Source organism: Aythya fuligula, chromosome 24 (assembly GCF_009819795.1).
Source record: "Aythya fuligula isolate bAytFul2 chromosome 24, bAytFul2.pri, whole genome shotgun sequence".
NCBI classification, from domain to species: domain Eukaryota; kingdom Metazoa; phylum Chordata; class Aves; order Anseriformes; family Anatidae; genus Aythya; species Aythya fuligula.
Window position 1 is genome coordinate 245,817 of NC_045582.1, and position 70,134 is coordinate 315,950.

Consider the following 70,134-nt stretch of genomic DNA (forward strand, 5'->3'; position numbering starts at 1 on the left):
ACGACGAGGAAGAATGAAAGGGCAAAATGTGGATCCAGGAAACGTGAAAACCCACGCGAACAGAAAAGGGGAAAAAACACACTAGAAGAAAAGACTATATATTAAAATACATAAATGATAAGTGCATAAATAATTAAAAACATAGGAATGATGCATTGTGTTTCCTGACACTGAAAGAAAATACTACCTATATTCAAGTCTTTTTTTGGGGGTGGGGGGAAATAAGACAATAGAATAAATATCTACCTATTAAATGTGGCTTTAGAGTCAGAATAGACACATTTTTCTATGTGAGTCTTCCGATAGTACAAGTAATTTGTAAATCTCCGTTTGTATTTCGCTGTGTACTTTTTGGTATGAAGTAATGTGGTCGTGTTTAGCACCTTTAATTTAGAAAATGTGACCTGAAAATCTGAATGCAAATTATACTTAGCGTATATAGAATCGTGTACATAATATGAATGATTATCACCCCCTTTCCCTGTAACCTCTGTGGTTCTTTTCACGTTGCTATGCTGTTTTGTCTGTGTATATTTTTACTGGGACTTCTTCCCTGTTCAAGTCTCTAGGAAAAAAAAAATAATGAATTAATATTGTGCTACGTAAAATGTTGTATATCGAAGTAGCAATTTATTTAATGGCAACGTGTTGCTTTTTGTTTTTCCCTCGTCTGTGATTACTATTCTTCGAAATAAAATTAATTCTCCAATATTCTAGAATCACGTTGGGTTCAGTCCCCTTTTCATATTAAAACAATACACAGGCTTTTGGTTTTACTGTTTTCCCCAAGGAAAATATGTGTAGTAAAATATCTTTTTTATATTAAAACATGCCATGACCTGTAATCTTAATCTTCTCTTTCTTTTTTAGCAAGATCACTGCTAAAATCTATTTCAATAGATTTCAAATATCAATATAATACTTTTTTTTCAACAGTTTTGGCAGAAATATAAAAACATAATTATTAATCCGGGCTCCGGAAATACGGGCTGGTCATTTCTCTCTCTCCCTGGGATTGTGCTGTGGCTATTACTGAAGTAGGTAAAAGTATAAAGAAGGAATGCAAAGAGGCCAGAAGCAGCCCAAACAGTCTTTCCGCCCTTTGTTTTAATCCTCTTCTGACACCCCCCCCTTCTTTTTTTTTTTTTCTTTTTTTTTTTTTTTTTTAGAGAGAGAGAGATTCTCTCTCCGCTTTTCAATTACCTTACTGCGGATTAGAACTATTTCATTAGTACCAAATAATGTTTAACATCAAAGCGCGCATAAAATAAATTAAAGCAATTAAACGCAGGAAAATCACCAATGCAAAACAAAAGTGAGTAACTTTAAGCACTTGCGCAGGGACCAACCTTCGCCGCCCTTTCCCCACCCGTGCCTGTTTGTTTATTTATATTTCCAGGGTGCGCAGTAAAGACGCGGATTCCTCCAGCGGAGGCTCCACATAACTTGCTCGACAAATGCATGCTCAAGATGCACACACGGAAAAATTCAGACAGCTTTGGAAGCACTTCTGGCTTTGTAATGGCAGCTTTCCACCTTTCCTTCCTTGCGGCTCTGTCTGCCTGCCTTTTCACCACCCACCAGCATAGATGACTTCATGTCTTAAGTGAAGGCGCACGGGGCGTCTTCAGCAGGTTCCAGCGAAAATAAAATGCCACGTCAAGTATCGGCGCACCCACATCTATAATACAGATTTGCAGTATATACTACGTACACTAATTATGGCAAGTCCATTATTAAAGAGAGCAGCTATTATGGCTTCTGAACACTGATATCCTACTTGAAGAGAAGGGTAAATAAAGGGAACTCTTCCTTTTTTCTTGGTGAAATCCGTTGTTGCAATCTCTTTGCATAGAGAAGAAAAAAAAAAAAAAAAAAAAAAAAAAAAAAAAAAAGCAGTTCTAGAAATTTCCCCCGGTCCTGGAGCTCTGCTGCATTGGCCCGGCTTTCTGCCCCCTTGGCACGCACTTGTGCCATCGGGGATAAGCAGAAATTGAGGATTTCATGAAAAAGGCAAAACGTCCCCCACCGATGCCTTAATACAATAAACCCAGGGCAGCGGCTTACCGGCATGGCATCCCAGGTTTGCCAGGAAATCGCCCCCACCTTGTAGAGGGGGCCCAGTGGCTCTGCGGGGGTGATCAGCCATGGGGACCCGGTGAGGCACGAACCCCACCGGTTCTTCTCTGCCCAGGGCATGAGCACCTCGGCCACCGTCTATTTTATTTATTTATTTATTTATTTTATTTATTTATTTATTACTTCCCTAAAACCTGGTAATTGCCCTTTTCAGCAAAAAGGTTCCCAATTGAGTAAAAAAAAAAAAAAGAAAAAAAGAAAAAAAATTCCCGCCCGAACCCCACTGTTTTACTGTGTCTTTACACACCTAAAAGCCAAACCCAAGCCCAATCTCTTTATTTCAGAGGAGTTATTATTGTTCATAGCTTATTACGTGAGAAATTATTCGATCATTTCTCTCGAACACCCCCCACATGCAACCAAGGGGGGGAAAATCTCTGAACCCCCTTTCATATTCTTTTATTTTTGTTTTAAAAAAAAGATGGCGGCTAAGAAAAAGACTGCTGTTAAACCGGTCATGAAGAAATGCAATAAATTCCTTGTTGTTTTATGAAAATTTACAACTTTGTGATAGAACTTTATGAGTGGCTGGGTTCTGGGATTGGCCAGAGCCGGTCATGTGGACTGCTAACCGTGAACATGAACTTTTTATTATTTCCCATGTGGTTATATTGCACCATTCTTCTGTCCGCTGCACCTTGGGTCGGATCAGTGTCCTCTATAGGGCTCTCGCCTCTTTACATTTTTTTACTTTTGTGTATAGGCTCGATAGGGCTAAAATAGGGGAGAGAGGAGGGGGGGACGCCTGTGCACACATCCACACGCACTCATAGACACCCACATCCGCACACATATAGGAAAAGAGTGGTGTTTTTTTTTTTTTTTTTTTTTAATTCCTCTGATTCCTCTGTTAATTTGCCTGCTGACTTGGAATCTCAGCAGTAATGGAGGGGCAGAGGAGATTCTGGACCGAGTGGAGGCTATCATTTTTCAAAGAGGGAAGTTACTTCATTTTCTGTGCAAATGACAGAAATGCAAGAAGCTATCACAAGTCAGAGAGGCAATCGACGGCTATCAGGTTGGGACAATATTTGTCAGCTAACAGATAAGCAAACGCTGTCTCTCTCTCCCTATATATTTTACTTATACCACAGAAATGGACGTCAAAAGGTAAGGGAATAATATCTGTTTCTCTTAATTTAACGTTTTCATTGAGAAAATGTATTTGTCAATCTGCCTTTTCTGTCCCAGTCCCCATTTTCCTCTCTCCCCCTACCCAAGGGGACAAGTAGAAAGAAAAGGGTGGAGTGAGGGAGAAAGGAGACACTGGAAGAAATCGGGGTGGTGAAAATCTCTTTAAGTGAAATTTTCCCCTTAAAAGTGTAACATAAGCTGAGAAAAAAAGGGGGAGAAGAAAGAGGAAAAAATGCATAAAGGGGAGGGGAGAGAGAAAGAGAAGGAAAGAGAAGGAAAGAAGGATGGAAGGATGGGAGGAAGAGAGAGAGAGAGAGGAAGAGAGAGAGAAAAGGAAGGAGGAAAGAAAGACAAAGAAAGAAAAGGAAGGAAGAAATTGAATGGAATAAGAAGTAACCTGTAAGGTCACCTGGAGATTGTAGAGTTGGAATGAAGGATTTTGCAGCAGATCGGTGACGGAAGCTTTTAGATATTGTCTTTAAAAAATTACCAAACCCTTTGTGGGTCGTTGTTGTGTTTTGTTTTGCTTTGTTTTTTTCCCTCGCAAAATCTCTTGACAGTTTGCCTGTCTTCAGGCGCCCAGTAATTTGCCGAAGTTTGTGTGGAAGCCAGTTGGGTTTTGCGTTGCTCTCCAGGGTCATTATTATGTGGGTGGTTTCTTCAAAGAGGGCAGTTCACGGCAGTCCCCAAGAATAAGGTTCTGGAAATTGGGAGGGGGGGAAATTTGAAGGGGGGGGAGGTGTGAGGGGGTGAGGAAGAGAAACGAAAAGAGAGAGATTAAAAAAAAAAAAAAAAAAAAAAAAAAGATAATAGTATGAAGCCAACCCAGATCGCAGTGCTCTCATTGTGATTTTTTTTTGTTGTTATTGTTTTTTTCCTTCATGAAACTCCCAAATGAAGCTGACGTTGTGACTCAATAAGCCTCCCCGTATTTAATTGCGTTTTTCAGTGTTAACGGGTCTTTACGGATTTTCATACCGGAATACCGGGTAGGGTTTCAGACCCACGTTGTGTTGGTCCTTTTCCACAGCTTCCAAACAGGTTTTGTGCAAGTTTCCCCCGTGTTCTCTCTCCTCTGCCTGTCTGATACCCTAACGTTTGCCTTCGGTTTTAGGAGAATTTGTCCGGAGATGCCCGTCATTTTGAATGCTTTTTTTTCTAGATTTCGGGTTGTTTAAATATAGTACTAATTGCTACTGTTATGAGGTGATTTTTAAATAAGAGGATGTAGGAGCCTCTATATGTGAAGCGAGATTGAGTAATAAGAAATTCATTACTTAAGCATAAACCATTTTATGACGTGACAATTTATCTCACCTAATTTCACTGTGTCTGAATATTGTGTGGACCAGAGTAAATGATCGCAAGCCGTGGAAATTATAAACAGAAAGTCATTTTTAAAAGATATTTCTTCCCGAACCTGTTACATTTTTCATAAATCACGGGAAAAAATATAATGCTGGTTCGCACGCCTGTTTTCCTTTTCCTCTAAGTCTCTCCGCGCTCATTTTCTTCTTCTTTTTTTTTTTTTTTTTTTTTTTTTGTTTTTGTTTTTGTTTTTCCAATTCTTAATTAAAAAACAAACAAGCAAATAAATAGAAACCTTGCTCCAAAACGCTTTTATGCCGATTCTTCCGCATCCTGCGTGGGAAACCACTTGTGGAAACCTCGCACTTCGGTTCGGTCAAGTCTTTTTAACCTAGTCAGCACGGGTCGGCGTGGGATGGCCGAGAAAAACTCCGAGTGCCCCGGGGTGGGGGGCCCACGCTGCTGCCGGCGGGCGCCCCTCCTCGCAGTCTTCCTGCTTGCTAATTTAAGAAAATAAAATTAAATAGAATAAAACCAAGGCAGCCCCCAGCGGCGCCGTTCCCCCGGTGCCGCCGCCGCGCTGCGGGGCTCGCCCATTCCCCGCCGTCTGCTGCCATCTACCGTCGACGGCGGCGGCCGGCGGCTCCCCGGGGGTTCCCCGCAGCCGGTGCCCCGGCGTGGGCGGCCCTGCCCGGGTCCCTTCTCCCCGGCCGGGCGGCCGGAGCAGGCGGCCGGCAGCGCCCAGCGGGGCCTGGCTCCGCGCTGCTCGGGAAGGGAAGCGGCTCTCGAATGCGTTTCCACCCTTGAGGCTTGGTGCCCTGCTGGGAATTGCAAATGGGAGATGTGTTTTTATCTGTTTGCATAGACTTAAAGTGTCTGAATATGTGTACGTGGGATGCGCTTGCACATATACGGGCACTGACATATGGGCAATGTACACCCCGTACGAATGTGTGTTGCTCTACGCACACCCCGATGTATAGTGCTCTGTGTGTGCAACTGTGCGTCTGTCGCTTGCCGTATGTGTATAAATATATACATGCATATACATTTAAAGGCTATCTATCTCTCTCTATTTATCTATCTACACACACATGGAAGATGAAAGATAGCCCGTTGTTTGCTGAGCGTGAACACAAGCGGAGATCGTGTAAAATGAAACACGGTAATGACGTATGAGGCAAAGGCGAGGCTGGGGATTTCAGCTAATCATAAAAGGCAGAGAAGCTTTTATTTATTTATTGCTTCGAGTGGTCATTTCAGTGGGGTCTGGAAAAGATATGTCAAGTCGTGTACACAAAATTGAGGTGGTTGCTGGGGAAGGAACAGAGAGTAAAGGCAGACGACGAATCACTTTTAAGTTACTCTGAGCTTTGAAGGGACAATGCGTGTCTGTTATTTTAAAAGGTTTCTCCCTCCCTCCCTTCCTCCCTCCCTGCCTCTTTCTCCCTCTCGTTTTCTCTTTCTACCACACAGTTTCCTGGCAACTGTTTACGTCTAGGCTAGTGACACTTTCTCTAAGAAAGCGAGATGTCGAGTGACTACATATAAAAAAAGAAAAAGAAAAAAAAAAAAAAGAGGGGAGACAACTTTCCTTGACTAACAACATCCATGATTAACTTGTTCCATGTTGTAATTCCCAACACCTCGCAGCATTCGCTTTCCACGTTTTATGATACGTATCGGTTTCTCCTTACCTTCTCCAACGTATCCAATCCAATCTACTAGTAGCCCCCTTCACCCGGTCTCAGGGTTTTCTTTTGCCGAAATAGTTCAGTATGAATACACTTTGACTACCCCAATGTCCTTACTCCTCCCGCTCTCCCTCCTCCGCCCTCCCCTTTTTGTTAATAATTAGCTGCACTCTTTAATGGAACAATGGTAGATTATTATTACTTCTTTCAAAGATCCATTAAGAAGGTTATTATGCACTGCACGGGAAGTCAGGTAAATTAAACTTAAATGCTGGAAATTAAGTTTCAGATGGTTATGTGCGGAGAGAGCAAGTATTTTTCCTACACCTTCAGGGGTCATTGTTTTAAACACGCCAGCACTGCAGTGCATACATGACTTCTGTGGTTGTTTCTTTCCCAATGTGATTTTTACTGTGCATGAGCATTACAGGGGAGGCTTCTCTGCTGCCCAATTGCTTTCTATGTCTGACTCCAGGAACAAGTTTTTTTTTTTTTTTTTTTTTTTTTTTTTTTTTTTTTTTTTTGTAGTATTTGCTTGACTTTATGGCTGCAATAAGTCCCTCGGTAGGGGAAACCCCCGCTGTGTTCTCACTTCAGAAGGATCGGGAATTCCAGCTCCACATGAAAAGAGTTTCATTTTTTTATTGGAACAACTGCACTGAACTTTCTACCAAGTTCTTAGCCGGTTTAGCTTTCAAACAAGAAATGCTCTGTTCTGTTTGCATTTCGAAATATTTGGGTGTTGTTTTAATCCCCTCATCTATCTGCCTTTCTCTACTTTGTGGAGAGGCATTGCTGGCCAGAAAGCAAAGTAACAAAAAGCGAGACCTTTCTGGGCAGATAGCTGTGATTGTACATACTGTAAATATGTCTCTTATCTTATTTATACCTCGCCAGTTGAGTGATGTCAGTCAGGAGAGGAAAGACGGGTTCCCAGCGCATATTGAAATACGTTATACCACCTTCTGGCATCTCTTGCAACTTGCCCAGTTTATTGCTCCTTCTTAGCAACCCCTGTGCCTGTTTTTTAAGCAGATGAGGCCAAAGACTGAATAAAGATATGCAATGAGTACGGTCAAGACAAATCTAACTTAAGGGCTGCTGTATAAGCTTGCTTTCTGCATCCGTTATTCTTTGCTCTGTGTCTCTGTCACTCCCGGCTTGTCTGGCGCTAGAGTCGTCCAAAGAAAATATCACAAAATCGGTCTTAAATTTACATGGGGACTTTGGCGGAGAAGACAGGACATTGTCTATTAAGTAGCTATAACAATAACTCAACATTTATTTATTTTTTAATTATTTTGGTAAAACTATTTAGATGGGGAGAGAAACCACCTCCGTGCTTTATGTACAGTTCTCTGAGATTTAGTGCGGTTTAAGACCTCTAACTAGAATTTGCATGTATTATATGTGGGAAACCAATTAGACTGCGGTTCTGACCCTTCAAAATGCACTATGACACATATTTTTTTTTCAGGTTGGAAATCAAGTTTTCTAGTTTTTTGTTTGTTTGTTTGTTTGTTTGTTTGTTTTCCTCCCACAAATAACCATCTGCAGTGTCAAGAGAAGCTTCACCCTTCTTCTAAGAAGCGGGATGTATTAATGTTATCTATAGCGTGTCTAATATGTCAGCAATTAGCAAGCGGACAGATTAAATTCATTTTATTTTCTTATACAATGGCGACAGTCAAGCCACTTTAAAAGTCTGTTTTAGACATAAATGCGCTAAAACGAGTAGTATTTTACTGCGGTAAAACATGGGGAGGGGATGGGGCGGTGTCAAAATATTTTGAGGATTGACTTGCAGAGAAGTAATGAGAACTGATAGAAATATTATAGCAAGCATTTTCAGCAGATGTACTCACGCGTTGAATTATCAGGACATCAATTTCTTAGCCAAAAATGTGCAAGCAAAGCTGATCATGCCAGATAATCGCTGTTTCTGTAGTGCTACCAATATGTGTAATTCTCAAATCAAGTGTGAGCTGTATGGCTCCTGCAAAGCAGCAAAGCAGTTAACTTCAATCTCTCATCCGATCTTTTTTTTTTTTTTCTTTTTTCCTCTTCCCTTTCAATCTCCTTTTTTTTTTTTTTTTTTTTTTTTCCTTGCATACCAATAAAGTAGATCTACGTAAGTTTGGGTCCACTCCATACACAAAGGGAAACTCTGCAAGAACAAATATAAGAGATATCAGTCAGAGAGGGGGTGGAGGATGGAAAACTACTTCCTTTGCATGTTACTTCCTTGAATTATAAGGATTACGTTTCAGTCGAAATGTTCATTGCAGCCGTGGCATTAAACAATCTTGGCTGTGCTTATGTAAATATGATGTTTAAAATAAATTAGCTCGTAATAAGATACGAATTTCGTAGATACTTAAAGCTCTGTCAGAGAGCTGCATTGGCAGCTTTACAGTGAGCATATAATATATGTAATTCTAGGTTTGTAGCGCACACTGCCACAGATTCAAGTACAGGGGAGTGCATATTATAAGGCGTGCCATGTCACTGCATATAAGAACCGACAGACAGATGGCTACAAATTCGGACAGGAAACAAATCCTTTATATAACGCGAATGATCAGTGACAGTCCTGGTTTTCATTATTACTTTTTTTTTTTTTCCACTCTAAGATGGCTCTGATTTTTCCCACTTGAAAAAATGGAAGGCACCGAATAGAGATCCCACTTTACCTTGAGCAAACAGAGGTCTGAAGAGGGGATGCACCAGGTAGTGCAGAGTACATCCCTGGTGACGAAATCCAGGAAAAAAATAAAAATAAATTAGTCGAACCCCAAAAGAAAGTACAGCTTTTGGAATGTCAGGGAATTGCGTTAGACTTTCGAGCTTATCTCTTTCAACGTTTTAAGTTTGAAAAAATAAGTATTTTGCAGTGGGGATGGGCTCGAAAGGAGGGATGTAAAAAGGCAGGGTCCCTGCGCACCTCCAAGACAGCAGAACCACCACACCACGAAATTTCCTCTCGTAAAAAAAAATAATAAAATAAAATAAAATAAATAAAATAAAATAAAATAAAATAAAATAAAATAAATAAAATAAATAAAATAAAAAAATAAAATAAAATAAAATAAAATAAAATAATAAGATTTATTTTTTTTTTTAATCTCGATCAGTAACAATCAATAAACTCAGCTTTTGATCGCAACACAAAGTTTCTTTTTTTGTTGTTTCTTTTTTTCTTTCTTCCAAAAAATGTCGGGCATAGATCTGGTATTAACAAAAAAACGCAAGAGGGCACAATGCGGTACAATACTCCAGAGCAGATCGGGATTTAGCAAGGGATAAAGGAAATACTTCGATTTTCCATTTATCTCCTGAATATGTAGCTTTTGCAGATAAATAAACGAAAAAGATACTATGTATGAAAAGAGAATGTTTGTTTTAATCCAGCGCAGCTTTCTTAACAGGGAATGCTTAACATGGAATGCTAATCTATAGTAATTAGGTAAACATGAACCGAAATAAATTGTCAGAATCCGTTTCTTCTCCTATAGGAAATCTCTTAGTTTAACCAACGGGATCTCCTCCTTGCAAAGTTCGCACACACAACTTTTTTCTTTAACTGTAGAAAAGTACCCAGATATTTCAGGACGAATTGCAGACACGAAGGGTTAAAGTTTTCCGAATGTAAATAAATAACTTTTTTTTTCCCACTTACATCAGGTATTTGTATACATTATTTGTGTGTGGATGCACCGCCATCCATACACACAGGCTTTCACATTCACACTCCCCCATGCTGAAGTCGGGGGGGGGGAGGGAAGGGGGGGAGAGCATTTATTTATGAAGCTCTGAGCGCGCCGGGAACGTTCTTTCCGCAGATATCATATATTTGGTTAAGGGGGTGCATTTCTGTTGTTTAAAAGGGAGGGAAAAGGGGGTGGATGGTTTGTTCTTGGGGTCCCTGGTGCAATCTCAGCTCCTCATGGGTGCTATTTTGCAACCTCAGGCGCCTGCTATTGGTCAGCCCATGATCAGATGGTTGTATTTCCTTGTGTCCCTCGCTGGCACCACGCCATCTCCCTTCAGCTAAAACCCAATCTCCGATATACTACTAATAGCTAAACCACTTGGACTATAAAACACAACAAATCATAAAGCCGGGAAAGGACGGCAGGCTCCTTCCAATGAGTTCTTATTTTGTCAACTCGACCTTCCCGGTGAGTCTGGCGGCGGGGCAGGAGCCCTTCCTGGGACAGATCCCGTTATATCCCTCGGGCTATGCGGATCCTTTGAGGCACTACCCCACCACCTATGGAGCCACGGGAGTCCAGGAGAAGGGCTATGCCTCTTCTCCCTACTACCAGCAAAGCAACGGAGCCTACAGCCGCAGCTCCGCCTGTGACTATGGGGCCGGCGGTTTTTTCAGGGAGAAGGACCCTGCGTGCGCCCCTTCCAACCTGGACGAGGTGCCCTTCGCCCCCGAGCCGCGCAAGTCGGACTGCGCGCAGAGCAAAACTGTATTCGGAGAAAGCGAGGAGCAAAAGTGTTCCGCCCCGGTTTACCCCTGGATGCAGCGGATGAACTCTTGCAATAGTGAGTTTACTCTTTTACAGAAATAAATACATCAATCTCCTCCCCCCTTTCTTATTTGTTACCGCCAGAGTGAGAGAGCGAGAGAGCGAGGGAAGTAGGAATAAGGTTCACTTTAGAGCCCAAACTTCCAGCGGGGAAGTTAGGCAACATGAGAGGCTTCAAGTTGCTTCTGACACGCACCAAAACTTCACGCCGCTGAAGTATTTTCTCCTTACAACCAGTTCCCCCTGCTTCCCCACTAGAAAAACAGCAAAAAAGTTTGCTCCCTATTTAATCCCTGGTACAGTATTTCTGCTTTCCCACCCCCCCCTTTTTTTTTTCCACATTCCAGTTTGCGTGTCACGCAGTCATAATGATTTGTCTCTGTCTTCCCTAAACGCACAGGGAGATATCTTTTCTAAATCAGATCTGGATGACTTTACACATGCATGTACCCACACCCTCAAGCAGCTTCCTCTCTTTCTAGATAGCCGACTTGGAGTTAAATAATATAGAAGTGTTTAAATTTGAAAGGAGAGAGCTACATTTTTAATGAAACTTACACGTAATGAAAAGTCTGCCTGGGGAGAATTTTTTTCTCCTGATGATATATGACTTTTTTAAGTGCTGTTTCCTCAATCAGGAGAAGGGGGAAAAATGAGAGAGGGAGAAAGAGAAAGAAAGAGAAGAAAGAAAGAAAGAAAGAAAGAAAGAAAGAAAGAAAGAAAGAAAGAAAGAAAAGAAAGAAAGAAAGAAGAAAGAAAGAAAGAAAGAAAGAAAGAAAGAAAGAAAGAAAGAAGAAAGAAAGAAAGAAAGAAAGAAGAAAAAGAAAGAAAGAAAGAAAGAAAGAAGAAAGAAGAAAGAAATGAGTCTCACCACCCTTATCCTCATGTTTAGATGCATTTGTTGCCTTTTAAGTTCCGAATTGATGTCCATTAGCGCAGGGACATAAAGCGTTGTATCCTCTTTAATGTCGACTTTGGGCAGATCGATTCACTTCATTATTGCTTAAATGCTCAGATCTATTACAGTTGCCGGTAGGGTGGAAAACAGCGGAGGGGGGTGGGGGTGGGAGAACACCTTGCGATTTTTCATCGCGGAGTAAGATAGATCTCGCCCTGTCTCTCCAGCCCGCTGCAGGCTGGCGCGGTCCGCATCAGCCCCCTGCTTGCCCGGCCGCCCGCAGCCCGCGCGGGCTTTCCGTGGGTGCGCACCCAGGCGGCCCGGCCGCGGAGGCTCCCGGGGGGGCTTTTGCTGGCTGAAACCTGGGGAGGGCAGGGAGCAGGCGCCCTCTCCTCCGCACACAGGCACGGTGCAGGCGGCACCGTCCCCGCGAGTTGCCCGGGACCTCCGCCGCCCCGCTAAACCCCGGGGCTTCCCCCCCCCCCCCCGCCCCCTTTCTCTCTCTTTTTTTTTATTTTTATTTTTTTGCGGGTGTCACAGGTTCCTCCTTCGGGCCCAGCGGCCGCAGAGGCCGCCAGACCTACACCCGCTACCAGACGCTGGAGCTGGAGAAGGAATTTCACTTCAACCGCTACCTGACCCGGCGCCGGCGGATCGAGATCGCCCACTCCCTCTGCCTGACAGAGCGGCAGATCAAGATCTGGTTCCAGAACCGCCGGATGAAGTGGAAAAAAGAGAACAAACTGCTCAACTCCTCGCAGCTGAGCGCGGAGGAGGAGGAGGAGAAAACGGCGGAGTGAAAGTATTATTTAAAAAAAGAGAGAGGGAGTGAGTGCGTGCGTGTGAGAGCCAAGAGGATGAGGGTGGTGTGGGCTGGCTGCGAGGAAAGGGAAAACGTGCACATTGGTGGGACAAGCGCTCTACAGCAACGGCAACAGCTAGAAAGTTTGGGCCACCAATGCCATGGACTCGTGTTCCCAGTAAACTGTCGTGTCCAGAAAAAAAAAAAAAAAAATCAGGCTTCTAGTTGCGTTTTTTTCTTCCTAGACTTCCCCCTTCCCCCACAGTAAAACAATTAAAAAAAAAAAAAAAAAAAAAAAAAAAAAAAAAAAAAAAAAAAAGGAGATAAGCAGAGAGAAGGGGAAAAGAAAGAAAGAGGAAAAAAAAAAAAAAAAGGACTCCTACCCGTGTTTCTACCCTTGGTGTCACTGTTAGTAATATGCTAACTCTTGTATTTAATGGAAGTGCTGCAATATATGTCATTTGGGGTGTTTATTGTCTTAATTTTGTAAAAATGTTTTATGCACGGTTGACATAGGGTTTCTTCCTTTTTTTTTTTTTTTTTTTTCCTTTGGTAAATTAATCAAGCCCTGGGGTCTTGTAATTAGTTTCTCTTTTTTTTTTTTTTTTTTTTTTAATAAGATATCTACTGAAAGAACGAATACTACCTAAAGGGATGCAAAAGCAACAACAGAAAAAAAAAGTATATTTTATTAATTTTTGTACGTGTTGTGTTTGAAGTTTGTCTTAGGTATGACCATGGAATTCTCTAATAAAAAAAAGTCTTCGATCTCACACACACCACACTGTCATTATTATTATCCTTCCCTTTTTCAGGGGAACTTGTCAGTCTTAAGGAGCACGGAGTTATAAAGAAAGCACTGCTACTCTCTTTATGACACTGTCTTCTAATCTGCAAGGACAAGCAACTCCAAGCATACGGAAGTTACATTGGAGAGATAAATCTGGTTTTCCCTCTTTTTGTGTAATCTTAAATGGAAGACCTTTCACCAGTATTATTTCCTCGTTGACATTCTACTTTAGTATCGCTCTTTTTATTGTTATAGTACAAAGAGTTATGACGAAATGCTCTCCATATACATAATAAATCAAGGAAACAGGCAAAAATATCTCATTTATCTACCAAAGATACCTAACATTTGCCTAGCATCTTTCAAACATCTGGTCCCTTGCTTCATATCCCCAAATCAAAGTGAAGTGTATTGCAAAATACTCCAGATTTCAAGGGATTTTTTCCTATGAAACGTATAACTTCTCGGCTACAGGAATATAGCATGCACTTATGGGAAACAAACAAAAAAAAAAAAGAGGAAAAAGAAAAAAAATCTAAACTAAGTCTACTAGTGGATTCTGATATTCTAACTTGCTCAGGATGGGGTGGGTAATGCTCTGTGCCTAAAGGGAACCTTGTACATGCAAATAGCAAACTTTTATTGGGTTTTGTAATTAAACAAAAGGAAGTGCTTTTTCTGCTGGGGATTTAGGACTGGAAGCAAGCAACCAGACCAGCCTAATGTGGATACGATTTTTTGAAGCTTCACATGGCAGGAAAGCTATGAAACAGTACCTCCTTACCTCTATTCCCTTTCCCCACTGCCCACAAAAATACCTATGTATGAACGCATTCCCCCATGCCACGAGCTGGTTTAATGTCAGTCACTTCTAAAATCAATTCATGCAGAAGCTTCACAGCTGTAGGACATTTACTATTATTGCCACGCTTTTCATTGCCCGTAATTATTATAATTATATGTCACTTTCAATATGGCGCATAATTTCCAATGAGTTGCAGACAAGCATATGAAATTCCTGAGCTGCCTTGGAAAAAAAAAAAAAAGGAGAGAGGAAACGAGAAGAAAAAGTAATGCTTAACAACGCACAGACCTTTCACAATGTTTTTACCAATTTCAGAGTGCTTTTGCTCCCCAGTATTCCTTGCAGGTTAGCAAATGGAAAGGAACAACACCGTAACACAATGCTGTGGTTAAAGAGGACGTGAAACGCTCGGGAACAAGATTGTCCTAAAAGCAACGCTGTCAACCATTTCCACCGGCTGGACCTTCCTTTCTGCCCTTTTTCCTCATTTTCCGCGTTTTTTTCGCTCCCCAGTTACGGTGCGACTGCATCGCTGGTAGCACGCTCAGCGTGCCAGGAAGCTCGACTTCTCCCGGAGCAGTGGCGAAGCCTTCGGAAATAAACACGCGCGGCGCGCTCCCCCGTAGCAGCTTCGCATTGCCCCCCTTCAAATATCAAAGGAAAAGGCTGCCTGGCCTAAAAGCGATTTAACACCTCATCCCTCGCTGCCTCTAAAACTTCCGCAGTGCTGTTACAAAGGAAGAAATAATGGTTTAATAAAGAGAACGAGCGGGGCGAGAAGAGCCACATGGAAAGCGCGGGCGCGCTCGCCGCGGCAGGATCTCCCCTGCTGCTGCGCAGATTTCTGAAGAGGCAAAAAGCGGGGCCGGGGGACCCCGAGCGTGGGCCGGGGCCGGGGCCGGGGCCGGGGCCGGGCCAGGCCGGGCCCGGGCCGGGGCCCCGCCTGCGCCGCCCCCACGCGGCCGGCAGGTGGCGCGCTCCGCCAAGGTGGGGCGAGCGCGGCGCCGGCGCGCCCGGGGACTCGGGGCGCCGCGCACCGACTTGGGCCTAACGACTCCGCGATCGTCATTATTTGTAACCATAGAGCATGAATTACCTCTTGAGGTCATCAGTGAGAATTTACGACTGGTCAACAAAAGCACGTGATTCCCAAACGCACCCCCACCCTCCCCCATATTTGGCCGCATACATAGCAAAAACGAAGTACAGTGCATTGCTATAATTCATTAATACATCATAAATCGTCAAGCACAGGGTTATAACGACCACGAGCCACAAATCAAGCCCTCCAAAATAACCCAAATGAGCTCTTACTTTGTAAACTCGTTCTCAGGGCGCTACCCAAATGGCCCCGACTATCAGTTACTAAATTATGGGACCAGCAGTTCCATGAACGGTTTTACAGAGATTCAAGCACCATGCATTCCAGCTCTTATGGCTACAACTACAATGGGATGGACCTTAGCATCAACCGCTCAGCCTCTTCTAGTCACTTTGGGGCTGTGGGGGAGAGCTCCCGCGGTTTCCCTTCTCCAGCTCAGGAGAGCAGGTTTAGACAGGCGTCTAGCTGCTCCTTATCTTCTCCCGACTCCCTTCCCTGCTCCAACAGCGAGAGCCATGGAGGCAAGCCCGCCCCGTCCCCCTCCGACCAAGCTACTTCTGCCAGCACCAACACAAATTTCACAGAACTAGACGAGACCAGCGCGTCCTCGGGAGCCGACGAGGGCACTCCAATAAGCAGCAGCATCCCCCGAGCGCAGGCAGAGCCCATCGCAACCTCCACCGCAGCAACAGAAGGGCAGGCACCTCAGATATTCCCTTGGATGAGGAAACTTCACATTAGCCATGGTACAGCTACTTCTTTTTCGGTCGTTGTCGTTGTCGTTGTTTATTTTCTCACACCCCGCTTTTTCCCCCCCTTTCCTTTCCCCCCACTCCCTATTTTCTCTCCTTCCCTTTATTCGGTGGAAACGCTTTGATCAGAAACGCAGCTATTTATTGCTTTTTGCATTTCTTGTTCTGATCACGGCTTTAAAGCTGCCTCTGGCGCCTGGAGGGGGAGATTTATTTTAGTTTCGTTATTCTTGCCGCGAAATGTGCGCTTGTTTCAAGCTAGTAGCTATATGTGTATGGTGGGAGAAGGTAATACAGAAATTGAGGGAAGGGGGTGTTCCTTGGGGGGCAGAAGAAAAGAAAGAATTGACCATTAAAATGGCATTATATGCACAGATGGGTCTCTCAGTCCTTTCCTTCTCTGATTTTGCTGGGTGTATTCTTGACAATCTGCTCTTGACACAACCAAAATTGCAGTGAAATACAGAGCACGGGGAACAGCGAGGACCATCACCACCACCACCCCTTTATTTTTTTTTCTCCCGGAGGAACGAAAGCAGTATTAAACCAGATGACCCAGCAAGCAGGCAGAAAAACACCCAGTCAGGGCGAAAAAAGGCGATTTCAAAATCTCGGTTCTTCAGTTAAATTATGAATATTGAGTTGCGGGTGTCAGTTCTGGAGGGACCAAAGGTGGGGGTTTTTACACGTGTCTGGGGTGTGCGGGAAAGAGAGGGAGACCGGGGGGGAGGGGGAGAGAGGCTGTTATTTTGGGAAAGAGCAGCGTTCCTAATTGCCCGAAGACGGTGAATATTTATCCTCCGTACTAAAAAATAGCCTTAGTAGTAAAAATCCTATCAGAAAGACTTGAAACAGAAATCAAAAACCCGTTGTTGTCCGTGTTATTCAGACATGACTGGACCAGACGGTAAGAGGGCAAGGACAGCGTACACTCGCTACCAGACCCTGGAGTTGGAAAAGGAATTCCACTTCAATAGATATCTCACCCGCAGGAGGAGAATAGAGATCGCTCACGCTCTCTGCCTCTCCGAGAGGCAGATCAAAATCTGGTTCCAGAACAGGAGGATGAAATGGAAGAAGGATAATAAACTGAAAAGCATGAGCTTAGCCTCTGCGGGCAGCGCCTTTCAGCCATAAATTATAGAGGAGGAATGTCGAGGAAAGAAGAGGAAAGATTAAATAAATACGTAAATAAATAAATAAAGCTCAGCAGATCTTAGTTTTGGAGTACTGTACAGTGAGGCACCTTCTTTTCAGCATGTTGTTGCTATTCTAAAACAACGCGTATGGTACCGTTATCCCAGAACTGAGTTCATGTCGTGGTTTTTTAATTATATTATTTTTAATTAAATTTTATTTCCAGATGCTCCTCATGCTCTTGTTGTTCTTATAAATGTATGTGTCCGTGCTCTCTTGATGCTTTCTGGAAAGCTAGCATGTTTACGTGAGCCCTTTAAATGTTATAACTTATTTATAAATTGATAAGATACAATTGTTTATTTGTTGCTTTTTCCCCTTCCTGAGTTTACTGTTTTTTGGGTGAGTTCTTCTCTGCCTAAGCTAAAATCGGGGGTTCCTGCACTACAGTCGCAGAAAGAAAAATGAAACAAAAAAAAAAAAAAAAAAAAAGGGAAAAAAAAAAAAGAGGGGGGGAGGGAAAAAAAAAAATAAAAAAAACTCTTGTAACTTTCTGTAATAAAATTGTCCAGTCTGTGTTTTAGTTCAAACTTCAGGCCGGGATTCTAGTCCCAGGCTAGTTCTGAGATGTACTCTTAGACGTGGGTAAACTTCATTATTAAAAAAAATATATATATAAATGTATAAGATTGGACCAACGATAAAGTGCTCTAATGTTTGTAAATACTAGAAATATTTCTGATGTGACTAATAGACAGTTCGTAGTGGGCAGAGTGAATGCAATGTTATGTGTAAAAATGGCATCTGTCATGTCTAGCTGCCTGTTAGTACTTTGCCAATAAGCTTTTTGTATTTGTTTGTAGCTTTACTTGAAGTCAAATAAACGTTTCTCCTACTCATAAAGGCTCCCAGTTGCACTTTATACCCAACCTCTGAGGCTTGCACAAGGAGTCCGCAGTACGTGCTAAAGCAGGGACATGCCTGGCACGGAGCTCAGCCTGCCTGGAGATCCCAGCAGAGCTGCAGCCCTCATCTCTCCTGGGCAGCTCTCGGGGAGCTCGCAGCCCGGCAGCACAAAATGTTCGCTCACATAACGCCATGGCATTGCACGGGAAACCTTCCGCGGAAAACACAACTTGTCACATTTCTCAGACGCTGCTTACCTAAAAACAACACAGATACCCCCACCCCCGCTACAGCAGCATATCAGACAAACTAGTTTAAAGTACTTCAAGTTACAGTAACATGGCATAAATTCTTCCCAAGTATATTTACGTGCATTTCAGGAATTGTCAGACATAGATATAAATATACACACACACAAACATTCTAAAAGCGAGTGGTATTTACATCAATATATACGTACACATAAACCTGTGTTCTATGGAATTACGTATCTGTGTGTTTGTAGAGATATATTTATTATATATAATATGTATATATATAGAGAGACTATTTCTTTGCTGAACTGTAATCTTTCCTCTACCTCTCTTCCTCGGTTTATTGTGCTTACTGATTTTACATCCTAGTCTCTGGCTCAACACGTAAATAACAGATTACAACTCTGTAACTACTGACACTCACTACAACGAGTCATTTTCGCTGCATATAATTTAACATCATCAAAGATGGCAAATGTGCAATTTTGCTACCTAGGGAATCTAACAAGGCGCGAGATACTCCAGTTTAAAGTCGCTCTATTTGGCAAAACGCCACTGACATCTCTACAAAATAGCTTAGGCTTTTGTTCGTAGCAAGTAAAGTTGGATCTTAAAACTTACCAAACTTAATCTCCCACTGTTTAGGTACTTCTTAAGTGATTTGAGAGGAATGTGAAGTGGACTGTCAGATCCCAAACCATTTGCTCGCCTTCCCTTGATTTTTTTTTTTTTTTTTTTTTTTTTACCAATAGCAAACTATACCAAAAGTGGGTATGACATTTAGATGTCAAATGGATAGGGTTTTATCTAGAAGTTAGATCGTAAAAATCGCCCAGACCTCAGACAGATACCCTCACTGGCTCTCAAAAGTCACGTGAGGTCCATAAAGTTAGTTTTATGGTTTTGGGGAGTTGACAATGTACAATATATTTCACATTCTCTAGAATGTTAAGTGACACTTTAACTGCTTGGTTTGGCTTGTAAGGGGCAGCTATGGGTGAGCACTTTTCCAGATGAGATAAACGCTGCAATTGCAGGGAACATGTTTGCGGGTCCAGTTTTCAGTCCAGAGAGCCAATAGACTGGAGTCCTGAAAGTAAGTTCTTCTGAAATATTATCTGCTCAAACTATTTTAAGGGTTTATATGGAAAAACGCTGAGTTGGGAGGAAAGAGGGTCTGCCTCTCTCCGAGTTTTATTTCTCACTTTTAGAAGGTCCTAATTCTTATCCTCCCGAGAGATGAAATTGCATTAGATTTCCATCACAGCTTCGAGGCCCGCCAGTAAATTTTGTGGAACCGGGAGAAATTGAAAATATGTAAAGATTCGCTATAGTTGCAAGGCGAACTCCATCGTATCTTTGCCGGGGGACGTGTACTTCAGACAAAGTTTGTTTTGTCCTTCGCCAAGTACAAGAGGATCTTGCTCGTCTATTGGAGGTGATTTGGTGTGTTTTATAATGCTCGCAAGTAGACACAAATCTGGTCTATATTTCTGCATTTCAATTAGCTGTATTATGTCTGTGCTCTTCAGGTTGTTAGCACATTTTGATTTTAATTCTTTTAATCTGCTTGCCCAGGAAATTTGGGCACTTCTTTTTTGCTTTCGGCCTGTGTCGAGACTGGTATATTATCCCTTCCACCAGAGCTTTTCTTTTTCTTCTTTTTTTTTTTTTTTTTCCTTGTGTTTCGTTTTTTTTTTTTTTTTTTTTTTTTTCCCCAATAATATGAACACATATTTCCGTAGTTCGTTTCTACCATATGGAGACACTGAATGACCGCTGTTATGTCTCCAGTCTGTCTCTTTTTTTGTGCTACAAAAAATAATAAAATAATCAGAGAGGCTGCATTTTGTGTACGGACCCCTTCTATATGTCACAGATTTGCTTCTCTCTCTGAAAGTGACATCGTTCTGGAAAAGGCAGGCAGCAGCCTTCTTCTTTGGAAAAACAAACAAGTTAGCGGGGAAGGACAGAAGAGCAGAGCAGACATGGCTCGGAACTTAGGTAAAAATGGCAAAAGGGCTGTGATGGGCTCTGGTTCCCCCTGCTACATAGGTAGGGGTGCTCAGGTGGCCCTTGCCCTTGCCCGCGGCTCCGGCCAGAGGCCAGAGTTCCACAGCTGTGAAGAGGGAGCAAAATAGAGCAAAAACCTGGAGGGGTTTCTTTTTGAAACCCAAAACACCACATCTGCAGAAGAGGTGAGGGACAACACCTGAACCAACTCACATCTATCCCCCTCCTCGTTAGTTAAAAAAAAAAAAAAAAAAAAAAAAAAAAAGTTCAAAAGCAGGGGTATGCGGGGGGGAAGGGGGGGGGGGAGAGGCTTTAGAATTTGGAGTATTCACAGGCTTTTTTTTTTTTTCCTCTTTAGCGGGGATTTTTACGGTAAGACAACATTTGGTGACACATGTCCGTCTCTTTACACAAAGCAGAATGTCCCCCTTTCGCACACTTTGGAGATTGCTTTTCCTTCCTCAGGCTGTTTTTTCCTGTCCTGCTCCATGTGTCTCCTATATCTTTGCTATCATCATTTGAACTTCTGGCTTTTTCCTGGCCAGTTAGAGGGTGGCCAGCACAATCCTGAGTGAGTCTGCCTGAAAACGTGTAAACTTAATGCAAAAGCTGGAAATTCAAAGAAGGGAAGCAGGATGCAGAAACCTTTCTTATTCAGCAGTCTGTAGTTTATTCTGAACTGCTTCTCCTTAATGTCTGTGCAAGCTGGATGCCTCCTTTTTAGTTGATAATAAAGATATTTTATGAGATCCTAGCGGCATTCCAGTGAATGGTCTTTAAATATGAATTTAGACACACAGACATGACAGGCTACAGACATTTTGTCTACATGGCATTAGAAGCACTTGGAAGAAAAGGTTTATTGTGGTAAGTGTGTTATTGTTTGGGGATTAGACAAGTGGTGGGCCTAGTAATTCTTAAACCTTCTGATTTGTACTGGTAACTAGAAATAATTTTGACTAATTCATATGATAACTAGTGATTTTGGCAGGAAAAGTGACATACCTCCTCTCCTAAATATATATCTGAAAATGTAACGATACGTTCAATGCATACATACTCACAAACACTGTGTTTCCAAAATTCATCCATCCATGTGTCCATATAAACTGTCCATCCATCCACATCTCCCTTATGTATCATATGCATTAAAGTCCAATGCCCACATCCCCACTCAAAGGATTTGTCTCTTATACGTCGCAAGCAAACTTTCCTTCCAAATCCAGTCCAGATGACACTAGGAACAATGTTTTTCTCTCAAGTATCACCATTTCTAATCACCTTGGTGTACACAACATGCTATTTCAAGGGAAAAAACAGACCAAGATAGCCAGACCAAAGGGAATTTGAAATGCAGTTTAGCTACAGGACATTGCAGCAAGGAGGAGATGCCTGTTTGGGTCACAACGTATAATGCCAATAGCAATCCTGTTCCACTCCCTTCATTTTAGCTGCCTGAACACAGGGATGGTGCCAGGCCTATGTTGCAGCAAATACTTGGATTTTATTGCTGGCATAGTGAGATCATCCTCCCCCTCCTCACTACTCACATGAAACCTTGTCCTCTCTGTTCATGAGCTCTGCTTTCTACCTGCATCATGTAGCACACTTCTTTTTTTTTTTTTTTTTTTTTTTTTAACAAGATGGGGTGTATGTGTGTGTCTGTTAAACTTCAGCTTCCTGTGAGGCATGGGGAAGTATAACTGGCTACCATTTTACAGCCTGAAAGGAATCACAGACTTAGCACAGGCTTCCCCCCATCCTTTAAAAAAAAAAAAAAAAAAAATCTCCCTGTTGCTGGTGAAAAGGAAGTATAAGGAAGATAAACAGGAAAAGGAGCTCTGACCGTGCAGGTAGGCGGAGATTTTCGTTTGTATCATTTCTCTCACATTAATGGCATACTTCAGACTTTTGACAATTACTTCTTCTGTAGCTGTAAAAGAAAGAATAAATACAAAAATGCCTTAATACAGGGTATATAACTATGGAGGGTATCTTGGAAATGGCTACTGCTTAGGGAAGGAAAATAGACTTTCTTTTTTAAAAGCTGCAGTTGTGCAGATCTTTCTATGATTACTCTGTGTGTTTACTGGGAAAACTTCTAATTTACCACCATCCCAAAACTGAGTCTGATGGTTGCCTGGGTAGATTGGGTCTGTTGGCATCAAATGTGCAAAGTCTCCCAAAGACTTGAGGAGCCTCCTCATCAGCTCACCTGTGCCACAGGCAGCTTGGGAGTCCTTGGATTATTAAAAATGGATACAACCATGTTCACATTTGCCTCTTTTTTTTTTTTTTCTTTGACATGTCTCTTTAGCCTTTCTTCTTCCTGGAGGTTTCCTATTTCATTTAGTAAACAGTGCCTAAGCTTCTCTAATTCTTTGGGGGGGTGGGGGGGAAAGCCAACCCCCAAAGCAGTAATTTCTCACCCAAGAGCCACCACGGGCTCTGCAGACTGAAAGAGCCGAGCTGAACATCTGTATTAATTACAAAGTCCTTTACTTTTGGGGCATGCACAGGCTGTGCTCTGTCCCCAGGGCCTTGTGCCAGGGCAAGTGAGGAACCCTAATGCCCAGGCTGTTGCTGAGGGGCAGCTGTGCTCAGGAATGAAAAAGATGAATTTCACCTGTAAAATACCCATTTTGTTCCCAGGTTTATTCCGCAATAAATGGGGGAAAATGTTTTTGTGTGTTAGTGAGTGGCACAGGGAGGTTTGACGAGCACTTCAACGTAAAAGCCAGCTCAATGTTACAATGCCATTGTCAGGCCATCTCGAATGTCATGGTTTATTTGTTTTTATCACTTTTTGTTTTATTACTTAAAATATTTGTGACTTTCAGGCCTTCTTTACTCTCTGTGTATGGCAAGACACAAAATAAAATTTACTTACACCCAGGTTTTAAAAATTCAAAGAAGAAACCATGCAGGTCAAATTAGAAGCAAAACCAAAACAAAGAAACTCCACCAAAAACAAACTTCGCCAAGGTAACCTAGTTACAGATGTGTATGATGTCTTATTTTATTCAACAAAAAGTGATTAAAATCTGTTAAAGGATTTAATTAAGAGAATTAAATGAAAAGGAAGGGGCACAAATGAGTTGGAAAAAAGCTAAGCTATTCTAAACGATTAAATCGCCATTTTAACAGTATAATGGGGTTTGCATACTGAAAGGAGAAATCAGAGCTCATATCTCATCAATAATTCATAGGCAGGAGGGATCATTCCGAGGTCAGCAGACTTGTACAGCCCCAGCTCCTCTCTCGGAGGAGAGGGTGAACATCAGATCACAACAAAACACTTCTTGCTCACACAGACCCCAGGGTCTGCTGGGTCACCTTTTTAAGGAAAACATGAGCTCCACAGCTTTCCTTCCTTCCTTCCTTCCTTCCTTCCTTCCTTCCTTCCTTCCTTCCTTCCTTCCTTCCTTCCTTCCTTCCTTCCTTCCTTCCTTCCTTCCTTCCTTCCTTCCTTCCTTCCTTCCTTCCTTCCTTCCTTCTCTCTCTCTCTCTCTTTCTCTATTTCTTTCTTCTCTCTCACCCTCACCCTCTCCCCCTCCCTCACTCTCTCAATTTGCCAAGTCCCACTGCCCGTGTGTGTTGGTGACTCACAGTAAGAGGAGGGCTGCAGAAAGAATGGATGTGGTTCATATTGCTCCAATACGGACACACTACTGTAACGTGGTGATTATGTTTTTGAGAAGCTAAAGGGATCTCCTTTAGTATTCCCTTCCCTCTCCTTCTCCCCCCTTTGGCCACAGAGATGAAGGTTGGAAGGCTGTGGTTCCTTATTTGCCTTGGTGGGGATGTGCTGGCGGCAGGGTCTAGAAATTGCACTCTTCGGGCTGCAATTCTTGTATTTCATTCTATTTAAAGCCCTTGAAACTACTCCATTCTACACACATGCCATGACCTCCCCAGGAAGGGAAAGACAGTCACTTCCCTCCAGGTCCACTTCCCAAATCCCTTTCCCTCCCCCACTGCTGAATTTCAGTCTGAGAAATTGTTCTTTATTTCCCCTTATTGATAAAGGTCTTTCTGTAAGTAGGGAACACGAAGAGGACTTCTATGGGGTTTGGCTCCTCCTTTGGGAATCTCTTTCCATTCCTAGAATGGATTTAAGAATGAAATTTTCTTTCAGGCCGTGGCTATTTCAGTATCTGAGCTGATTTTCCCCCACATTTTCTGTCCTAAACTTAAACAAATGATATTTGGAAAGAGGCTGATAACTTAACTTGAGAGGTGTCTACCCTGCGTAGTTTTTCCGTGTTCTGTTACCCTAAATAGCTTTAAAAAGAAACTATTTTGACAGCGAGCGTTGAAAGAATAAGACTTGTATGAGGCTTTTTCCCCTTTGATTTATCTCTTTTAACATGTGTATGTATGTGTACGTATATATACATACATATATACCCTTCAAGTCAAAACAAATTACCACGTTAGGATTTGTGAAGAGGAGGTTTGCTCGGTGGCAAATCACGGGTCTGTTTAGGCAGGGATGTTCTGTACAACCGGCATGGGTGGGAGCCCAGGGACTGAGCAGAGCGGGGGCGAAAGGCCAACCCGGGACGGCGCATTTGGTGCAAGCGCCTCGCCTGTAACGTCCCCAAGCAGCCAGCAGAGCTCGCTTCAGACCAAGTTCACTGCCAGGAGGGCCGAGGCCGGATCGGGGCTCGCTCGGCGCCACCGGGTCGGGGCCGGGCCGGGCCGGGCCGGGCCAGGCCGGGAGCGGCAGCGCCGCCGCTTCCCGCCGGCCTCCGGCTCCCTTCGGGCGGCCACGCGCTGCTCGTCCTCGAGCGCTCCGGTGCTCCAAAAATAATCACAGCAGCATCCCCTTTCTTTCCCCACCAGACCAAACCAAACGAAACAAAGCAAACCAAAATCATCCAGGTTATTTACTGCAGTTACAACTCACCTAGCTGAAATGCCAAATGCAAGAAAAACAATTCATGGCGAGGTGAATCCATCTGTGGCTAAGGGGATATTTTTTTTCTCCTGTTCTTCTAAAAAAAATGAAAGGGGGGGGGGGGACGGGGGACCCGGGGGGGGGACGGGGAAGAATTCCAGCTGTTTAAGGTAGCACTTGGGGTATCTGGAGATAAAGATCTAATGTTCGCAAACTCTGATTTTTTTAATATTTGTTCTCCCCTGGAAAGAGAATTCACGAAACAAATAAATAAAATAGGGAAAACGATGGGCCATCAGTTTGTAGAGACGTATAAAAGGTAACTCTGGTCTGGGGGTCTTGTTAGTACAGCATTATAGCTTCGAGGGGTCAAAAAAGTTGAGGGTCAAAAGTTTACGCTGTGCGTGACTCAGTCTTGTGTGTAACCCTGATAGACTGTATGTCAGTGTGAAAAAAAGCAAAAAGAAAAAAGAAAAAAGAAAAAGAAGAAAAAAGAAAAAAAGAAAAAAAAAAAAAAAAAGAAAAAAGCAAAAAAGAAAAAGAAAGGAAAGAAAGAAAGAAAGACAGAAAGACAGAAAGACAGAAAGACAGAAAGACAGAAAGAAAGAAAGCAGGGAGGGGGGCGAGTTTGGAGGAAGAGTCTCTGCTTTTGGGCAGAGATAGGAGAATATGATAGCGAGGTAGGAGAGACCTTCAGCTGCAAGCTGGAGAGGCAGGAAAAGAGATCTGCAGGGTTTGGGGTGGGATGCTGGTAGAAAATAGGTAGATTGATTTGGGTCTCCCGTGAGGAAACGTCAAGCTTCTTCTTAGTATTTTCTAAGATAGCCCCTGAAACGCTATTTGGAGTCAAATTAACAGAATATAAGGGGAAATGCATTTATTAAATCCAATTACGTGGAGGGTCCCCATAGGATATTAACACGAGCAGTTAAAAAATAATTTCATTCCAGAGTCAATTTTATTTGGAGAGCCTTAAATTATACAGAAAAAAAAAAAAATCTGACCACGTTTGGTGCAAATGTGTTCTAAACATTTTCTTTGGAAGCATTTCCAAAATACTTGGAAAGGTGCCTGTATCCCTCCTCCCCGGGCTTCCAAGACCAAGCGCCACACATTTTTTAATATGTAGTCGGTATGAGTGCAATGCTCATGGAAAAGAAGAAAAAAAAAAAAAAAAAAAAAAAAAGTCCATGCTTTACTGTTTGAATTTCTACCTTAATAACATTAAATCTATAGTAATGATATATAGGTGAAATCAATGGACCGATGGCTTAAAATCTTCAACTTCTATGTTAAAATCTTTAAAATTTCGTCACTTGGTCCAGTTAAAGTAGCTAATTTTGTTTTGCAGCACACTTTCTGTCGGAATTTGAATTAAATGTTTTATATTTCTTCCTGGAAATGTGACTCCACTCTGGTCATTGCAACAGTTTAATGAACTGATATAATAAATATTTCCCTTGGCATTTCAAAGTTATTTCTACACTGCCAGACTTTGAACCCTCCAAACTCTAAATATTATTTGCACTGGACTGGGAAGGTCTTTTCAATAGCTTCTTAAGCAAACAGTCGAAGCAAGACAAACTCTTGTGGAAAAAAAAAAAAAAAAAAAAAAGCCCTGAAAATTTGCTTCCCCCCCACACCCCCTTGGCTTTTAAATATTTTCAGTGACTAAATACTTATAACAAGGGTCATTTTTCTTGGAAGAGAAAGGGAGAATATTACAGCCTGGGAAAGGCGTTCTGGAAAATCCATTTGCTTTCCCTGATGCCGATATATTCGTAGAGTAGGTGAAATTCAAGAGAACGTAAAGCGTTTGGTTTCGCGTGATAAGGCTCGGGTTTAATTAATTGCCATGAATTTGCTTGGTATTTATAAAATATCACTATATAAGGGCTACCGTTTAGTTGCAACTTGTGGTAATCCATCTCTTCGCCCCTTGTAATTACTATAGCTTATCTCTCTAGAACAGTCATTTCTACTTCAGGTTTATAGAACAGGTAATGGATAGTGAAAGCCATTTGTTTTCGGAATATTAAAACAAGCAGGTATAATTTCACGGCAATAAAAAACACCTCCCAACTTTCCTTGTAATATTCACTCCTACATCATAACGTTTAACTTTCAATTTAGGAATACGAGTCTGCGTGTTCTTTTGAAGTGGGTCTCGTTTGGAGGGATGAAAAGAGAGAGAGAGAGGAAAGGAGGGGAGTAGAGAGAAGGAAATTAAAGGTATCGTTGTCAAGAATATTCTAATTTGTCTCCTTTGCTCTGGACAGACTCGGTCTGGCCCGGGGGTGAGGGTCTCTAAGTGCCAGACAGGCGCTGCAAACACAATTGGGAGGAGTTTTCCTTCTTCATTTTTTTTTTTCTTCCCTGCCAGACAATCATCTGAATGTGCTTTTTAAATCCGATTTACTTTTCAAATGACCTTCTTTATCACGGGGAGAAACACGGGGTTAGGAACTGGCGGTGTAAATGCAGATATAAAGGGTGGAACTGCCGCCAGCTCCTCGCAGAGGAGCCCCGCTCCCCCGCGCACACGGCCTTAACCCCCGTCCCTTCACGAGTTTTAAATGTTGCACACCATTAGTGAAATCACAATCATAATTGGTAAACAAACGAAGCATCGTTAGTAATAGAAAGATACACGAGGATGACTGGGAAACAAGCACGGCTTAAATGTTGGTGTTCCCGTTGTAAAGCAGGTGTGGGCTGATTCCCCCTCACCCTGCTCGGCGCACCGGCACAACACCCGGGTGCGGGATGGAAAAGTCGGGCGCTAGGGAAGCTTCTCGGGCGATGAGGACCGGCGTAAGGCACGAAGCCGAGGGCTGCGCTCCCCAGAGGGGAGGGGGACAACACGCAACTGACTCTGCAGGGGGAACAGACCCCGAAAAATACCTAAACCCAGCCGGAGCAGAAGGCGCGGGACAGCGCGCGGAGAGGGGAGCGCGGAGCCGTGCGCGGAGCGGGCGCGGGGCTGGGCTGGGCCGGGCCTGGGATGAGCTGAGCGGGGGCGCGGAGCGGCGCGGGGTGATACGGGGTCAGTGCGGCTCTCGGCGGCCGCCGCGCTGCGGACACGCCTCGCTGTTAACAAAGACTGACAAACTATGAGATTAATACCAAAACTTGCGGGTTTCCCACCCCAAAATGCTCAGAGGGCCTCCTGGCGCTGCCAGGGAGCAGTTCCGCTCGCCTGCGGGGACAATAGTGGTGTATAGTGGGGCGGGGGGAGGGGGCACCAACAAACCCGACCGAAAAAAAAAAAAAAAAAAAAGAGGAAGAAGAAGAAGAAGAAGAGAGAGAGATATTAGTGTTCTTATCGAGAAATAATCTCACTGAAAAGGCAACACGGGGGAGAGGAGACCAGAATAGCCCAGGCTGGATCGGGTCGGGGTTCTGGGATGGGGGGGCGAGGTTTTAGGGGATTTCGGTCTGATTCCGCCTGCAAAGCCTTACCAACTTTTGAGGGAGCGTCCTAACACCCTCGGGGATTACTCAGAGGAAAGACCCCACGTTTGGCCAAGGTAGGTACTGCCGGCGGCGTTACACCTGGGCGGTGCGGCCGGGCTGGAGTCGGGGGCCCGCACCCACCGGGGGGCAACCCCACTTAGTGCCCCCTCTTCGGGGGTAGAGGAAGGAGAAGTGACAAAAGAACCGCTCAGCTGCAGGAGTGCATTTGTAAGGAGCGGGAGAGGTCTAATAACCCCCTGCGCTGGCAGGTGCCTTCGGGAGGCTTTTGGGGAGGGGCTGGGGGTCTCCCCCGCCTCCTTTGTGGGGTAGCAGGTCGGGGGGGGGGGGCTGGGGAACACCACCAGCCCCCCCGGCTGAGTCTGCTTTGAAATGGTAAAGAGCCCAAGCGAAATCTGCCGTGAGAAACTTCCGCAACGTGGGGCGGTTTCGCGGCGAAAGGGAGAAAAGGTGTGCGGGGGGGCGAGGGGTGTCTTTTTAATTTTGGATCACAAGCGGCGAGTGTGAGATTTCTTGGAGGTGTGTGGGGAGAACATTTCTGGTAGACGCTAGGGTGCTGGTTTGCTAACGCCAAACCATTTTGTCATGGGAAAGGAAATTAAAACAGATTTTTTTTTTTTTTTTAAGAGTGTGGGAGGGGGTTTAAAAATATGGAAAAGGCCTAGTTATTTCCATCAGGCTCCTATCCGCGGTTAAGAGATCGCTACAGTACTGGCTGCAACGAAATAAAATAAAATAAATCAGTAGAGGAATTGGAAATGATGAATAAAATTTAAGAGAAAAGGAACTCAAATGGGGATTTGTTCTACAGAATTATTTTATGGCAACCATCTACGAGTTGTACAAGGATATTTGATTTGGCTTCTTACTTTTAAGACAGGTTTTAGAGGGGAAGGTAAATTTTAGAGTTGCTACCTGCTCCCCAGCAAAGTGTATGTGCTGATGTGTTCGAGGAGGTTGGAAACTCTCTGTATTGCACAAAAATCAATTTCCTCTGCTTCTTTTGATCGAAACCCGTTTTGTTTGCGTGTGTGTGTGCGTGTGTGAAATGGTTTGGGATTGTCCCATACATGTTTGTACTTAGTTCTTAAAATACGGGTTCGTTTATCTGGGAATTATATGTTTTTACCAAGAAAACCGATTATTCACCTTAAAGTACCTGAAAAATATTAGAGCATCATGTGTCCCATAAATGCTACGGAACACTGATTCTTGGTCGTAATTGGGTTTTTGAAAAAAATGGGGTATTTTGAAATATATTTCAGATATTTTTCGTAGTGGTGAGGAAAAAGTGTTTTTAGTAAAAAAATATATATATATAGCTTTAGGGCAAACGTAGCGTTTCTCCGATAGTACCTCTACGCATTAACTGCAATTAATTCGGGCGATAGTTGTCCCTTTTGAAATATGAAAAAATATTAAAAAGGGGGAGCATGATATACTTCTAATCTCTTCGGCAACTGTAATTTTAAACGAATCTCAACATGATGCTACCCTCATTAGTTCCAAATGAAGCTTCATTACCTAGACAGTATGAATATTTTATTGCTTTATATCCTTTTTCGGAAATGAAACGCCTTTGATTCTTTTTCTCGGGTTGTAAAAAGAATTGCCTGTCATTAAAAAAAAAAAAAACTGTCGTCCCATCTGCCTTACATTCTGTATTTCTTTTCATCCTTTTTTTTTTTTTTTTTTTTTGTGTGGTGTGTGTGTAATCTATCCACACACGCACACAACCCAAAACCTTGCTTGACCTCCAGGAACGAAAAATGGATGAAATATTTGTACTGAGTATCAGAGAATAATTACTGAGGGTATCTGGGCTCAGGGGGACGGAGCTATGGCATTTAAATTTTAAAGTACAATTATTTGTATTCGAAACTCATTATGTTTCTATACTTACATAGTCCAAGTTATTATTTTTTTGTTGCAAAGCGGTAAATTAGTGTATAAAATACAGATGAGAAGGTAGAAAAGTTCTAGATTTCTTAATCTAGTATCAAGCTATTCGGATAGTGAGTTAATGCTTCAATAATTATCTTTCCTCTGAAGAATGAATCTTTTAACCGTCTTTAGCTATAGATTAATTCTTGATCTCTCGAGTTACGAACTTTAACCTTTCTCCCTCCCCCCTTCCCCGGAAGATAATTAAGACAGTAGGCGAAGTAGAAGATCTCTGACCAAAGAGGATGCATCTGTCTTCTATATGTACCCTGTAGATCCGAATTTGTGTAAAGGAAGTTGGGTCACAAATTCGTATCTAGGGGAATATGTAGTTGACAACAAACACTACAGGTCACAATCCCAGAAGGCATTAAAAAAAAAGCTACCCACACCCCCAGAGCACTAAATAAAAGGGTGAAAACAAGGTCTTAACCAGAAGTATTTTTATGGCTGAAAATAATACTTTGGATTTGACCTTAGCTCAACTCCAGAGCTCCTGTGATAAACTTTATCATCACTTCCAGATCAAATCTGAGTTGCAAAGGCAGAAGGGGGGGGGGAAGGGGGAGGGGGAGCTGGGGCATTATTACTGCGATTTGAACTACGAGATTCCCACTACTGCTTTAGTTTGTGTAATCTCAGAACTGACGCCGAATAACAAACAAACAAACAAAACCTACTGCTATCCTTCCTGCTTCTTGTGACGAGCTTATTGCGTGTTTCAGATTTAAACACGAAACTGAGGATTTAGGGGCGGCTTTTGAAAGGCTGCTGATTTGCTCTGTCCCTTTAACGCGTCTTATTACAAGAAGGGCGAGGCGAAGATGCATTAGGACTTAGGTTAGCTGTCTTTTGTAATTGTTCATCAAGTCCTTGATTTCTTGCTTGGAGAACGGGCTCCTTTTCCATCGGTGCGTGGAAACAGTCAATCTTATACCACAGTTAAATGTGATTTAGGAGAGTGGGTACTCCGAATTAGCTGATGAATTTCCTATCGATTCCAAACAAGCCCTATTCATCTCTGCCAGGCTCGGGGCGCAATGTCCCTTCCCGCATCACCTTAGCAGGGAATGAGATGCAAGCACCACCCGGAGGGACCGCCATGGATCATGTGCTGGGGCAGCGATTGTGAGCGGCAGCCCCAAACATTTGAAAATACTTTTGCCCCCTCCTCTCTTATTTTTTTTTTCTTTTGGGGTAATTTTTTTTTGTTTGTTTGTTTTCCACCCCCTTCCCTCGGCCACCCCCGCCCCGAGCCAGGACACACCCCCGAGGGGTGTGGGCCGGGGGGGTCGGTTCTCGCCCGCGGGGCGCTGCCGAGTCCGGGGCTGGCGGGGGCCGGCGGGCCCGGCGGCGCCGGGGCCGGGGCTGGGGCAGCCGGAGGGGAGGCGGGGCGCCCCCGGCCGCCTCCCCGGGGATGCTCCGGGCCCCGGGAGAGCCCGTGCTGGGCAGATTTCCTTATCCGGGGATCGCAGGCCACATCGCCATTGGCCCGTGCTGTCACATGGACTCCAACTTTGTTCACTTGACAGTAAGTAGGAGGGTTTCACGAAACAGGAAACGAGTAAAGGGGGGGACAGGATATAAATTTTAGGATATATATATATTTTTTTTGCGTGTGTGCAATTCTAAGAAATTAATGGCCATGAGCTCGTTTTTGATCAACTCCAACTATGTGGACCCCAAGTTCCCACCCTGTGAAGAGTATTCCCACAGCGATTACCTTCCCAATCACTCGCCGGAATATTACAGCAGCCAGAGGCGAGAGAGCACTTTCCAACATGAAGCGATGTACCAGCCGCGGTCAGCCTGCAACGAGCAGCTCTACTCGTCCTGTCAGAGCTCCGGCCACCAAGCAGCGGTGTTATCCCCCCGGGGTCATGTCCATCCTCCTGCCGGACTGCAAGCCACCTCTCTGAGCCAAACCATCCCTGCGAGCCGGTCACCCCCAGCCCACCACCCTCCTGCAGCCAAAACTCTCTGAACCAAAGCCCTTCCAATTCCTCTTGCAAGAGCCGGTAGTTTACCCCTGGATGAAAAAAGTCCATGTAAGCACGGGTAAGTGAACTAAAGTGGCTTTGCTTTATACTAAGTAGCACCTCAAAGTCTTGTAGAAATCTTATTGCACCAGTTGTAAAATAACCATTCGTGGAGATTTACGATCGCCTGTTTGCAGAGCGGTATAATTACATCCTCCATAAATTTTTATTGCTCTGCTTGGCCATGTGCCTTTGAAGTCTCTGTTACCATCCTCCTCCAATTTCTTGCAGGCTACTTTTTTATGGCAGTTGAATCTTCATAAGTTAAGTTTTATGTTTTCGTAATTTGTATTTAAGTAGCGGGTTGAGTAAACTTTTACTATTTCCCTTCCTTTTCTTCCTTTTTTTCTTTGTGTGTGTGTGTTCGCCTCGTGTGCGATATTTAATAAAAAGGAGTGTGTGTGCTTGTCTGTGTGCATGTGTGTAGGGGAAAACTGAAAGATTTGGGGATAATAGAGTGATACTCAAGTAGTGGTGTGTATATATGAGTGTATACATATGTAGAGGGCATGGAAAATGTGTCTAGGGGACCTTATAAAAACGTTTAGACAGGAATACACGTCAAGCAATGAGGATGGAGGTGGAGATTTGGAGATAGGCTCGGGTATATTTTTAAGTTTGTGGTGCTGCTTTTTTTATATATATATTTTTTATTTCCCCCAACAAAAGAATATATAATGCTTTTTTTTTTTTTTTTTTTTTTTGAGGGGGGGGTTGGGCGGGAAGGAAACATTAAAGGAACCGCTCAGTAATTCTTCTGCTCTTTTTTTTTTTTTTTTTTTTTTTTTTTCCTCCTTTGTGTTTGTTCAGTAAACCCCAATTATTCAGGAGGGGAAACCGAAACGCTCCCGCACAGCCTACACCAGGCAGCAAGTCCTGGAGCTGGAGAAGGAATTTCACTATAACCGCTATCTCACACGGAGACGCAGGGTCGAGATCGCCCACTCCCTCTGTCTCTCCGAGCGACAGATCAAAATCTGGTTCCAGAACAGGAGGATGAAATGGAAAAAAGATCACAAGTTACCAAATACCAAGATCAGGTCTAACCCTTCCACCTCCTCCGCAAGCCTGCAAATCCCACAAGGAGGTTCTCAAGTCCGATCCAGTGGACCTAGCCACCAGCCTATAACTATTCGTTGTATGGATGAAGTGTGTGCTTGTGGGGTGTGAGTTTATGTGTGTGTGTAGGGGACACATGGTATTCTTTTTTACAAGAAGCGAGGGAAGGAGGGGTGCTCTTTATTTATAGAGGGAACAGAGGGAGACTCAGCTACAACAAAGCAGAACCGTGCTGTTGGGCACCTCTTCCATTAGAAGGAGGCTGCAGATAGTAGTTTTCAGATTTGGCTAAGATGGATCCTTGTTTCATCTTTAATCACGCCAAGCTCTGCCCCATTTGTCATGTTTACTCTCCCGTACAAAGGATGGACCTTATGTCTGCTATTACCTCGACAACCAGCGTTCACTTTAATAAATGAGGCTCAGTTTCTTCAAGACGAACTGGACCTCCCTCCCCCCCTCACCCTCCCGCCCCGTCTTTTTCCTCTTTTTTCTCTTTTTTCTTTTTTCGCCTACCAGCCACAATAATCGAAAGTTTCTATCCAGACATCCCAAAGTGGCGGCAGTTTTAGCACAGCTCTGCGGTGGAGAGAAGCAGCAAAGCCCCCAGCCGCAGCAGCACCAGCCGGCTGCTCAGCGCCTTCCACTGACTGCGGGCAGCCCCTGGCCATGGTGCAGTGCGGGGGCGGGGGGGCTGAAAAAAACGTAAAATTAGTCAAGTGGGGGGTAGACAAAAAAAAAAAAAAAAAAAAAAAAAAAAAAAAAAAAAAAAAAACAAGAACGGCCACTTAGATAGGACCCCCCCCCGGCCATTTTTGAGTCCAGCAAGTTAACTACTTCACTTGTAAGACTTGGGGGGAGGGGGGGCGTGGGGGGGGGGGGGGGCGAGGCAGAGGGGGAAACAAGGTATGTAGTTTGAAACTTGGCGATAAGCAGTGGCACCTGAATTCAGACTCGCAGCCCCGGATGATGGGGAGAGGAGGGTTTCCTGCGGGAGAAAAGAGCCCCTCTCCCATTCTCTAGCCCATTTTGTGTACTGAGAATGTGAATTACAGACAGAGCGGTGAGGAGTCGCCTCTCTTCGGGTGAGCAATGGGGGAGACAGGGGTTCTGGTGAGGACCCCGCTGCCATCCTGCCCTGCCGCCCGGCCGCCTCGATTACCTCCTTTTGTCCTTCGTGATGTCCAGATTAAATGTAAATAGAAGAGAAACGCCAAAAAAAAAAAAAAAAAAAAAAAAAAACCACCACGGAATTGGAAATAAATTTTTTTTCATTGTGAATCTGATCCTGTGTGTTTTTTGGGGGGATCTTTTCCTTTTGGTTAGGAAAAATATATATATAAATTAATTTGAAAACACATTATTGTTTTTACAGGGATTTCTGTGTTGTCAGTGCACAGCCTCAACTCCCTAATGAAAACAAAAGATGTTTGACTATAGGGGTATATCAGCCTTAAGTACTGCTAAGACTTACATATTATGATTTATTTGTTCTAAGCATATATTAATATGCTCTTCCCCAAAGTGGTCTCAGACAAAACAGAAATAGTGATTAGCGCTTTGCTTTGCTGTAAGGAATGGATGTAGCATTGTATCTCTCTAGAGAGAATTCTTAATTATAAAAAACAAAACCAAAAACAACAACAACAACAAAAAACACCTTCTCCAAGGTAGTTAATGCATTAATGAGTCTAATTTTTGCACAGATGTTTCTCGTGTTTGCAGGTTTTCTGTGTATTTTTATATTACAAAGGAGCTGGCTCCTGCGATAGCTCATAGCCTGACAAGCAAATAGATAATCAAGAAGACAAATGGCTTCTTTTGTGAGCCGCAGCTCTTGTATTAATTTTCATTTTCTTTCTCACAGAAAGTATCGAAAATACTGTTCAGGGACGAATAACATTCCAGTTGTAACTTAAAAAATAATAATAAAATACTATTGTGAGCAGGGGGTCCGCAGGAGGAGGAAGGCCTCCACACCAGCTGAAGAAAATAATTATTTTCCTATACTTCCCTATAAAAAAAAAAAAATACTTTATTTATTTACAGAATTCCTCCCCTCCCCCTCTCTTCAATCAGGACCGGAATACTCCCCTGCATTATTCTGAAATAAAGGCAGGGTTTGAAATATTTAGAGACAGAGTGTGTTTACGTGCTGTTGTTTTATTTGTAGTAAGTCACGACCACCTTGTAAATAAAGTGCACACAAAAATAGCCCTTCCCTCACCTCAAACAAAGGACCGTTATATTTGTCTTTCTATTGAAATTTTAATCCTTTAAAATACTATTAATGTGGTGACATGATTCAGATATAATACGTGTTCAGACGTAGAAGAAAGAATTTATGGATATCTTTTTGGTTGACTATCACATTTTCAGAGAGAGCAACTGCAAACCTTTAGTTTCTCTCTCTCTCTCTCTTTTTTTTTTTTTCTCTCCAAAGAGGGTAGCAAGGGATGTATTTTATTGCAATGCCTAAGGTTGAGATGTGTTTTATTTATTTATTACTGTTGGATTTTATGTTACTGTTTCTTTCTTTGATCTGCTGTGGATGTAAATAGGATGTTATTTTCGAGATAGTGAACAGATCGAAGAGATCGTTCTTAAAAAAAAAAAGGGGGGGGGAAGCATATGCTTCTAGGAATGCAGGGTCCTATAGAAAGAAGCAAATCAAAGCTGGAAAGTATGAATAGAATAGAAGGGGAGAAGATTTCTATAGGACCTAAAAGTTCACAGCCATTATAAGCAGACAGAAGCCAAGAAAAATGCGAGAATTATACAGAAAATCATTAATCACTTCTTTTCTTTAAATACTTATCCTTTTCCCATTGTTATTCAACAGCAAATCTCCGCAGACCGTCTGTTGGGAAAAAAGCACCCGGAGTTCTACAAGAATCTTCAGGGGATATAATAATAATAATAATAAAATCTGGATCGTAAAGGTGAAAGCTTATATCTGGGGGAGGAAAGCAAAACCAAACCCCCCAAGCTACCCCCTCCCCCAGAACTCTCACTTTGGAAGAAACCACCCAAACCATGAGGGCCGTCTCTGGGGCGTTGGAAAAAGGATGTGGGAGCAAACCAGGTAACAGAGCTGCTCTCTTGGCATGCATTTCTGATCGTTTTATTGCCTCCTCTCACGAGAAAGTTCGGGGGAAAAAAAAAAAAAGTTAAAAACAGTCAGAAAAAAAAAAAAAAAAAAGCACGTGAATGCTTGTGCGGGGTTTTCCTTCTGTTTTTTCATTTCGTTTTGACCGATTTGAGAGAGCAAGCAGAGAAAATTTGCAGGCGGGTTCCTTGTAGCAAGAGGGTTTTTCTCCTCGCTGTTAGGCTGTGCGTGTTTCGGGCTGCGGCGTCGTTTCCCCCTTTTGGGGTTTGGGGAGATGCCTCCTTTTTTCCTCGTCCCCCTCTCCCTCCCGACAAAAGACCTCTCTGGGCACGGGCCGCTTTGGGAGGGCTTTGCGGAACGTCCCAAAGAAGTGGGAGCTACGCAGAGCACCGGGGGCGCGTTCTCGTCCCTGGGGTGGGGTGGTCCTGGGGCGGCCCAGGAGTGTCGGCGCCACGGGGGTGCTGCTGCTCCGTGGGTGCTGCCCCAGCCCGCGCGGTGCGGAGGTGCGGCGGCGAAGAAAGGAGTGAAAATCGGGGAGGCAAAAGCCAGCTCTTGCCAGCGCCGATCGGGGGAGAGGGTTCACGCAGAGGGACACGATTTCTAGGCGATTAGCTGTGCATTATAGCCAGGGACTGACCTCGCAAACCCCTTGACCTCTCCGAGGCTGGACATTGTGTGGGGCAACCTCCCCAGCCCGGAGCGGCCGGGGCGCAGCAAAACCCCGCGTGTGCGGAGCTCGCCGGCCCCGACCGGCCCCGCAGCGCCACGGGTGCCCCCGGCCTCTGGGCGAGCCCCGCCGGGAGCAGGCGGCGAGCGAACGGGTGCAGGAAGGGCTCGGGGGTGCTGTGCTGCTGCTTATCGCGTAGAAGCGTCGTCGTTCCAAGCCCAGGCCCAAAGGCAAAGCTTTCCCTTATTTCTCACGACTTCACTTCAAAGGGCTGAAAGCCCTCGGCGTTTTGCTTGTTTGTCTGCTTCTTTGTAAGAGAGGAAGAGAGGAGAGGGGGAGAAAGGCCTTTTGGAAGCTGGGGTGGGACTGTGGTTTGGCTTTGCACAGCTGACTGTTTGTTATTTGCTTTACAAAAATAATTTGGGAGAAAAGAAACAAAAAAATCAAAACCGAGACACCCCCTAACCCTCCGCGGACAGTTTTCCTCGTCCGGCGTCGCATCTCGCGTCTCATTTCAGAAATTCCTTTGTTTCCGAGCGTCCCCCCCCCTCCCCCGCTCCCCCCCCCGCCCCTGCCCCCGGCGCTCCCGAGGCCGGGATGCGGAACCCCTTTGTTTTCTCTTGGTCCCCAAACCGGACAAAAACGGGTCCTGCGGGAGAGCGCAATCACGTAGTGCAGCCCCTACGGCCCGCCGAGATGCAGTTATCGGAGACAAGGGAAACCGAGGAAACCATCACAAAGAGGGACGCGCGCAGGGAAGCGGGGCCGCTCCTGCCCAGGTGCGGCGCGGGGGCTCTTTAAAACGGCTGCGCTCGGAGAGCCGTGCCGGGGGTTCTCAGCCCCTCTGACAGATTTATGATGCGCAATAAGAACGGCGTGTTTAAATCTGTAAATCAATCTTGCTTTCTCACTATATAAACGTTCATTTTATCTTTAGAAAGAAAACGGCTTTGATCACGGCACCTCGGAGGGTGAAGCCGCTGTTTATGGCCATGTTTCCGACCCTTTGAACTGGGGGCTTTCAAAAACGAATGGGTGATTCTTTTGCATGAAACAAACCCAAAAATGCTAGAGGAGGTGCGGAGGAGGGTATCTGCCCCGTTTGCTGCCTTGGCTAGGTCCGTTGTTTTGTTGTGAGGTTTATTATTTTTTATTTTTTAACCGAATTCTAGTTGTAGGGACGCTTCATTTTATGCCTAAAGGGGAGACAAAAAAAGTGATTGCGTGAAGCTGAAGTTGCGGCTTCTGAATTGACCTGAAGTTTCCATATAAACCTCCTGTTCCCCAAGAGTTTCCTTCCTCGTGAGACCCCTCTATCTCCCTTTAATCGGATTTTTCCCCGTTCCTTCCACACCTTGAGCCAAACGCTATCTCCCTACAACCTCTTCCACTCGATAAAATCGATTAAGAAATAATCGAGGGCTTTTGAAAACGAAGCGTTGCCTCGCTCACTGCTTTGCAGCGGGGGAGAACCAAGGCTGTCGTCCCCTTCTCCCCACGGTCGGCTTAACTGGTGAAACCCCGCTTTTAGGCTTTTAAATTAATTTCCACGTTTAATACGAGCTCCCTTCAAGCTTCATCCGTTCTGCGAAGATGGAGGGAGCACGGCAGCTCCCGGTACAGCCGCCCCGTCGGGGGCTGCCGGGGTGCGTGAGGGGCTGCGGCGAGGGCTCTGCCCCCCTCCTGGGGACCCGGTCGGCGGGGACACGGTGCAGGGCCTCCAGTGTCCCGCTGCTGCCCTCCCCCGGGAGGCGGCCCAGGGCTGCTTCCCGTGGCCGCGCAGAGCCGCCGGGGCCGCGCGTTGGCTCCGCACCGAGCAGGCGGCCGGTGCCAGGGCTCCGCGGCTGCTCGGCGGCTGCTCCCGGTGGCCGCCTTTGTTGTTCAGGCTTTTTCAGGACCTTGTAGCTGGCACCTCTCTTCATAGTCACAATTTGATTTTTTTTTTTTTTTTTTTTCACATGCTGGGCAAACAGTAACAGCAGCGGGAAGAAAAGGCCTGGCAGTGAGACAGAGGGAATGGTGAGGTCTTTAAAACGTGGTACCAGGAGCATAAATATTCTCAGGTGGTTTCAACTCCAAAACAATTGTACTATTCAGCACAAGACTAATAAAAATCTCGGTGTTGGGAAAAAAGAAAAGGAAAGAAAAGACATAAAGCACGGTGTTGCTTAGCTGAGCCACGGTCCAGCAAGCTAACCTCCAGGAAAGGTTTAGAGAAGTGTTCAAATGCTCTCAACTTCAGGCAGGAAACAAGAGGAGGAAATAAACCTAAACCGGAGACCTTTACTAGGGAAGCGGATGAGAGTCGATTGCTGCGTGCCCCACACATCACATGCTCGCGCTGTGCCAGGCAGCCGTGCAACAGCCGTGGACAGGGGAGATGTCTGCAGCTCTAGGAAAGATTCGCTCAGTTCGAAACTTAGTTAAAAAAATACTGTTCCGGTGGAAGGTCACAGTGGTCCTTTGAGTATGAAACTGAAAGACCCCCTTCCCCCTTCCCTATCACGTGATTCATTAAATAATTAATGCAGAGGTTGCAGATAGATATGTATTCGTCAGGAAAATCGCAGACATGGTCTCCTTGTGTCTGACGTGAAATTCAACTGTCCTTTAAAAAACAAGCCTATAGCTGAGGGGAAAAAAAAAAAGAGAGAGAGAAAGAGAGGGGGAGAGAGAGAGAGAAAGGGGGAGAGGAGGAGAGAGGGAGAGAGGGAGAGGGAGAGGAGAGAGGAGTCTGCAATAAAACAATTCTCAGGAACCACGAAGCCACGCCGAGGGCTGGATTATTGTAAGTAGCAGGGGCTTCCCAATTCCTAGCGTGTCTATATGTCCATGTAAATTTATTGTTTGTTATTAATGTTATTGTCGTAAAATGTGACAAATAGCCGTCTTCATTTCCTCCCATTTCTCTTCACATGGTGGTATGTGTGTTTATACCCATCGAGGCATTTCATTGATATTTTTAGGAATATTCCTCTCTCTCCCTCCCTCTCCCTCTCTCTCTCCTCACAACCTTTTTTTCCCCCTTTCTTGATTTATTACAATAAACATGTCAGCAGCAGTGCGGCTGCCATTGTGTGTGTGTTTGTGAGAGAGTTGTGTTGTTTATAGTGGTGTCCACGATAAATCATTTCTCGAGTGAAAATGATGTGCAAGCGATGATATTTTAGAGCGAGGATCTCTCTCTACCCCACTCCCTGGAGTTGATTATTTCAGACGATTTACAGTAATAGATCAGCAGCTAATATGAAAGCTCTGTAGCTGGGGGTCTTAAATTACAGCATCTGTGATTACCAATTAAGGAGAGATTTGTATAAATTTGGTAAACCCAGAACGCCTCATTGGCATATAAACCTAGTAAAAGAGCACGACCTTAATAAAAAAAATTACAGTGCAGAGTCTAGCGCTGCAGCATCCTTTTATCAACGATAACTCATTTTCTTCCCACTTTCTCCCCGTTTCTTCCTCCCGTCCCCGGCAGAAGGGGTTTCTTCGCTGGAAACAGGCACAGGTTTCTTTAGCAAAGCAAGGCAACTTCTCGAGGTGTCGCACTTTAAATCAAACACGGAAATAGGGCTTAAAAGGCGAAAATGAAATTGCGTCGGGAAGCCCGAAGGTAGCTACCTCCAAGAGAGACACAAACATAGTCTCAGGCAGGAGGGGGAGTTGGCCCGGGGACCCGGCACAATGGGGCTGCGGCAAGCGGGGCGCTGCCGGGGGACCCTGTCAGAGGCGGATCGCCTCGGGTCCTTCCAGCCACCCACCGCTGATAGCACCAGAAAGGGGAACCGACTCGTTGCTGGTAGTTCGTTGTTCTTTTACAGCAGGCGGATGACTGTGCGTGGCTTTCTAGAGCCCTGATCTCGCTAAAGCTGTGACGATGATGGATGAAGAAATAGAGAATAATGTTCTTACGATGAAAGTTGGAGAAGGTGCTCCAAGGAATGCTTTATATTTAGGAATCCAAGCCTGTTATTTACCTCAGTAAAAGCAAAGCTCCGAGGAGTAATAGCTGTAGAAATAAGCTTAAATGGTAGCAGAACCTGGCTGGCAGCTCTTACCTTTTTAACGATTGCTATGCAAAGCATAGCTGGACTGTAACAGGGAAATTCTTTTTAAGCTACTGAGGTACGGTAGCGAAGCTGAAGCCTCGGGGATACGGTGCGTGTCCCAGACCGGGGGCACTACTACCTGCCTTAATGTCAGCGCGGGGAGTGCAACCTCCGCGGAAAGTGGGATGTCAGGAGCCACGCACTGCCCTCCCTTCCCATCTCCGGACTGGACCAAATTGGTCCTAACCGGGAGTGTTGAAAGGGAAGGAGGAAGTGAGAGATCGCGTTTTTAAATATTTTACAAGCTCCAACATGCGAGGAGTCAATAAAACTGACAACAGGACCAAAGATTAAATGTTCACACCGGATTCTCAGATGAGAATTCACCGCTTTCCCCCCCCCGCTTCCCTTCCCTTTCCTCCTCCCTGCTCACCAGCCAAGTCACCACACGAGTGGGGATATTTAACTCTGTCTGCTAGTGTAAACCTTTATGTAGCAAAATTAGAGCAACTCAGCGACTTTCATTAAATATTAAAGGAGATCCAGGGATGGTGACTGAGCCAGAAATGCAGCATCATTCTCTGTCATGCTCCGTATTAGTTTAAATTGTCGGCTTCAAATGGATGCAGACATTCTCCCCCCTCGGTTCCCCCTTCCCACCCCATTTTAGTCGGTGACATTTTGGTTTGGTTTGTTGCCTTTTTTTTTTTTTTTTTTCCTATTTGTTTGTTTCCTGGAGGCTTGGGATGTCGAGCGTGAGAAATTGGCACCTCGCGGGGGGCGGCTGCGGGCTCGGAGCGGGGGAGCCACCCGCAGCCCCTGCCCTGGGCGGCCGCCCCGTCTGAATCAATCCTGGGCTTTATTGAGCCCCGTTCCGGCCGCCATTGTGCGGGAGTCGCCCTTCAATAATCAGGAATCAGGAGAGGGGGTGGACGGGTGCTGCCATGTCGTTCTGGCAGAACCCGTGGTGGGAACACGCCACTTCCCTGGCCCGGGTGGAGAGCCCCAGACCCTAAATAGGGCCTCAAAGGCCGCAGATCCTGAATAAGAGCCTCAGACCCCGATTAATAGGCTCAGAGCTGGGATAGGATCCCGGACGCTCGGTGAAAGCCCCGGACCCGGATCAGGAGCCCCAGACCCAGAAGAGCAGACCAAGACAGGGACGGGACCCCGAACCCGGAAGAAAAGCCTCAAACCTTGCAGGGCACCCCAGACCCAGGGAGGACGCAAGCACGGGAGGGGAGCCCAGATCCAGGATGGGATCCGAGCTGGGCGGGTGGAAGGCAGAGCTCTAACAGCCCTGCCCATCCCGGGCTGGGGGCTGTAGGTGGGAGTTGGGGCGTTTGAATTGCAAAACAGCCGTTGGCCAGGGGTCTGGACTGGGACGACACCCCACGGCTCAGGGCTTCCCGCTGCTCCCTGCACCCATGCCAGTCCCAGCCTCCTCCGCCAAAACAAATTTCTCCCCGCCGCCTTTACCGGAGGCCCGAGGGAAAGGACAGCGGGGTGTCCCCTCTCAGCACCGCCTCTTGCCGCCCAGCAGCTGCCCTGCTGGAAGCTTCCCCAGGCCCACTACCACAGCGAGCAAATCGTTCCTTACCACTGTTCCTTTATTAAGTTGTTGAAAGCGAGTTTTAGAGAAAGTAGCTGTTGGGCGTTATAGTTACAAATGGTAGAAATAATATACAAGAGACGGGAGGAGATAATAAGCTATTTCAAGTAGCTCAACCAAGGGCTGTTTCATTAATTTCTGTTCAATAAGCTTTCCTCCTTGCCTGTGTCATCTCTTCAGAAGTTCCTGGTCTATCAGCGCTGCGAATCCGTGTTTCTCACATCTCATCCCCAAAGAAACCTCCCTCCCTTCCCCTCTCGGCCAGACATACCCCATCTTTTCCCAGAGAGGAAGCTATTAACGTTGTAAATATGAGTCAACATCACCTTAATTCATAATTTATGGCAGGCGGTAGGAGAGAGTTATTTAAGATCAAAGCCTTGCGGAGGGCGAAAGCTGCACGGCAGTAAGCGGAGCAGAGCAGAGCAATAACGGAGCGCAGCGCAGAGACCTGTGGGCGGGCGCGGAGCGGCGGCGGGGGCGCGCGGCGCCTTCCCGCGGGGGGTGAGGGCAGCGGCGGCCCGGCACGGGTGGCGGGGGGTCCCGGTCCGGTTCTCTGCGCGGATGCCGCTGCTGGAGCCAAGCGTCGCGGGGCAGCGCAGAACCTGCATCAGCCGAAATCCAGCTGCGACTCAGGCCCGAGAAACCGCGGAAAAGGTCGCGGAGCTGATGCCAATTATGCTCCATTTTAATATGTAAAAAGGGAGGCGAGCACGCTTCATGGGTAGACGAGACAGAAGGGAAAATCTGCTCGCTTTTCACTGAAATAGGCAAAAGTCTAGAAACGGTGATGGTTTCCTTTGAAGTTTGCTCTCTCTCACACTTTGTCGGGAGGAGGGAGAAGAGAAAGGGGGGAGACGAAAGAAATAAAAGGCAATAACCACTTTTCAACACTTCCCCGTGTGTAACCGACCCATTTGAAAAGGAAGGCTATAAATCAGAGGCGATGGTGGAGATTTGACTTTTTTTTTTTTTTTTTTTAGCGTGGATATAAGGGGAGGGGTTAAGAAGAAATTCCCTCTCCTTGCTATTTTGTCTGCTTTTGATGTCCGACTCAGTGCGAGATATATCAGTGCTTTATTGGCAGCAGTATCTAGAGGTCAGGAGAGAAGCCTGAAAACCTTCGGGTCAAATTCTCTCCGAGCACGTCCCTGTGAGATCAGTAGGGGATGGCAGATCGCAGCCTCTCGGCTTGTGGGGACGGGGAAAGGGACCGGCCTCCCTTCCCCCCCCACCCCCAGCTCCCGCGTCCGCCGCCCTGGGGCGCCGGCAGCACCGCAGCACTCGGAGCCTGCCTCGGGTCCGGGTTCCGGCCGCTCGCCTCTGCCCGGATCGGGTGAGGGGTTCCGTGGGAGGGTTTGACCCCCCCCCATCCCCCCGGCTCCCGGCTTCAGAGCCGACGCCGCTCAATGTCACGCTTCCCCCTTCCACCAGCATCCCGATCTACATTTCTTCTCCCTGGGCAAAGTCGAGCCTAAAAATAACCTCCAGGGTCTGTTTTGTTGCTGCTGTTACCTATCCCTCTGAGGTGCAAACGCGAGAGTCAACAATATTACCTGGCAAAGGGCAAGGTTTAAAGGCGGGGTATTTACCCGGGTGCTACTGGGAAGGGTTGGGGGGAGGAAAGAAGAAGAGAGAAGAGAAGAGAAGAGAAGAGAAGAGAAGAGAAGAGAAGAGAAGAGAAGAGAAGAGAAGAGAAGAGAAGAGAAGAGAAGAGAAGAGAAGAGAAGAGAAGAGAAGAGAAGAGAAGAGAAGAGAAGAGAAGAGAAGAGAAGAGAAGAGAAGAGAAGAGAAGAGAAGAGAAGAGAAGAGAAGAGAAGAGAAGAGAAGAGAAGAGAAGAGAAGAGAAGAGAAGAGAAGAGAAGAGAAGAGAAGAGAAGAGAAGAGAAGAGAAGAGAAGAGAAGAGAAGAGAAGAGAAGAGAAGAGAAGAGAAGAGAAGAGAAGAGAAGAGAAGGAGAGGAGAAGAGAAGGAGAGGAGAAGAGGAGAGGAGAGGAGAGGAGAGGAGAGGAGAGGAGAGGAGAGGAGAGGAGAGGAGAAGAGGAGAAGGAAAAAAGACTCGATGGGTTTTGCATAACTTTTACCCTCCCCCTTCTGTCTCTTTCTTTCTTTTCTTCATTCGTTTCTTCCCTTTCCCGGGACGAGACATATGGAATCAATTTTGAATCCTGACATTGAAGGCTGGCCAATTCCTACTGGCTCTAAAAACCAGAATCCATTTGGTTCCCTTCTCCCCAGCACCCCTTGTCACTCAGTATTATAACAGTCTTGCAACATTTTAAGTCTTTATAAAAAGAAACAGCTTTCCAGATAGATACCACGGATTCGTGAGTGGGGGAGTTTTTTGGTTTTTTTTTTTTTTTTTTTTTTTTTTTTTTTAAGGAGAATGTGAGCACAAACTGCCCCTCCCGACACCCCCATCTCAGCTCCCTCCGCTCGGTATCTCTGCAAAGGGGCCGCATCCTTTCAATACTTTAAGCTGTTTTGGAAGAGTTTCTGGTTTTCTCCACGTCAAGTCAGTTCCGTTTGAATCGAGCGAGTCCAAAATAATCAAAGCATCTTTGGAGAAAAAAAAAAAAAAGCGTCCGAGCAAGCTGTCAGCAACATCCACCGGGGTGCAATAAAGTAGTTTCTTCTCTTCTCCATAATTTGGCTGCTTCAGTTGTGAATTCGCACCACCCTGATCCGGCTTCGCTACTTCTTGAAGTCTTGGGTTGGACAGTAACGCAGGTAAGAAGTTAAAAAAAAATAAAAGAATGATGCCTCTCTGCCTTTCATATCTTCTCAGCTCCGACGCTGTGAGATATAATTAATTGCTCCGAAGGCTTTGACAGGCTTCTCCACCGGCCATCATGAGCTATAGCCGACTTTCTCCTGGTAGCAAATTAAGACTGATGCCTCGGAGCAGGACTGGGGAAGCTGAAGCTGAGCAAAAATTATCCCGCACGGTCCATAACCGAGACCGGCCACAAACTGTTTCTTTCCAAGTGCGTGTTTACTCGTGAAGTTTGTCCGGGACACATTTGTTAAAATTTTAGCACCTCCCTCGTTTGAAAAAGAAACTACAAAAGCCCATTGGAAAAGCGGGGTGTTAAGCTGAAGAATGTATGTGATGGTGATTTATGGCCCCACAGAGGTTTTTGTTTACTTGAAGTAGACCCTAATTACAACGGCTTCTAATAAATAAATAAATAAATAAATAAGTAATCCTAAGATCTGTATATGTCCATAGTAGGGTTTCCCTTCCCAGGTCTGGTTGTAAGGGCCAGATGTGACCACAAAACGTCTGGTTAGTTGAGCTGCTCGTCCTTTTAGCCGTCCAGTGCATTTGACCGAAATGGGTAAGAGACTCAAACGTTTGTCATAGAAGTGGTGGCTACTCGGGGAGTCCGACCTACTCGGGGAGCTCGAAAATATCAGGCTTTTAAAAAGAGGCAAAGTTAGTTTTTGTCAGGGGAGAGAGGTGCCCTCGAAAATGGTTCATTTCGCTCAAATGCAATTTCTGTGATTGAAAGGGAAACGCTCGGGAGGGCGAATTTTCGCGTGGGAATATTGAGTGCAGTGGTCTGCGGACTTGTGCTCTTCGTTTCTGGCTAAAAAATCCATCTCCCACACACGTTCTTCCCCCACGCCGTGAACTTCCGATTTCATTTCAAGAGTGAGACAATAAAATCGGTTGCATGGGGAGGGAGGAGGGTAGCTGGAAGAGTGAGGGAGAAATCGAATTAAACGCGGAAAGTTTTCTAAATATATACGTGTGTGTGCTCTCTGTTCTCCTTTGATTCCTTTCCCTTTAGAACAAGATAATAACTCAGTCCCCTGGACAAGTTGCCAGTTCTAAAAATGTCCTCATACATTGTGAAACTGGAAAAGTTTTGACTCAGTGTCTAATATTTCCCGAGGCGAACTGGTATATTGGCAGAGAGCACGAGCTTGGATACACAAGTGTCTGTGTTTTTTTTTTTTTTTTTTTTTTTTTTTTTTTTTTCCTGAAAATTGCTTTGCATTAAATTTCCTCAGCTTCAGAATTATCTTTACTCGCCTCCAGCTAAACTTGATTTTTTTTTTTTTTTTACCAAGCGCTTGATCTGTTGGCGAATGAAATCTGAGAAGAAACCGCAGGCCCTAAGTGGCCGTAATTTAATTGATTTTATCATAAATCATCAACTTCATGAAGAAGCAAAGTTTCATTGAAGTAAATTGATATTAATGGACACTTTCTGAAATCTAGCCATATAGATCTGTATGTTGTTGGTCCTCCCACTTCTCTTTTGGGACAGGAGATTTGGGTGGGGGAGTATTTTTCCACACTTCTATCTTTTTTTCTCCTACTCTCCCTAAAAACGATTTATTGCAGCGTGGGGGATCTGATCCCTGGCGTGGCGAGGTGGGGGGGGAGCTGGAAGCTCTGTTCCTCTTTGTGGCATTTTACAGCAAGGCCGAAATCCGGGAGCACCGAAACGAGGCTCTTCTGGGTGGATGAACATCGAGCAGCTGGGTTTCTTTAGGTTGTTCCCTTAGCTAGGTTGTCCGCTCTGCCCATGGGTTTGGGGGCGTCGGGATTTGATGTTTCTGGAAAAAACACGTGCATTTCAGCGAGGTGCATCCCGGCTCGGCCAGCCTTGCTCCCATCCGTGTTAAAAATAAAAATAGGATTTAAAACCTCCTCTTCCATCTGCCTGTCCTATGCTGTGTTAAACATTGTCGTTCCCAAAACTTTCCCTCCTAATTAAAAATTAACTAAGAACCCGGGAAAGAAGGGAGCCCTTTGATATGGTGATAAGTTTGACAGACCAAATACCCGTACATTAAGAGAGGATTTTAGCAAAGGGCAGTGGCTCTGTTCTGTGCCCATTGGTGGCCGTCTGTGAGGCGACTGCAGAGATGTACACTGAGGGGAGAATGCGGGACTCGGTGGTATCCTTATGGTTCCCTACAGAAGATAATTATTCGGTGAAAACATTTTACCAATTTCGGTGAAAGAACATTCTTTCTCCCTCTCCTGAGAATCCCTGCTCAAAAATTGTTAGTCTCTGTGAATTATCACTTGGAAGAAGGTAAAATGGAGCTTATTTCTTCTCCCAGGTTCCTTCTCCCCCATGCTCAGACCGTCTTCCAGCGACAGCCAGGTCCCGGATTCAGGCGAGTACCACTGCAAAAATAACCAAATTTCTTCCTTTTCTCACAGAAGCAGCCACGGTGGTAGTGTGGATGCCTGGCCCTCCTGGGAGGCGAAAGAAGGGCAGTGGGAGAAAAGCTTTGAATCCTCAAATCCTCATTCTTTCTTTCGCGGGGAGGGAAAGGGGGAGGTAGCCTGGACGAGGGGCGAGGAGCCCGTCCCCAAGGCCTCCGAGCGCTGTCCCGCCGCCGGCAAGGCAGAGAAGCCCCCCCCGCTTCTCCTGTCCCCTAACCCCGGGTGTTTCCCCTCTGTCACCGTCGCCTTCGCCGTTTGGCTGGACGCCGAGGCTTTGGGAGCGGTGGTTGTTGCGGTCGCTTTCCTCGTTAGTGTTTGTTCGTCTCCTTCGCTTTCAGGACAAAAGATTAAAAGGGGGGCGGGGGTGTGTGTAGAATTAAAGAGAGCGAGAGCGAGAGAGAGAGAGAGAAGAACGAGCAGCTGGAGCTCCCCAAACCCAGGCCAGCCCCAGCTGCGGCGGCAGGGAGCAAGGGGCATCGGCTTCCTGGGAAGTTTGGGAAATTTGCTGATGGGGGAATTTGTGCGACTGGAGGGGGAGCCGGTCATTTACCAATTCTGTATAAAATAGGGGAAAGGTTGACGTGTCCCAGTCACGTGAGCACATAATTCAAGCTATTATTTTGGCATTTGGAGTGGGGGTGGAGAAGAAAAGCGGGGATGGTGATTCCCAGCCCGCCTCCGGTGAGCCGCTCCCCAAACACCCATGCGCACCCGCTGGAACCGCAGCCTCGCTCATCCCAAACCCGCCCCAAACCCACCCCGTCCCGACCCCGCCGCACGTTTTGGCGACGGGGCAGGAGAGTGGTGGTGCGGGGGACGCGAGGATGCGAGAGGCTGCGGGGGGGGGGGGGGGGGTGCGGGAGGCAGCGGGGGGCTGCGGGGCTGCCGGGGGGTGCGAGAGGCTGCGGGGCTGCTGGGGGTGCGGGCGTGCCGGGCACCCATCCCGCAGCAGCCTGGGAGCGGCGCGGAGCCGGGCGTTGGTTTGTTTTGTTGTTTTTTTGGAGACAATTCAAAAGCACTTCCGCTGAGCGATCGTTAACCTGGTGAGTTATTGCTCCTCTAAGCAAAGGTCATGGGGAGAAAAAGGTCTAATCTGTCAAGGAAAAAACACTGCTCACTCAGGTTCATTTTGATTTCTTATCCGGGCTGGCTTCTGTTTGGGGTTTAAGGAGGTCCTGGACCTTCCGTTACTCTCCCTTCCCTCGGGCTCTCTGAGGAATGGGAGCGTGGAAATCCAGACTCCTTCAAACCAAAAGAAAAAGGACCGAGGGAGGCTGAGCAGCCCCCGGGGAGACGGTGGGTGCCGCGGGGGCCTCCACCCTGCCCCGGTGAGGGCCGAGCAGGGGCTGGGTGGGATCTGCACCGCCTCTGAGAGAGAAATTAATGCAAAGCAGATAGAGCAAAGCCCCAAAGTCAAAACAAAGAACACCGGGGGAAAAAACTCGCTCCATCCATCGCTCTTCTGCCTTTACTGCAAGGGAATAAATTAAAAACAATGAAAAAACAAACAGCTCCACGCCCCCGAAGCCGTTATTTACGCCAAATCCTTTCTGTTTGTTTGTTTGTTTCCCTTTTCCCCTCCTCCCTCCTGCAACCACTCCAAATAAACGCGATTTCCTCTTTCTCCACCTTTCGGTCTGCCCACTTCTCCCGGGCCCGGCGTGGGAGGAACTTGCCGAGACTCAGATTTCGTTTGCTGAGTTCACAACGCAGAAAGGGTGATTTTTTTTTCCCCCTCTTTACAAATCTCTGTGTGTACTCTTCAGAGGGAACTGAAAAGCCCCAGTTAACTGGGGAAAGTTGTGATGTAAGTGGAATATTGCCAAAACTGTGTATTAAAGTGTGCGCTCGTGTAATAATAATACTAATATAAATACAGCTATGGGCCGCCGACTAGAGAAGGTCACGAGCATCCGCGGGTGATTTATGGACTCGTGGATGTTGTCACAAGCAGAGTAGGGGTGTGAGGGGAACATTTTTATTTGAGATTAATAACATCAACATACAGAACGGAAACGGGATTATTAAAGCGACTGAATGTTTCCCAAAACGAAAATATTTTTAAATGAGATTGCTTTTTCTTTCTTCCCTTCTTTTCCCTCTCTGAGTCCTTCCTGCGAACGTGGCGGCGGTAAATCTCGGTGTGGCTTTAAAAACATTACGGCTTGATATCGTTAATTCTGATGCCAAATCTCTGCTGTGCGAGCGGTGTCCTCGTACACCATAAAGCATCCCTCCCTTCCCCCCCCCCCGCCCCTTCGTGGCGATCCTCCGACCAAACTGGAGTGCACGAAAGAACAGCCCCCCCCCGGCCCCCTTGCTAATTCCCAGTCCTTCAGGAAAGCGGCCTCGTGCTTTCCCCGATGTTTTCCTGTCCTTGGATCTGCCTGTGCTTAATCCCGAGCCCCCCGGCCCCGCCGCCTGTTTTGCCAGCGCGGCCCCCGGCGACCGGTCCCGCGGGGGCGACGGGGGAGCGGGGGCAGCCAGGCGGCCGTATCAGGGTTTTACGGCAATAAACCCCAAAAGACCCGTGCCCCCTCCCCTCCCCCCCCCCCCCCGCACAACTCGGGTACGAACGCGCAGCGAGCGGTGCGCTCCCTGGAAATGCCGTGGTGGCTCGGATGAGAAGTAACCTCCGAGGGGAAATGCTGGGGCTTTTGTTATTAGAGCCTGTCTTCTCCCCCATTCCCACCCAACATTTCGCTGTTTGATGAATTCCCTTTGCATTCCCTTGTCCACGCTTTTCTGACCGAAGTTTCATACTTTTTTCTTCCCCCCTTCAGTTCTTCTCCTTTCTCAAACTCCACCACAGCCTCGTATTTGCTGGACTGGACATCCGAGAATTGGTGAGTTTTGCTGAATATCCTACCTGGTCCCTCTCCCTCTGTCCGTCTCTCTGCACCAGCCTTGCAAGCCATTCCTGCTGCAGTCACCCAGCGTGACCCCCCCCCCACCTGCACGGAGCACGGTGCCCGGGATCTCACTATTTTCATTTTGCTACTTGCTTGTCTTTAAACTTTGTGATTTATGGCCCGTAACTTTGAGGGAGTGTTTTAAATGGAAGATATTTCCTGTACTCCCTTTGAAGGGAAAGCCAGTCAGATTGCAACATTTGCTGCTAATTTTGTGCGAGGGAGTTACATTTTAAAGAAAAATAAGCTGCAACCGAAACAAAGATGGTAATACACAGCGAGCCTAAAAACTCTTTAGAAGAACTCAACACATAAACGTGCAACTTTTTTTTTTTTTTTTTTTTTTTTTTCTGCTGCCAGTTAAAGCAAAATTTTGCACTTCAGAGGAGTTACTTGCAGAACCCGAGATACTTCTGATTGCCTAGGTACCATAATAAGTCAGCGGACATCTATATTCAGAAGCCTACAGAGTACTTCACCTACAGAAAAGTCTTTAAAAAGAGTCCGAGACAGTTTTTCCTCTCTCCTTCCCTGGAGTTTCAGCGCTGGGGGCTCCAAAAAATGAACTAACTTGTAGCAGAGGATTTATTTTGGAGCTGTTTATAAAAAGTCACACGGGGATAAAAAATTGCAATAGGGATGTCCCCGGTCGAAACTCTCACTTCAGGGATCTGAACGCTGCAGTCAGAACAATAGCTGGAAACACCGTAGTCCTTGGGATAACACTTTATCCATCACCTAGAAAATTGTGGCTGTCCAACTCAGAGTTAAGTCCTCTCAAAACTCAAATTTTTGCTAGGAAATCATTCTTTCCCTTTTCCCGAGTCACTCGCCTAAGCTGAAAAAAAAAAAAAAAAAAAAAAAAAAAAAAAAGGAGATGCAGCCCCCCAGACGGGGTATGCCTTCCCCGCGAAGTCCACAGAGCCCTTCTGGTCACTCCTTGTCTTGTTGCTAAACGTAAATCCCCCCCGTCAGCACTTAGCCAAAGGAGCGAGCGGCAGAATTAAAGGAGGGAAGATAATTGCGATGGGCAACAAAAGTACCCCTTAAAACAACAACAAAAAAGTGCAGACACCTAAATTCTTTGCCCTGCCTTCCTCCCACTCGCCAGCCCCTCCTCGTCACGGACGCTCCCCAGAACGCTGCTCGGCGAGTTTCTGGGAGCGGAGGAAGGCGTGCGCCTTGGGCCGGGCACCCCGAGCGGCACCCGTGGCTGCCCCAGCACCCGGCCTCAGCCTTCGCGGCCCCCCGGTGCTCGCGCCCCGACCCCCCCGAGCTCCCCCCCGCGAGGCCGGGAGCCGCCCGCAGGCAGCGGCCGGGACGCGAACTCCGCGCGAGTTCCGCGGGCCCCCCCCGGCTCCCCCCGCGCCCCGGAGAGGCTGCGGGGCCGCCCCCAGCCCCCCCGCCCCAGCCCCCAGCCCCCCTTCGGCCCTGGGCCGTCTCGGGGGGGGCCTCTCGCCGCCGAAGTGCCGCGGAGGGGCAGCGGCGGCTGTTGAAAGCGCCGCGACTGCAGCCGGCAAACGGGGGGGGGGACACACCATGACTATGTTGAAACGGTTTATTAGCATAAATTGACACCTAATTGTTAAACACGTGAATCAAAGGCAAGCTTTGCTATCTTTCTGTCTAGGCCTCTGTCCACCACGTCTGCAATTAGCATAATTTTTCACTAGTGACGCTGTTTGGGAGGCTCGTTGGCTTTGCCCAGCAATCCAGCCCAAATCTTTATTTTTAAATATCCCCTCCGTTTTATTTCCCCTTCGCCCCCCGCCCTCCCCTTAGCCTGGATTCTTTTCGTTATTATTTTAATCCTAGCCAAGCACTGCATAGTTAAAAAGGGGGGGGGGGGGTGGTTGTGTTCAGCTTTTCTTTCTTTCTTTTTTTTTTTTTTTTTTTTTTTTCCCTTCTCCTTTCCCTTCTTCCCCTTTGCTGTGGTAAAGCAGAGGCCATTGTTATCAGTGAGCAGAGCGTACCAGTCTATAGGGCAACTAGAATCTCAGGGTTTGTCCATTCAAAGCCCTCAGTTTTTCTGCACATCTTGGAAGCTGGAAAGCATCTTGATTTTTTTTTTCTTCCCAAACGGAGACAGAGACAATTTGAGCTGCCGTAACAGAAAGCTCCACTGGCTGAGCCCCCTCCCCCTGTTTTGGCTTTTTTTTAATACATTTATATATACATATGCTGGATTTTTTCCTCTCGTGTACTTCTTTAACGTTTTTAAAGGAAGGGGGTCATTCCTTGCTTATTGATTGCGTGGATGCTGGATGTGAAAATATATTATGTCTGCCTGTGCTTTGCTCGTCAGAGACTAAGGTAAGCCGGACTCAAATAGGCTATCACTTTGTGAATGGCGGAGTATATGTCCCAATGATTTATGACCATATGACTCCAATCTCGGTTCAAGAAGAGTTCACAAGCTTTAAGCTTCCTTCCACGCAGAGGCTCTTTTGCAGCCCTCATCCAGGGCCTTTTCCTCTGCTTTATAACTGGGGAGTTCTGCTTGGTGTGAAGCTCGGTTGTGGGGGAGGGAAAAGGGAAATTTTAGGAATGTGTCTCTATTTTCCAGGCATATGCACCGCAAGGCAGTCGCTGGGATCTGAGGTCTTTCTCAGCAGCCGACTTATTGTTAAGGGCATGTGTAGAATATTTATTATCGATAATAATTGAAATTAAACACCGGGCTATTCCTGTTTTCACCGGCTCCGGGCAATATTCCTTGGGAGGGGGCGGGGAGAGGGGAAAGGCGCTGCTCTTCTTCATAAACAGAGCCAGGTCGGGAATTTAGGATTTCCAACATGGAGGGAACGGTTTTACAGAGGAAGACATCCGCCTTAGAGTTCTACCTTCTTCCCCCGGGCGCTGGATTTCCCTTCGCCCGCAGCCCTCTCCCCTCTCCCCTTTCCCCTCCCCGATTTTATTTCCATGCCCCCGAAGCTTCGCCCCCAAAAGTTCCTGGCGAGGAGTTGTGGTTAAACGTTACGGCTGGCAGAGCGAAACTTGGAGCGCGAGGAGACCCCGGCAAGGACCCTGCCCGGCTTTAATTGGAACAGGAGATAATCGAATATTTATTATTCTGCCTGAGATTTTTTTTTTTAGAACAATTCCTTGGAGTAAATAATTAGGATTGCGGCCGTCCTCGGCAAAGATAAATGAGTGGCATTTGTGAGGCGCTGAGAGATGAGGTACAAAGCAAATCTCTGGAAGCCACAAGCGAGAGAGAGCTTTTGGGCAAAGGGGGTTGTAAATTTATTTTATGGGCTTTTTTTTTTTTTTTTTTTTTTTTTAATCGCTGTTATTTTTAGCTGTTTTCGCTGAACCTCTTCACTCGGTTCTCTTTTCAGTTTTTTTTTTTTTTTTTTTTTTTTTTTTTTTTTTAAGAAACCTATGCCAGACAGGAAGGCCTTGGAGAAATTCCCACCTCTGCCCTTCTAGACATTTTCAGCAAACCTATTCATAATAACAGCGCTGCTGTTTGTTAATTAATTCACAGCTTCTCAGCTAGGGTACTGGAGTATACTTTTTAATAAGACTTATTTATCATGGTGCGGGAACCAGAGGAGAATAACTCCCAGCAAAGATATAATTCTCCCTATAGACAATAACACATCTCGGTGGAAGATACAATACATATTTGGGAATGCATAAAGGATTTAATCAGTGTAAAAAGCAAACCAGTCCCTTCGTGGACACTGTCTGAAGCTGTATTAGAAGTATACGGAGGTTTCATCTGCCATGGCAGAGGAACACAGCAGTCAAGGAAGAGAAGGGAAGGGAAAAAAAAGATGTTATTTATTGTTGAGCTGTGGCTTCTGTTAAACCGCAGTACTCAGAAATATCACATTAGATTCCATCTCTGCAGATTTTATTTTATTTTATTTTATTTTATTTTATTTTATTTTATTTTATTTTATTTTATTTTATTTTATTTTATTTTATTTTATTTTATTTTATTTTATTTTATTTTATTTTATTTTATTTTATTTTATTTTTAGAGAATGAAAGAGCCCAGATGAAATTAAATATACAATAGATACAATTAAATATACAATGGATATCAATTTCAAAACAAAATGTTCAGTGGCTCCTTGCAAACTCTGAGCTGCAGAGAGAAGTTACTGCATTTTTAAAAGATGTTAGCTACACATCAGATTATTTTCAGTAATAATAGTTTTCATATTTCTGAGGGCATTTCTACTCTGCATCGTAGAGAAAGTTTTAAGCTAGAAAGAAAGAAAGAAAAGAAAGAAAGAAAGAAAGAAAGAAAGAAAAGAAAGAAGAAAGAAAGAAAGAAAGAAAGAAAGAAAGAAAGAAAGAAAGAAAGAAAGAAAGAAAGAAAGAAAGAAAGAAAGAGAAAGAAAAGGATGGAGAGAGAAAGAAAAGAGAAAGGTTTCATTTTGTGATCTGAGGTTTTGAAATGGGTTTTTATACTTCTAGGGCTTGGACTTGGGGAGAGAGGAATTATGGAAAATGGACAGGCTACAAAGTTAGGAGCAAATGGTCTGGTGACACATTTGTTTTCTAAGGGAAAAAAAAAAAAAAAAAGGCAATTAAACTGCTTTTGGAATTACATCTTGGCAACAATAGTTCCAGATTCAAGAGCAATGAGTACGGAGCAGTGCAGGCAACAAAGGGTATGTTTTCTAAATGCCAACCTGGTGCTGCCAAAGAAAGAGAGAGAGAGAGACCAACAAACAGGCCAAAGGAAGCACATTCTTGAATTCATGCCCCTGCTTAAATCTGCTTAAAATATTTGCCTCGAATTCCAAAGACACTGTGAGTCTCTGTGTAAACAGCAAATTGAGCCAACTGTGTCAGGACACTTTTTACCTGGATAAAACATATCAACTATTGGCTATTTTCAGTTTTAGAACAAATATACCAGAGAGTGGCCTTACAATAAACTTAGCATACTGTTCTGACTCTAAAACATGCTGTTGTTTTTTATGTCCGTGAACGGCTGATTTTAATAGGTCAGGGATAAGAAGGCATGAATCTCATTCTTCTCATGCTTGTAGCTAGCAATTATCTGTTCCATATTATTGTATTTACGTTAATGTGCACAACTGCACATGGATTTGCATGTGTACCCCCCCTCTGTGGGTATATGTGTGTATTCCTTTGTGTATATATAGAGAGATGAGTGATAAATACAGATGTAAATAGACATATAAAGATGTAACCACATGTACTTACTGAGCATGTGCGTAGTTATACAACCTTGTTGTTATGCTCTGAGAAAAAAAAGGGGCTAACAAACAACAACCAGGAAAACTATCCCCAAAAATCAGCTCAACATTTTTGCACTAAACATCTGATGAGCTTTCTTAGGCTGCACACAGGACAAAATCTGCTCAAAGCATCTGTTCACCCTGTTCTGCAGGACCCTATTCATGTCATGTGCCTTTCAGGCCCCAAGATGGATTCATAGGCTGGGGTACTATTATTGTGTGTTTCTCCTAACCTTTCAGGTCAGCTTCCAATAGACAGCTGGAAACGGCCTTGTCACGTGGCCTTGGGGTGCCAATGTTCTGCCATAGGGGTGTCAAGACCCTGGTAGCCAGAAAAATCATTTTGAGGAATCCCAGAGATGCAGAAGACAACATACTACGACAGCTCCACGCTCTTTGGGGGCTACTCCTATGGGAGCACCAACGGGTTCGGCTACGAGGGTCCACAACAGCCCTTCCAGCCAGGCTCTCATGTGGAGGGCGACTACCAGAGGTCTGCCTGTTCCCTCCAGTCCCTTGGCAACACAACCCCTCACGCAAAAAGTAAAGACCTGAATGGGAGCTGCATGCGTCCAAGTTTGCCCCAGGAGCACCATCCACCTCCAACTGTCTCGCCGCCCCCAAACCCTGCCACCAATAGCACCAGTAACAACAGCAATAACCAGTCAGGGAGCAGTAAAAGTGCCCCCAGCAAAGCCAACCTCAGTGCAAATGCCAGTCTCACCAAGCAGATTTTCCCCTGGATGAAAGAATCGAGGCAAAACTCCAAACAGAAAAACACTTCCCCTAGCACAGGTACACTGTTCTCCTGTTCTAACCATCCACTTTCCTAACTTGTCAGGTAACAGAGCCACTGTCCAGAGGGGTCTTTTTTGGAGGAAGGATGGGGGGGAAGGATCCAGCAAGGATCCAGGTGCTGGGCATGATCCCAAGGCCACTAGCCACACACACCGGCTGGGCCAAGCAGGCTTGGCCCATCCTGCAGTGCTGACCAAACCCTCGGTTTCTTCTGAACATAACCAGGGCACCTCGGGGAAGTGCAGCCAGGCGGCTGTACACAGCCAATGTCTGGCCATGCAGATGCAGACACCCAGTGATGTGCACCTCTGATCAATCTAGAGATGAGAAAGCCAAGTGCTTGTTTTCTTCCTTCCTCTCTGCCTCCAGACACAGCAGTAAACACGGTGCTCTCTGACTGTGTGTGCCTGTAGGGAGCATATGCATAAATACAAGGATATTTCTGCATGCATACACACATGCATCTCTAATGCAATCGCAGATAAAAAATCAGTATGAAAATAGCACTGTTGTGACAAATGAAAAAGCTCTGCAGCATGCACTTCACTACAGTAGTATTGTTTATCTAGTACATACATGCTTATATTACAAAAACATAGGTACAAATGCAATTTGGTGTTAAACAATGTGCGTGTAAATATTTCTGTTACACAAATATGAGCCGCACACAAGATGTGTATGTGTGTGTATTAACACCTTAATAAACAAAGTACCTCCCAACACTGACCCATGTTAATATTAATTGGCTTTGCAGTGAGTGCCCCCCTGCCAAATATTATTTTCTCAAAATTATCTGTTGAAAATAATCGACTCCTAAATAAATGGCCCTGGAATCCTTTTCTACATGACATGATCAAATTTTCATAAACCAGGGGCAGCTTTGGAGAACAGAACTCTTAATAAATGACATGATTATGGAGTGCAGGCTAATGCAAGGGGGTGAGGGACGGGGGGGGGTTGAACTCTTGTGCCTGTTCCAGGATTTATTAAGAAACGATGCATTCAATTTCTGCATGTAAGTAATTATCTTTTATTTCATTCGCGGCCAGCAGAAACCTGCAGTGGCGAGAAAAGCCCTCCAGGCTCCTCGGCCTCAAAGAGAGCCGCACAGCTTACACCAGTGCTCAGCTGGTGGAGCTGGAGAAGGAATTCCACTTCAACCGCTACCTGTGCAGACCCCGCCGTGTGGAGATGGCCAACCTGTTGAACCTCAGTGAGAGGCAGATCAAGATCTGGTTCCAGAACAGAAGGATGAAGTATAAGAAAGATCAGAAGTCAAAAGGCATGGGGTCTTCTTCTGGAGGGCCTTCCCCCACCAGCAGCCCGCCCCAGCCAATGCAATCCTCTGCCGGATTTATGAATGCCTTGCACACCATGAGCAGTAACTACGATGCCCCTTCACCGCCTTCCTTCAATAAGCCCCACCAAAATGCCTATGCCATGCCAACTAACTACCAAAACCCCATCAAAGGCTGCCCCTCCCAACAGAAATACACCAACACGGCCCCTGAGTACGACCCCCACGTGTTACAAGGGAATGGGGTGGCCTACGGGACTCCCAGTATGCAGGGAAGTCCCGTCTATGTTGGAGGTAACTATGTGGATTCTATGCCCACCTCTGGCCCATCCCTCTACGGCCTCAATCACCTGCCACATCCCCAGGCAGCCAGCATGGACTACAGCGGGCCTCCGCAGATGCCTCCGAGCCAGCACCACGGACCATGCGAGACCCACCCCACCTACACAGACCTTTCCACGCACCACGCATCTCTCAGGGCAGAATCCAAGAGGCGCCCAAGCTGACCCACCTGTGATAGGGAGCAGGGGACAGGCTCGAGCCAACTGGATGGGACCCAGACACGGGACAGAGAGGAGGCGAAGAGGGCAGGACTGGCTTCAGAAGCATTTGTGTCGAGCTATTTATTTATTTTTTTTTAATTTTGTTGGTTTTTTTTTCTTTCATTCTAGGTTTTTGTGCTTACCGTTATTATTTCTGGGTTCCGTTAGGCACAATTTTCCAGTCATTTCAGTATTTACTGACAAAAGCAGCTTTCTCTCTGAAGAGAGTATACCTCCTGTGGGTCAACACAAATGCTTCTGAAGCTGTTTTCGGGTAGATTTGTGGGAATCTAGCAGATTTTTTAGCAGCAACATCCTTAATTTTCAAACAAACTAACGATTACCAATGGTAATCCTTGGACAGTGGACAGCAGAATAGCCAGCCAGCCAAATCATAAACAGTTGGTGTCTCTGCATCTACAGAAACCTACACACCTGTCCATATAGGCAATCAAAAGAGATTCCCAAGAAAACTACCCTCCTCTTCAACTTCTTCTCTAGAAAAATGTTGTGCTTTCCTTTCCAGCCTTCAGAGGAAGGGCATCCTTTTTTGATGAGTAACTTCCCACAAATCCCCACATAAACTGCAAATATACACACCTGCCAACATGTAGAATTCACACTCTTCCCCTCTTACCCCACCTCCCCTCTCAAAAATAATTAAAAAAAAAAAAATAGAATAAGAGAGGTCTAAGAATTGCAAAAGGTTCAGGAAACAAGTTTCTGAAATGCCTAAAAACCCACCCACACTAACAGCAGTCCAAAGAGAGGAAGAAAGAGTTTGACAGGTCTGAATATTTTCCACCCTTGCCACTGATGATGTGAAGTTTCCATTTTTCCATTTGATGACACCGTTGGTTGACTTTTTTTTTTTTTTTTTCGGGGGGTGGGGAGGGAGTGGGGGATGTTTCTTAGGGTTCATTGACAGAAAAGCAATCTTAAGACTTAGAAGTCCTATGCTTCTTTACTCCTCTTCTCCTGACCTTACGTGGAAAACAGGGTATATTTGAACAAATGGAATGTCCTCCAATAGAAGCAGAAGTGAATGGATCTCTAGTATTTGCTAATGCTTTCTTGTCTGGACATCTTTGTTGCACTTAGAGTTTACATATAATGGGTATAAAAACAACTTTGAAGGGCGTCCGTCCAACTCAGTCGAGATGTCCTTCAATAGGTGTGTGTTCTGGTGAACATTCAATATATATTTATTGGTTATAGCCAGTTTAAAATATTTTCCTTTTTGTATTATTTATCCCCAATATTATGTATTTATATGAGGAAAAAAAAAAAAGAATCAAATTGTACTTTTTTAGTATTTACTTGTTATAAAGGGCATTGTGTTTCCTCGTCATTGTACAACAAGCTTATTTTAGTTATTGTAATTTAGAAAGACCAGTAGTTTTATGTTACCTTCGTACTTATGAATAATGTAATTAGTTCTACTGGAGGCATGAGAGCAGAACCAGCCTGTAATTGTATAGTCCCGGTTAGAAGAGCTAGAGCTGACCCCTCCCTCCCACCTCGCCCTCCTCTCCGGAGTTTTCTTTGTTCTTACAGTAGTTTATTTTATTTCCTTGCTTAAGGGTCGTCTGTCGAGCAATTCTTGAATAAACTTTCTGTTATCAATTTATCTCGTCCCATCAGTCGGATTTAAAAGCAGAGAAAGAGAAAACGAAAAAGAAAAAAAAAATAGAAGGAGAAGAACGGGCAGAAGAGGGAGCGGGGGGGGGAGAGGAGCGAGCGAGGTCCCGGAGGGGCCGGGGCCGGGGCCGGGGCCGGGGCCGGGGCCGGGGCCGGGGCCGCTCCCGCCCCGGGCCTGCTCCCGCCCGCGGCACAAAGGGGTCACGTGGCGCGGGGTCGCGCTGCCATTGGGCCGCCGCGAGCACAAAGGCGGGCGGCGCACAAAGGGCGCGGGCCGCGCGCGGGGAGTTCCGAGGCGCTGCGCGGGCACGGCCGCGGGCACGCGCCCTCCCCTTGGGGTTGGGGCAGGTGAGGTGGAGGTGCTGCCGCTGCCGCTGCCGCTGCCGGGCGGGGTGGGCTTTGGGAGGTCCCCGGGGAACCCGGCAGCACCACGCCACCGGGACCGGGCCGCCGCGTGCCCGGCCGGCGGAGAAGCGGCGCCGGGTCCCAGGGTAACAACCACAACGACGGCACGGGGCGGCACGGAGCCCCGGGGCCGCTTTTCCTCCCGGCGCTGCCGCTGGGCTGTGCCGACCCGTGCAGGGAGCGACCCTCCCTTCGGGGAGGCTGTCACGTAAAAGCACAAAAGCGTGCGCGCTGCGCTGGGGATCGGGGCAAATAAAGGGAGCTTGGCCTGGGCTGCGGCTCGGGGGAGGCTTCTTTCCCCTGTCGCTGAATGCGGTGCTCTCAGTGCCACGTCCCGGTCGCCATTTGCTGGGTTTGTGGCAGGGATTCCCGGGAACTGGTTAAAAATCGGCACGGAGAACCCAATACCGAGCACGCAGCGCGGCGCAGCTCGTGCTGCCGTCAGAGGGGTTTCTCGCCTGCCCACGGCCCTGTAACTCCTCGCAGCCTCCGGCCCGATCTGTGTTCCCCCCGTTGCAGGCGCAGACACGGCTTTGTCTTAAACGGGTGCGTTTCCGAACCGCTCGCTACCCAGTGCGGATTCCTTGCTGCTGGGCGATGCCTCTCCCCTTGAGTACGAGGGTTTATTTTTGTTCCTGTTGCCTCCGCATGGTGCGTGGGAAAAAAAAAAAAATTCTTTCCCGGTTGTATTTTGTTTCGTTTTGTTTTGTTTCGGCACTTCAGTGTCAGTAAAAGCAGTGAAATCCCGTTGGGGCAGCATCCCTTTTACACCCCAAACTCCTCTGCTGCACCCCAGCCCCCGGTGAACCACACCGCGCGTCCCTCGGAGAGCAACGAGGAACCAGGAGCCTAAAGACAAAGCCTGAACCGTCAAAACGCCACTTCAGTCCAAAAAAAGCAAGAAATGATCGGAAACCAAACTATGAATTAGGACAATCAGTCTCTATCTGACAGGATTTATGTTTAGTTCGATGACCACGTACACGGATAATAAATCTTTAGGGAAATTCTACCAAACTCTAAAGCCCTCAATCGAAGTGCGTTTTGTAATTTTAGTTTAGTTTTTATTATTATTTTAATTTTTATTTGTCATTTTGCTAAACTGTGGTTGGGTGTCTAGTTCAGCTTTAGATTTATTATGTGTTTCCTCTAAAACCCGTGCCACCCACACGGATGCTTTAACTGACAAAAGTTTCCAGGCTTCTCCCTGTGTGAATGCAGCTGCCAATCCTCACTCTGCTGCAAATGGGAGAAATGGAGCTTTACCAAACAAACGAAACCCAGCCAGATTTCCATTTTGCAGCAGGCAACTTTTTTTTTTTTTTCCCTAGAATTTTTATTTTTTACACTTCCCAAATTCTGGGCCCTGGATTAAACTTTTCGGCTCTTTCTTGCTTGAAGTAACTCCTTAGCAAAAGCCAAAGTTCTTTGCTGAGTGAGTTAGGCTGAGCTGTCAAATTCTTTTGAGAAAAAGATTGATCGTTTCTCTCTTTTTTTCGGTTTGTGTGGACCTGGCCACTTTAAAAGGAAAAAAAAAAAAAAAAAAAAAAAAAAAAAAAGGAAGGAATAAAAAAAAAAAAGAAGAAAAAAAAAAGAGAGAAGAAAAAAAAAAAAAAGAAAATCATCCTGGGAAATGACTTTTCGTTTTATTTATTTTGTAAACTCTGGAAGTGGATCTGTTCATTGGCAGGGAGAAACGGGGAGAAAAAGGATGGGAAGGCAGAAATGCGATTTCAAAGGTATCTGTGACCTTAAAAACACATTTGGCTTTTAAGGAAAGCGTAAAGGGTGCGTTGAGTGTCGCTTTGGAAGCAGGATTGCGCTGTTTCTTTAAAAGTAGTTTAACGAGGTAAATCTGGCCGATCTACCTGGACTTGACGTAAACGATTACTTGATTTCCTAAGCGCCTCATACCCAGGCTCAGCCACAAACCTGCGGACCGGACCGTCCCACAACGCATCCGCACGGCGGGCCCGTACCCGCGGCGGTGCCGACGGCCCTGCTCGCCTGCGGTTCGGGGCCTTCTCCCCGGCTGCGGGAGGGCACCTCGGGCAGGCAAAGGCCCTTTTCCCACGTCCGCCTCCCCCGGGGGGAACCAAATGTCCCGAGCCCAGCGACGGTGTCCCCGCGGAGCCGCCCGGCACCGGCAGCACCGGGAATTGCGGGCAGCACCGGGCAGTGCGGGCAGTGCGGGCAGCAGCTCCTTGCCTGCTGGCCCCGCGGAGCCTCCCGCAGCCCGCCGAGGGGGGATGGCGGGGATGCTTTTCTGGGGATCTTCTCTCGCCTTTTTTTTTTAATCAATTAAAGAAAATAATGCGTTCTGTTTGCCACCAGACCCCGCCTGCCATTGGCCGCGGATGGCCACGTGACCACGAATTGGCTGCAATTTCGCCCCAGTCTCGAGTTTAATAGAGCAAGGTCCCCATACGCCTGTATTATCAGCAATATAACAATTATAAAAAGCCCGAGAACCATCATCATCACTGCCATAAAAACTGAGGCCCTCAGATTTCTTCCTCTCTTCCTCCTCCTTCCTCCCCCCCCCGCTTTTTAAAGCCTGGGCCCTGGAAAAGCCATGAATTTTGAATTTGAGAGGGAGATCGGGTTTATAAATAGCCAGCCTTCGCTCGCAGAGTGCCTGACGTCTCTTCCCGCTGTCCTGGAGACATTTCAAACTTCATCAATCAAGAACTCGACATTAATTCCTCCTCCTTTTGAGCAAACCGTCCTCAGCCTGAATCCTTGTTCCAGCAGCCAAGGAAGACCGAGGAGCCAAAAAAGAGCATCTCATGGCCTGCTCCAGCCCCAGCCTCCGGCACAGCCCGGCCCCTTGGCAGCGGAATTCCCCTGGATGAAGGAGAAGAAATCGTCCAAGAAAGCAACCCAGGCTCCATCCTCGTCTTCCTCCTCTTCCCCCCCATCATCTTCCTCGTTGCCGATCCCTGCCGCAGGATCTCCGCAGGTTCGTATAATAAGGGGATGAAGGGGGTGTTTGCTGAATCGGAGAGGATTCGAATGATGAACAGTCCCCGCCGTCCCACCAGCAGCCTTGCCCTGGCTCCCCAGCAGACTTTGCCTCCCCGAAACTGTGTCACGCAATAAATGCACCGCAGCAATGTACACCGCCGACGGGACGGGTTTTTATCCCCCCCGCAAATAAAAGAGAAATTGCTGCAACTTCTGCGAAAGCAAAGAGATTTCCGGGGGAGTCGGGCTTTTTATGAGCTACAGCGGGGGGACTTGGCAGCTGAGTCACAGCTCCATTTTCTTGACTTTCCCTCCCAGCCTTGATTTTCCTTACAACCTAGAGGGAAAAAAAAAAAAAAAAAAAAAAAAAGAGCGGAGGGAGGAAAGAAAGACGGGTGGGTAACTCTGAGGCTGCTGCGAGCAGATGAGGAGGCAGAAAGACGGAGAGCAGGGCTCCTCAACAACCAGCACAGTGGGGAGAGACAGCTCACCATCGCAAAACTGATACACCCCCAAATCCTCCAACCCCCAGGCAAACTAACATCTCTCCAAGGCGTCCCTTGGCCAGGGAGCTCAGTAACCCTGGCCAGGGACCCTCCTTCCCCCGGGACAAAATGTGTAAGTGTAATTAACTGTTTATGTATTTTCCTAGCACCGTTCAGGTAAAAAAAATGTTCAGGCAGAAAGGCGGACACCACATTGGCCAGATAATACAGGAATCGAAGCCCACAGCATCAGTCCCTAACCTACTGGCGGGGAAAAAAAAAAAAAAAAAAAAAAGGGTCGAAATTCCCCATGTTTGCGTGTCTGCGAAGGGGGCAGAGAAGAAAGGTCTCTAAAGGGAGAGGCCAGGGAGCAAAATCCTTTCTCCTCCTTGGGGGCAAGGGTACCGGAGAGCGATTTCCAACCTTCTTCCACAGTGGGAAGAGCTTAATTAAACATTTATCTTCTCTCGAAGCGGCTCCCCAACCCTCCCCCCACCCCCGCTCGGTAGTGCGGGGCACGGTCTGCCCTGCCCGCTGCAAGGAGGGGACGGATCCAGACCCTCCATCCGCGCACCGGCCCCCCTCCCTCTTTTGCAACGTGCGGTTTTGTGTGTTTAAGACACCCAGGGGCTCGCAGACACCAGCGGCTCCAGGAGGCCTCCGGACGGCGTACACCAACACGCAGCTCCTGGAGCTGGAGAAGGAATTCCACTTCAACAAATACCTCTGCAGGCCCCGCCGGGTGGAGATCGCGGCTCTGCTCGACCTGACCGAGCGGCAAGTCAAGGTCTGGTTCCAGAACCGCCGCATGAAGCACAAGCGGCAGACGCGGCACAAAGAGCCCCCCGACGGGGACGCCCTCTGCCCGGCCCGGACGAGGGCAGCGACCCCCTGGACGAGGCCGAGGACGGCCCCGCGATGGGGCCCAGCCGCGGCCAGGCGCGCCCCGAGCCGCCCGGGGGCCCCCGGAGTCCGGCGCAGCCCCGCGCCGCCGCCTCCCGCCCGCAGCGCGCCCGCCCCGGCGGCCGGGACTCGCCTTCGCTGCCGGAGCTGGGCATCTTCTCGGCAGAGCCCTGCCTGCAGCTCTCCCCCGACCTGCAGGACTCCCTGGGGAGCCCCGTCCACTTCTCCGAGGAAGACCTGGACTTCTTTGCAAGCGCACTTTGCGCTGCAGAGCTGCAGCAGCTGAATTTCCAGTAGCGGGCCCGCTCCCCGCCTGCCGCTGCTGCCCCGCCAGGCCGAGGCGCCCCCGGCCCCGCCGCCAGCTGCCCCCGGCTGCGGGGAGGGGGGGGCGCCCCCCGAAAACGCCCCCGAGGCCACCATTCGTTCAATCACCCCCCCCCGCGCCCCAAACTCTTTCTTCCGAGACTCGCGTTGCAGGACCCGAATCACAGTCGCAGTATTTATTTTTTTACAAGGCTCACATAAAAGAGTAGGGGTTTTTATTATTATTTTGTAATTAAAGCCAGGTTCTTAATTACAGGCTTATTTCTTATTTATTTTAAAGACGGCGCCCGATTGTTCTCACGCACATCAGACATGTCAGGCCTCGAGAGAAAACATTTGTAAATCCTTCAAGTGACTTTCTCAGGAATCAGAAAGAGACTTTTAGATTTCCTAATAAAATGATAATGATAATAATAATAATAAACAGAGGAATTTTCTTTCCTCTTTTTAAGTTTTAGATGTAGACTATTTATTAAAATCTTTTAATAGTAAATGACAAATTATTTATTGTACATTATTTTCATAGAGTAAATAAATGCCTTTACAAAACTAAGAAACGTGGGTTGCATATATTTCATTCGAAATTGTTCTCTCTCTTTTTTTTTTTTTTTTTTTCCTAAACCAGTCTCCTTCCTCTTCCCTGATTTGCAGCAATCTGGTGTCTTTATAGTCTGTTCATGTGCACTGAGAGAGAGGACAAAAGAAATTGCTCCCAACTAATACTGCAAAAGGCTTCGTGAGTCAGAAATATTTGCCCTGTTCCGTTCTGTCTGCGTTTCCTTTGAGCTTGTTTTTTTACTGTTATTATTATTATTATTTTTAATAAATCGAAGCCCGGTATTTGTTTCCCATGCTAACACTCGCTGGTGTGTTTTTGTGACTCCCTCCCGTAAGCACGGCTCGGGCCGAGGGGAAGGCAGCACAAAGGCAGCGCCGCGGAGCCCCCGCACATTCCGCTCCCGTGCTGGGGGCGGGGGCGCAGCCCCCTGCAGCCGTTCGCGCAGCCAGGCCCGGAGCGGTCAGCGCTGCCCCTTGCCGTGAGCCCACTCCTCCGTCTCTCATCGCTTTCAGCAGGAAATAGAAACGTGCCACATCGCAGTTATAAGTATTTTAAATGTTCCCGACTACCAAAAAAAAAAGGCGGAAAAAAGGGGGATTTCGAGTAAGTGCAAAACATGGGTAGCGTGAGCCATCATTTTGGCCAACAAAAAAAAAATACTACAGAGGGCAGAGGGGGAAGAGATTAGCCTGAAAGAGGCATTCTTTTTTCATCCTCCGTCTTTTCAGCAGCAAAACCCAGAAAACCTCCGGCCTCGTAAATCTGCGGTCTCCTTCCGCAGCAGTTTGTGCAGCTCTGTCTCGGCTCTGCGGATCTCTTCACGAACGCGGTCTAGCAACGTGCGATTTTAAACACAAACCTCACATATCAGGGAGGGAAGGCGCGAGGCGGAGGGGGTGGGGAGGCTTATGAATGGAAGGGGGTCAGCGCAGGAATCAATCGCGGTGACACCCAAAATAAATCACATTACGTCTTTGCTAAGTCACCGGTGGTTCCTCGGGCACGGCAGAACCCCGGCGGGGGGCGTCTGCGCGCGGGGCGAGCCCGGGGCGCCGCGGGCAGGGGCCGAGGGGGGCGCGGGGAGCAGCCGAGCGGCCCCTACCCGCGGCGCTGCCCCGGCCCCGGCCCCAGGGCCAGAGGAGGGCCGGCGAAGGGCGGCCCGCGGCGGCCGGGGGCAGCGAGCCGCGCCCGGAGGGGCCCGGCCCCGCGGGGCTCCCCGGGGCCGTGGTCTCCGTCCCGCGGGGCCGTTCCGGCGCTCCGGCGGCTGGGCGGAGCCGCCCCCCCGCGGGCCAGGGCCTGGGAACGCGCTCGCTCGTTCTGTGCTTTCGTGTTGGGGGCGTCGGAGCCGGGCTCGCTTTCTGCTTCGGGCAGTAAAAGGAAATAAAACGAAAGAAAGCAAGCCCTCGACAGATGTTCTCGAAATTGCTGTGCGAAGATCTGGGTTATCGCTCCCCGCCGGAACAAAGGCAGGCTGGTTTTACGGCTACCTTTTCACTCGGAATGACACCGCTGGCCTCCCTCCCAATCAAGCGAGCAGACGTTTCAGACCTGCTAGCAGCTCGCTCCGGGAAGGAGTCAGTCTATACTGAAAATGGACGTGGATGGCAGTTACGGTACGCAGGTGAACGTTACCAAAAGCACCCTCCCGTCGACGAAAGGAAGCGGCCGGTGCGCGGCCCGCGGAGGCTGCAGCCCCCGGCCGGGAGTCGCCCCCCGCTACGCTGCCCCCTCTCCCGACTCCTTCGCTCTGGAAGTCCTCGAGCCAGGCGGGGGAGGCTGGGGGGTGGGGGTGGGGGAGGGAAAGCCCAGACCCAGCCCAAGTCCCACAGAAGGCTATTCATTATCTTTAAGTTTATTTAATATCTCCAGCTTCTGGAACATACTCAGCGGCAGCGTTGGCGCTGCCAGACGCTGTCTATCAAAGCGCCATTTGTTCCAGTGCTTTACAGATCCCCCCTCGCCCCCCCCCGCCCCGCAGCACTCCGGAGCACGGGCTTGTTGCGGGGCGGCCGGAGCCGGCGTTCGGTGGCGGGGGGGCGCGCAGCCCCCGCGCTCGGCGCTGCCTCGGCCCGGGCCGGGGCCGCTCCCGTGCCCCGCCGGGCTCACGCGTGTGCGCGTCCCGTGCGCCTGGGGTCGGGGGGGGGGGGGTTCTCGTTCACCCGAAGCCGCGTAGATCGGCCTCTCTTGGCGAATGGAACTCGCAGCGGATCTCCACGGCACAGCCGCCCTTTCCGCGTGGAAGGGAGGAGGGGAAGCGAGAGGCGGAGGGGGACGCACACTCCTTCCTCCTCGGTGTCCCCCATGCGGCGCGGCCCACGCAGGAGCAGACCCGGGGTGGGGCGGGAGCGGGGGGCTCCACCGACGTACACCCTGACACCTTATCAATACAAATCTCTAACAAGGGCCCTTCTGCAGGTCGTAATGACTTCTCAAAGTTGCTGCAGGTCTAGAAAGCATGCCAGTCACAGCCACAGATCAATTCTACACCCACGGAAAGTGACTTAATAAATGGAACCTCGCCAGTTATTATCCTTGCTAACAGCAGGCCCTTTCTTATTTGTCCTAATTAGCAAGACTGAAATGTCGGAGGAAAGAAGGGGAATATTCAATAAAATCTAAATTATTGAATGACTGTAAGATTTCGCCATCAGTTCAGCCATTCTTTACCTTCTTCAAAATGTCAAACAAATGGGGAATGCATATTTGCAAACCCTGCCCTTCTGTTCTGTGGCAACGGAGGGCATACATTAAGCATATTAAGCGTATTCAGCTCTTGATCGTTGTCAAAACAGTGCAATTGCCTCACGATTATTAACCTAGAAATATGCAAATGAGATACACTCGCACGTGTTGTAGGGATGCTAAAGTAATATTTATCTTGTGCTGGTCTAGTCTGGGGATGTGTTTGCCTAAAGAGCTACTCGAAGCCCTGAAGATGTTGAACTAACCCATTAGAGCCATGGGAAGGCTCAGGGCGGAAAACCTTCTGTGAAGGATACGCGGGCGAGACCGAAGTGGCAGGCCCCGAGCCTTTGATGTGAGAGGTGGGAAGCGTTTACCTTCTCCGGGGAATCACCCCGACCGCCCTCCGGAGCTGCGGTGCCAGACTTCGGCTTTCCGGGAACTACTCTGTTTTCTCAGCTGAGTCGTAGCATTTGTCCCGCATTGAATGCATCCCTGTCCTGACTGGCAGGAGCTTGAGAAACTTTCCTAAGGCTCCATCACCGTCAAAGCAAGGAGCTGGGACAGGGCACCTTCCTCTGCTCACCCTCCTGGCACCTCCCGCCTCCAACTTTGCCGGTTACTCTTTCCCTTCTTAAGGGGGAAATGAGTGTTGGATTCAGAGAAACTACCTTAGGAAACGCTGCTGTTAACCCAGTGAACCTAGGTCTCAAAGCCAGGGGGATACTATTTAGAATCGTGCCGGCTGACATCACTAATGCTGACCTACCAATACCGGCAATACCGATGAAGATGTGAATAAAGCAAGCACGTCGGGTCTAGGTGGAGCTAGCCCACTTCTGGTCCGCCGGGTGCTGATAACTGCAGGGACCGGAGTGAACCCGAAGAGCTTGGGGCTCCCCGGTTCAGTTCCGGCCCTGCACCCCTCAGTGGGGCTGCCGCCCCGGGCAGGGCGCCCCTGTGCGCAGGAGGGACACAGACATCTCCTCCCCGAGGCTTAAGCGAACCTCGGTGGCCAGACGAGTGGACTGGATCACAGGCACCTCTGCCCTGGGGATCACGGA

General features: G+C 46.8%; 6 protein-coding genes across 6 annotated transcripts in view; all 6 read left to right on the forward strand.

Annotated features, from left to right (window-relative positions):
• HOXB7 (homeobox B7) overlaps positions 1-17 on the forward strand; it is a 3,633-nt gene extending 3,616 nt beyond the window's left edge. Inside the window, exon 2 of the mRNA XM_032202980.1 lies at positions 1-17. This exon is cut by the window's left edge and continues 237 nt beyond it. Within this exon, the coding sequence (XP_032058871.1) occupies positions 1-17 (17 nt within the window).
• A 10,406-nt stretch (positions 18-10,423) lies between these two features.
• Positions 10,424-12,514, forward strand: HOXB6 (homeobox B6). Its single transcript, XM_032202754.1, has 2 exons — positions 10,424-10,832; positions 12,255-12,514. The coding sequence occupies exons 1-2, from the start codon at positions 10,424-10,426 to the stop codon at positions 12,512-12,514; spliced, it is 669 nt and encodes a 222-aa protein (XP_032058645.1).
• Positions 12,515-15,413: 2,899 nt separating this feature from the next.
• HOXB5 (homeobox B5) lies at positions 15,414-17,102 on the forward strand. The gene is given in 3 exon segments (XM_032202756.1): positions 15,414-15,507; positions 15,510-15,959; positions 16,855-17,102. Coding segments are annotated over 3 exon segments (792 nt in total).
• A 15,133-nt stretch (positions 17,103-32,235) lies between these two features.
• HOXB4 (homeobox B4) lies at positions 32,236-33,805 on the forward strand. Its single transcript, XM_032202499.1, is given in 5 exon segments — positions 32,236-32,526; positions 32,529-32,603; positions 32,606-32,654; positions 33,446-33,471; positions 33,473-33,805. Coding segments are annotated over 5 exon segments (774 nt in total).
• Positions 33,806-56,826: 23,021 nt separating this feature from the next.
• Positions 56,827-59,079, forward strand: HOXB3 (homeobox B3). Its single transcript, XM_032202834.1, is given in 4 exon segments — positions 56,827-57,262; positions 58,315-58,365; positions 58,368-59,030; positions 59,033-59,079. Coding segments are annotated over 4 exon segments (1,197 nt in total).
• A 4,480-nt stretch (positions 59,080-63,559) lies between these two features.
• Positions 63,560-65,817, forward strand: HOXB2 (homeobox B2). The gene is given in 5 exon segments (XM_032202835.1): positions 63,560-64,112; position 64,899; positions 65,222-65,259; positions 65,261-65,456; positions 65,459-65,817. Coding segments are annotated over 5 exon segments (966 nt in total). The 5' UTR covers positions 63,560-63,725; the 3' UTR covers positions 65,803-65,817.
• Positions 65,818-70,134: the final 4,317 nt, after the last annotated feature.

Excerpts from the sequence above, each read along its gene's own strand:
- HOXB6 (XM_032202754.1), top strand. The coding sequence starts at position 10,424 with ATGAGTTCTTATTTTGTCAACTCGACCTTCCCGGTGAGTCTGGCGGCG. Across the intron at positions 10,833-12,254 it reads GCGGATGAACTCTTGCAATA|GTTCCTCCTTCGGGCCCAGC; the intron begins GTGAGTTTACTC and ends CGGGTGTCACAG.